Source organism: Salmo salar, chromosome ssa07 (genome assembly GCF_905237065.1).
Source record: "Salmo salar chromosome ssa07, Ssal_v3.1, whole genome shotgun sequence".
Taxonomy (NCBI): Eukaryota; Metazoa; Chordata; class Actinopteri; order Salmoniformes; family Salmonidae; genus Salmo; species Salmo salar.
This window is the reverse complement of record NC_059448.1, coordinates 49,882,758-49,954,846: the sequence shown is the minus strand read 5'-3', so window position 1 is coordinate 49,954,846 and position 72,089 is coordinate 49,882,758. Positions and strand designations below refer to the sequence as shown.

Here is a 72,089-nt window from a genome sequence, read left to right as displayed (position 1 = left end):
TCCACAGTAAGTCCCAATATGCTCATGTTGTCTGTGTTGAGGACACCATGACAGAAGCCAACACATTGCCACTGGGCCACCAGACGAGCAGTCCGCACTGTCACCTGGGAACACAAGGGGGCCCCACAGAGCAGGTCTACAAATTCATGTAATTTTGTCACGGTGTGTACTTAAGGTGAAATGTATTCACCTTGTATAGTTTATGTACAGTGCTAGAGAATAATTTTAGAATATTAGCAATGTCCATCTGGTACCGTTGTTCATATTGATAATAAGTAACAATCTCATATTTATCATGAGTAGAAATACAAAAGGGTAGTACAGTTGTCGTATAGTGCTACAGACACCTTACATTGAAACTGAAGTTTCAGTGTAGGCCATACCTCTTTGAAAAATGCTGTGTTCCTCTCTTTGCGGTTGCCGTGGCTTCGTTGGATGTCAGGGTAAAAGGTGTCGATGACGTAGTCCACTAGCTGAGCCCGAATGTCGTGGCGCCCTGGACTGGGACCCTGTCGGCCTGAAAACTCATCCCGAGACCGAAAGATCTCAAAGGACCCGAACCTGCACAAGCAAGTCAGCACCAAAAGCAGAGTTCATGGCTAGTCAGCTAGTCAGGCAGCCAGCTAGTCAGGCAGTCAGTCAGTCAGCCAGCTGGTCACCTACATCCCGATGCTCTTAAATTAATTATTTTCCTTGTTTTCTTTCACCTATGACCCTGGTACTCCACATACAGTAAGAAAGCTATCACAGTAATATAATATGGCCAAATCATCATATTCAATGGATTCCTCTCTCTACCACTGAGAACTTGACAACGTAGAGAAATATTGTATATATCCATCCATTCACCTTCCTACTGTGGTCATCATGAAGGAAAGGAGACAAGGAAAGGAGGCCATTGATACATATATTGTAATTGAGAGGAAGAGGGGAACCACCAATAACCGTTCACCTGATGAAGGAGGGGGCGATGCGCAGGACCACCGAACACCTCTCCGGGCGGCGCCGGCCATTGTTGAGGGGGTCTCTGTTGACATAGAGGTCCGATGTCACCAGAGAGGCGGCACGGGTGGTGGGGATGCCCAGAGCGGCCATGGCCTCGCTGCACAGGAACTCCCGGATGCTGGAACGAAGGACCTTCCGTCCGTCTGACTCTCTGGTGGGACGAGAGAAGAGGAGAGAGGAGGAGACGGGAGCAGTGAGGAGGACAGAGGAGTACAACCATTACATGAATAATAATAATAGGAATAATAATAATAATAATAAGGATAAGATTATAAATGGTCCTCTTGCCAGGTAATAGTACTACCAACTGTACTGACCAACTTCTGTTTGAAATGAGTTATTTTTACACAGTAGTTAGGCCTACATGTAACGATGTAAAGAAACGGTGATTCTACGTGGCTACATGCACATGATAGCTGTGAAACGAAGGTAAAGTGTGACCAAAAGGTGTGTTGGTCCCAGAATCAATTGAGTGATAGCTATCAGAAATTCATAAGAGTTTTATTCTTTGAGCACAAGTCTTGTGTGCATTCAAATTGGTACAAATCAAATAGAAGTAGACCCACTCAAGCAGTAGTACCAATCACTAGGTGGGCCTGACACAATTCAGATGCCTGTGCATTGTTTAGCAACGCGGAAGGTGTTGAAGTGTGCCAAGAAGTTGATCTTTTAAGCAGCTCTGTAGCTGTTGTGCAATTGTATCACGTGGATATAATCTAGACATGGGAGACTTGGCTGGGATGCCAGATCCATTGAGTCAGCAAATACCTATTGTGTGCCTTTGCATAGATTAACATTCTGGAACATACCCCTACATTCCAAAGGGCGTGTTTACAGACTTCCAAAAGTATGTCCTAGTTAGCCTACTGCTAAATAAGAGCATATACATACAGGTCTAGTGAATTACTAACAAAGAGTGCATACAACGAACATTAACCTCCTAAAATTAAGCATAGAGCCTAGGCTGTAAATCATAATACTGTTCAAGTTTGTGAAGTTGCCATTTTAGGCCTATCGTAGGCTAATTGTCGGTTGTGATAGGTTTATACAAAAACCTTCCTTGAAAACCTATTAGGCCTAGGCAGCTAGACTATTCAAAACGTAGGTCAAAAATAAAAGCTGTTACCTGGAGTAAGGTGTGACACCTGCACCCTTCACCTGTATTTCCCATCGCCCACATGGGTTGTCACGCTGCATGGAACCGATTTGGCCCGCAGGTGCTTCCACCTCGCCAAGGTAACACACCGCCCCATCACCCAGCTGTCCAGCAAATAGTCCAAACTGATGACCGCAGTAACAATGCGCAGCCGGCTCCGAGCCCGGTAAAACTTTAGAACCGCTCAAATATTCTGGACCAAGCAAGTCGTGAAATATTTCCTCCTCATCTAGTCCAAGCAGAGCGAGTGCTGGTCCGGATACTGCCACGAAAGTGGGGTTGACAAGAGGTTGTGGCTGGACGCGGGAGAAGCATGCTCCGCTCACCGTTCGTGACCCTGGTTCTTCGGAGGAGTCAAGTGGAAGTTTTTTCAGCGCGACATTGTTGAAAGGTAGGCGCTCGAGAGATGAGGGTGCAGAGCCCTCTGAGTCCATGCCTACAGTGACCACTACAGTGGTCAACAGAGGTCGTGTCGGCACAAAACAAGTGCTCTATAATCCACTCATAGATTTAGCCTATGGCAACACTCACACTGACTGGATCATGGTGCAAAACAGTGAGTGAGTTTATTAGTGCACTATTCAAAACCAGCCTACATAGAATGTCTTTAAAGTCTCAATTTTACTCACTTGAATGTTGTCATTATGGTCATGTGACATCTCTCTAGTCTATTTTGACAAGGTTGAACCAAATTGGTAATGTTAATTGCCCGATGGAGTGGGCTACATTGCTCAAAGAAAGTATTATTCTACAGTGAGCTTTCAAAGTGTGTGTGTAAGTAAGGTATGCCTGGCTATGTGTGTGTGTGTTGCATTGTGTATGTGTGTGTGGTTAATTGCCAATAATATAGACCAGGGAACATTATTGCTTCCTTGTGCAGGAGATCTTATCACCCTTGTCTTGGGTTGAAATGAGATGTCATACAGGTACCCATAATTCAACACTGTGAATGTCTGGCCAGAGAGGCCCAGGCAGAATCGACCATTCCCTAGGCAGAAGATTTAATACTTGGGTTCAGTTCCAGCACTGGTCGTGGTCATAAAATAAACCCAGCTAGCATCCAAGGCTTTTAAAATGCAGATGGAAGCGCTGTGCCTGCCAATCTGTGAAGCTGGTGATACATTTGGCAGTTTATATCTTTAAAGAGGAAGCACTGGGGAAGGACTCCCTGGATTAGTTTTTGGGCAAAATGGTGGGATATGACTATGGAATTTTAATCATAAAGGCTTAGTTGGAAAAATACAGTATAGGCATTTGGCACAACTGGCCACTATCATGCATATTCCCATAGCTGAAATGTATACAACAGCAAGTCATATATACCGTCACAAAATACATAAAGGATATACACTACAGATGGTTTCTAAAGAGTTGCAGAAACATCAACACACACAATCTGTTTTCAAAGATTCACTCAGAAGATAATTTTGTCTTTGGAGTGTAGTTCATTACGGTAAGGAACTCACCCTCGTCCTTTCCTTTGAGTATTTTAGTGAAATGTACTTTCCAGTGAATATATTTTTATATACACGAGTTGTGTTTATCAGATTATGGCCACATCAACATGAGTAGTACAGGGGTGTCATGTGTTTGTGCCTCGCATGTCAAGGACAACCAACAGACTGAAGTACTCTGTCACGAGGTATGACACAAATCTTTTGTTCATCAGTCATGAGGTAATGTCTGTCAGATTCACCGTCACTGATAAGCATTAGAATAGATGTTACACATTATATACTGGGTGGTTTGAGCCTTGAATGCTGATTGGCTGACACTGGTATCATATAACATGTATTCTTACTGCTCTAATTACATTGGTAACCAGTTTATAATAGCAATAAGGCACCTCGGGGTTTGTGGTATATGGCCAATATAACACGGCTAAGGGGCTGTGTCCAGGCACTCCACGTAGCGTTATGCATAAGAACAGCCCTTAGCCGCGGTACATTGGCCATATACCACACCCCCTCGGGCCTTACTGCTTAATTATAATACATGGAACACACACACACACACAACACAATTACAAGAGGAAGAGAACCAAATGCACAGTGAGTATTGGAGGGTAGAGGATAAATGGTGATTGTGAGATCACATTAGCGAATGTATTGATCCATTGGGCTGTGCACAAGACATAAATTAGGAGGCAGGTGTTGCAACAACCTATAATGGGAATAGATGTCTATTAAAAATGATTAGGGGAAACAAGACATTTTGAAGACAGTTCCCCCGCCTACACAATCCCTATTTCATTCCTGGCTATATAGATGGTTACTTTTTGTATGATCAACTTCCATAGGTCTGAGTTACTTGACCATGAAATGATCCTTACGTTGATTTATTTCAATGCCATTGATTATAATTAGCAATCATATTCAATTTAAAATCAAAGTCAATTGCCATTCTTATTGCAGTTTGATGAACAACAATGCACCTTGTGAGGAATTGCGATAGTTGTACAAAAGGAATCACTGAGGAAATGATGGTTTTTCAGGCTGTCCAGTACTGCTTCATGCTTATGTGACAGCCCAACCAATGCACTATATCCGTGTCATGCCAATGCTTTGGGACCACTGCAGAATTGGTGTGTAGTTGAATTTGTGTATGTGCTAAATATAACAAAGTATTATTGTCACAGGAACTTGCAAACCGAGACCAGAAAAGGATGATACATTCCCATCATAATACACCAAATGGAGGTATAGACATGTATCTGGTCTTTTCAAAAGCTTAACTTGGCAATTTATCACAGAATGTTGGGAGTGTATCATCATAGGATGAATATGTATCACAAAATATAACTGCACAAACACTTAAAGTAATACAAATGTATACATGGAACTAGACCTAGGGTGTGTCTGCTGTAGCAATTTGGACTTTAGACGTCTTCCATAATGGTCAACTGACTGTCAAATATTGATATACAAGACAAATATCACAAAACAGAAAATGATATAGTCAGTACATGCTTAGAAAAAAAGGTGCTACCTAAAAGGTTTCTTCGGCTGTCCCATAGGAGAACACTTAGAAGAGCCTGTTTTGGTTCCATGTAGAACCCTAGGGGGTTCTACATTGAACCCAGAAGGTTTCTATCTGGAACCAAAAATGATTTTCCTATGGGGACAGCCGAAGAACCCTTTTGGAACCCTTTTCTAAGAGTGTATGGTTAAGTCTGATCATAACAATCATACTGTTCAAATATAACAGTAAATATTACATTTCCTGTGCCGGATTATTTACAAGAAACAACCAAATTAGTTATTATCACTTGCCAAAATAGCACATAATAAAATAACACTTTTTTTCACTGCACATCTTGTTAAACAGTCGTAATGTATATGTACAGTCTTCACATTTGTTAAAGGGGCATGTTCATGAACAGCAGGCAGTATATTTACAGTCAGTCAATGGTCGGTCTTATACAGTAAATACCTCAGGATTGTTGGTCGGAGAAAGAGGTGGTGAGTGGATATGAAAAGGAGCAGGTCTGTCACAGCTAACCTCGTTCTTGGGTTAAAGTAGAGACAAAGGAGCAGGTATGTCACAGCTAACCTCGTTCTTGGGTTAAAGTAGAGACATAGTAAAAATATAAGTCCTCCATTTTCCTCTTCTACACAAAATTCCAAATGTGAAGTTAGAGGCATTGTACAGTCCAAATGGTATAACTCTGCGATTGGTTGATCCCTAGTCAAGGTCCAGTGTTGCCCACTCTCTTTATTAGTGTGCGACTGGTAGGTGTGGTATTGGTTGCAGGCGGTTAGCTAGTAGACAGGCCAGGGCAATGCCGCCTATCTGGGTGAAGGCTAGCCCTAGCACGGTGGCAGCAATGTGGAAGACGTTGTCATTGACGAAACTGAACACCTTCCGGAAACATCCGTGGGGATGAATCCCAGCAGCCGCCACCCCTTCACTGCCCACTGCTGGCAAGGGTCGGTTCCTGCAACCCTTGCGTCGCATGCAGCAACTATCGGGTAGCGACACAGAGGAGCCGTTACCCATGGGCGAGAGGGCTGCGTCCTGATTGGCCCAGTCGGAGGTCAGCCAATCACGCCAGCCCTCGGCCCCGCAGCACTCTAGTGCCCTCTGCAGGCTATCCAGAGCGTTGGAGCGGCCCTCATCTTCGCCATAGCCCGACACTGCCCGCTGCAGTCCGCTACGGAACCCTCCGGCGATGTCCTCGCGGTAAAACAGGCCCGAGAGGCCGGCGGCTAGCCCTGCCATCAGTGCCGCCAACTGGATGAAGCCGTATGCCCGCAGCACGAAGGGTAGGTTGGCGGCCACTCCCAGACAGCCCAGGAAGCCCCAGGCCGTGACGGTGGCCCCCGTGGCCAGAAGGATGAGCGGGGCGTTGGGGTAGCGGTTGGCCGACAGCAGCATGTAGTCGGCCAGCGATACCTGGGCCCACACGCCCAGGGTGAAGATGGCCAGACCGGCCGCCCAAAAGAGGCAGCTGAAGGCCAGCAGGGCCAGGCGCAGCAGGGGCATGACGCCCACTGGCCGGCAGCAGGGCAGGGGTCCACCCACGTGGGGAGCTGGGGGCGCCATGGAAGCCTCGGAGCACAGGGACAATGAGAGGCTCTGTTGCTGCAGCTGTTCCTGGTGCTCCTGGTGTTGCTGCTCCTGGAAGGGCGACAGCATGTACCCGGGGAGTGCAGAGTGCCGCCGAAGCCCAGTAGAAGGGTTGAGGAGGCTCAGCCCTCTGGGAGACGAGAGCCTCCGCGCCGCTAGCTGCTCACGTTCCCAGTCCACCACTCGCCTGGGGCTCAGCCGAGCGGGCAAAGAGTCGTAGGGCAGTGCACAGCTCATGATGCCGGTTCAGGCTTTATCTACATCCCTTTCTTGCTCACTCTCTCTCTCTCTTTCTCTCTCTCTCTTTCTTTTTCTTTCTCTCCTCCCGTTCTCCCTTGTTTCTCCCTATGAGGCAACCCCTCCCCGGTTCTTTACGACTGGCTGTTAAGCCACCTTCCCCACACACCCTCCTCCGTAGCCCCACTTCACAGTAAATCTGGTTGACGGAGGCGTCGCGTCGTGGTGTTATCTGCATCCACAGCCCGCCTCTTCTGTCTCATTTATCTGTTTATTTCGGGCATTGCTTCCACCTGCGTGGTCACCAGAGTTCCATGTCACTATGGTGAGTGCCGCATCCTCTCGCTCTATGGTCAGGGGCAGAGGTGTTTATGATGGCTAGGACTCAGAAACCACCCAGGCACCCCCTCTCTCGGTGTGGAGGAATCACTTGTCAGGATTTTAGTACCCACTCTGGTCGATTTGTAGCATCAACAAGCCTGCAAGATAGTCCCCTATTCTGGTATGTCCTGTATTTTGTGAATATCATCCCAATAAGGACACATGCACTCACATGTATGATATTCTGATGAGATAAGGCAAGTGGTCGACAAGCATTTTATGAACCAATATCAGTCCAGCACCTGTATGTATGGACTTTATGGCACTTGGAATGGGATTGGATGGCAATAGAAACTAACGCAACTGGAAATGTACTAGATGTGTGCTCTGAATCTGAAACTGTATTAGATAACGAAACACAACTGCTTACACGTCCTTACATAGGCTATATAATTGTTTTGTTGACTATCAATACCATAATATCCTGCAAAATCCATGCAAATTAGAGGTCCCGTGTGGCTCAGTTGGTAGAGAATGGTGCTGTGTTGGTTGTGTGTTTGATTCCAGTATAACAATAAAACAAGCTGAAGATATATGCTCTGGATAAGAGTGTCTGTTAAATGACTCAAATTTTAAAATGTTCCAGCAGAAATTCTGTAATGAATGATATGGCGTCGAAAGAGAGGCATGTCCCCTAGCCATCCCGTAGACGTTAGTGATCATTACCAAAGTTAGCTTTTGAATATAAATTGAGTCGATTGCTGTAATTCTTCCAAAGAAATGTACAAAGTGAGAAACTGTCGTCATGCAGTGGAGGCTGCTTAAGGGAGGACGGCTCATAATAATGGCTGGAATGGTATCATGTTTTTTATACCATTCCATTAACTCCATTTCAGCCATCATTATGAGCCGTTCTCCCCTCAGCAGCCTCCGCTGTCATCATGAGACCAAAATGAACTTGACAACGTATTTGGTTAGCTAGCATGCTATAGCTTCACTTAGTTTGTCATGCTAGCTTCCATTTTTGGTAACATCTGAGTAATTTACAAAGAGATTACAACAACAGTCCCTTTTGGATCCCCTCTACCCTTGCGATACTCTTCAGCCATTTTGTGAACAATGTTTTAATTGGAATTAGACCAGAGTTGATTTTGATAGTCAATGGGAAACCAAATACAGCTAAAGAGTTTGTTGGGGGTAAAGGGCTTAATGGCCTGACCGCCATTAACAACATGGAACCATTAGCCAAGGTGAAGGTCTCAGTTTGATGTCATAGCCCCACCACTATATCATGGTATATCCTCCATCTTGGGCTTCCTGGACACATTCATATACTTTCCCCTCTGATAGTTTGCTGCAAATGGCACTGACCCCAAAGTTTTATACATATTTTCCAGAAATAGCATTGATTTACTGTGTTTGGTCGTGGAAGAGATGAAACAGGCTACGGTATCTGCACCAAATAGATTCTGAATGCTAAATATAGTCTCCCAATTCATGGACCGACGATATCTCCTTCTCTCAGGTGCTGTTAAATGGTAACCCGTTGTCCCAGGCTGGAATGAGAGCATCCCTCTCAAACATTGGTCATCCCCATCCTCCATCTGCGACACACACACATACACCAATCAAGGTTCATTAAAGCCCCTTCCGCTAATTAAACACATTTGCGCAATGAAGGCGTCGTTTGAAAAGGACAACCATCCATCAGGGGAGAGGGGCATACCTTGGAGGGCCATTTAACTAGTGTGTTCCACCAGTGAGATGGGGGCGAGGAAGGCTCTGTGCAAACCAAGCCTGGAATATTATCCATATGTATGGTAACGTCGATGCCATGAGATTCCTCCTATTCCATCGTCTTGACACCTCACACCCATGTGCCAGTTAGTGTTTGTCACGTTTAACTTGTGTCTGAAGAGACAGCCCGGGCTTATGATAAATATGGTTGAAAAAAGGGACAAAAAAATAGGACAAAGGCCACAGAAAACCACAGTAGAGGGCAGCATTTGCAAAGGAATCAAAATTCCAGCAGAAGTATTCACCTCTTGTTAACCTATGGAAAAGAGTTTAGATTGATAAACTTTGATTCATGGCTATTTTTAGCAGTGCTGAGTATCATTTCTATAATAGTCACCACAATGTGACTGAAATTGGTTGACGGTTTAATCATCCATTCATTTCATTGAGTCACTTCCACCCCTTCTCTCCACATCTGGCCCAGTCCAGGGTATTTCAGGCAGTGAAACTGTTCAACTGGTAGACTGGTAGCTGTGGGAGTAAAACTGAGATTTACATAGACAGGACTGTGTGGTTCTGCTTGTCCCAGAATAGAGCAGCACTGTCACCAGATGTTCACTCTGTCCCCAGGGGTTTGCTAAATACAGGTGTGATCACATTGGTGAGTGTCCAAGATATTGATGAAATGTTCAATAGCATTCTTAATTTGAGCCAATTTGCTACAGCAGGAAAATAATCCAACAGTAACAGTAATCCAACAGTAACCTACATTTATGTAGGTAGTGATGCGTTTTTCATCAGGGGAAAATCAAGTGAAATTTGAAGGTGGAAATTACAAACTTCAGAAGCCATTTTAAACCTCAAATACACTAAATGTTTTACATTTCCTGCACTACAGGACAGTTCTCCTGCAATAGAGTGATCAAATTAAGGTCCCACATCTGTAGATTACAGCCTTTAGAAATCAAGCAGGTAAAAAACTTTTCCAAGAAAGATGAATAAGGAGTACCATCTACTACATGTGACTAGACCTCTCCTGTTAATCTGTTAACATTGTAGTATCTAGACCTCTCCTGTTAATCTGTTACCATTGTAGTATCTAGACCTCTGCTGTTAATCTGTTAACATTGTAGTATCTAGACTTCTCCTGTTAATCTGTTAACATTGTAGTATCTAGATCTCTGCTGTTAATCTGTTAACATTGTAGTATCTAGACCTCTGCTGTTAATCTGTTACCATTGTAGTATCTACACCTCTCCTGTTAATCTGTTAACATTGTAGTATCTAGACCTCTCCTGTTAATCTGTTAACATTGTAGTATCTAGACCTCTGCTGTTAATCTGTTAACATTGTAGTATCTACACCTCTCCTGTTAATCTGTTACCATTGTAGTATCTTGACCTCTCATGTTAATCTGTTAACATTGTAGTATCTAGACCTCTGCTGTTAATCTGTTAACATTGTAGTATCTAGACCTCTCCTGTTAATCTGTTACCATTGTAGTATCTACACCTCTCCTGTTAATCTGTTACCATTGTAGTATCTTGACCTCTCCTGTTAAACTGTTAATATTGTAGTATCTAGACCTCTCCTGTTAATCTGTTAACATTGTAGTATCTAGACCTCTCCTGTTAATCTGTTAACATTGTAGTATCTAGACCTCTCCTGTTAATCTGTTAACATTGTAGTATCTAGACCTCTCCTGTTAATCTGTTAACATTGTAGTATCTTGTGTTAGTATGAACTAGAGGTTGATGACGATGTGGTTTCAAGTGAGAACATGAATAACTAAGCAATGACATTTAGGTCTGAAAGTTTTCAAACTGTCAACAAGGCTTTATGAATATATTTCTATATCATTCAACAACATTTAAGATTAAAGTCTGCTTTGGTTTATTGAAAGAGACAACAAAAATATTTGTTCTTAAGGTAAATCTGTATTTTAACTTATTCATCAAAGCATTAAAGCAAACATTCGTACAGTATCTAATAGTAATAAAGCAGAACACATCAAATCTAACACTGATACAACCTCAGTCTACAGAGAGGATTGATACATGAACTCAAGCAAAGCCCTCTGTTAGTCTACATGTCAGTGATCAATAAGACAGACAACATCTGATCTCAGAACAGTCAAAGCAGAGGAACCAGCAGCCTCTCTCCACAGGGGTGTGTGACTGAGGGGTCCTACCCAGAACAGTCAGCCCTCCTCAAGGTCTTGGTGACTGGAGTCTGGGATTTATGGGACTGGCCTCCTGCTTCTTGCTGGTTCCGTCCACTTTCCAGCTCATGATCCTGTCTGAGGGGAAGCCCTTGTTGCATTCGGAAAGTATTCAGACCCATTGACAATTTCCACATTTTGTTACATTACAGCCTTATTCTCAAATTGATAAAAAAATCTACACCCAATACCCCATAATGACAAAGCGAAAAGTTTTTTAGAAATGTTGTTATATTTATGCAAAATAAATAAATGAAATACCTTATTTACATAAGTAGTCAGACCCTTTTCTTTGAGACTCGAAATTGAGCTCAGGTGCATTCTGTTTACATTGATCATCCGTGAGATGTTTCTACAACTTGATTGGAGTCCACCTGTCATAAATTCAATTGATTGGACATGATTTGGAAAGGCACATACCTGTCTATATAAGGTCCCACAGTTGACAGTGCATTTCTGAGTAAAAACCAAGACACGAGGTCGAAAAAATTGTCCGTAGAGCTCTGACACAGGATTGTGTCGAGGCACAGATCTGGGGAAGGGTACCAAAACATTTCTGCAGCATTGAAGGTCCCCAAGAACACAGTGGCCTCCATCATTCATAAATAGAAGAAGTTTGGAACCACCAAGACTCTTCCTAGAGCTGGCCACCCGGCCAAACTGAGCATCGGGGGAGAAATACCTTGGTCAGGGAGGTGACCAAGGACCCGATGGTCACTCTGACAGAGCTCCGGAGTTCCTCTGCTGAGATGGGGGAACCTTTCAGAAGGACAACCATCTCTGTAGCACTCCACCAATCAGGCCTTTATGGTAGAGTAGCCAGACGGAAGCCGCTCCTCAGTAAAAGGCACATGACATCCCGCTTGGAGTTTTCCAAAATGCACTTAAAGACTCTCAGACCATGAGAAACAAGGTTCTCTGGTTTGATGAAACCAAGATTGAACTCTTTGGCCTGAATGCCAAACGTCACGTCTGGAGAAAACCTGGCATTTTGGACCAAACCAACATTTGTTATTGAAGTAGCAGTCCTGGGAGTGCATTCTGACGAAGACAACAAAAGGTAATCAAACTTTTGTAATAGTAAATTTGATTTTGGTGAAGGCTAAACTTGCCGGGTGTCTAAATAGCTAGCCCGTGATGGCTGGGCTATGTACTTAGAATATTGCAAAATGTGCTTTCACCAAAAAGCTATTTTAAAATCGGACATATCGAGTGCATAGAGGAGTTCTGTATCTATAATTCTTAAAATAATTGTTGTTCTTTTTGTGAACGTTTATTGTGAGTAATTTAGTAAATTGTTAGTAAATTCCCCAGAAGTTAGTTCTGAACGTCACATGCCAATGTAAAAAGCTGGTTTTTGATATAAATATGAACTTGATTGAACAAAACATGCATGTATTGTATAACATAATGTCCTAGGGTTGTCATCTGATGAAGATCATCAAAGGTTAGTGCTGCATTTAGCTGTGGTTTGGGTTTTTGTGACATTATATGCTAGCTTGAAAAATGGGTGTCTGATTATTTCTGGCTGGGTACTCTGCTGACATAATCTAATGTTTTGCTTTCGTTGTAAAGCCTTTTTGAAATCGGACAGTGTGGTTAGATTAACGAGAGTCTTGTCTTTAAATAGCTGTAAAATAGTCATATGTTTGAGAAATTGAAGTAATAGCATTTCTAAGGTATTTGAAAATCGCGCCACTGGATTAGACTGGCTGTTGCGTAGGTGGGACGAATTCGTCCCGCCTAGCCCAGAGAGGCTAATGGGGAGGTGATTTTATTTGTATTAAAGAGTGGTATATAAGTGTAGGGTTAGTTGGTGTGTAAGTTTATCCTTTTAGGAACAGGAATAATGAAGATAATTTAATGTAGATACTGTAGGCCGTGACTGGCCATACCTTTTAGTACAGTAGGTGGCAGTGTATACACCTTTAAATTGGATGCAATCCGCCAATCCAATCCCAAAGAAGAAGAAGAAGAAGAAGAAGAGATCTTCAACTACAGATTCCCTGGGGATCAATAAAGTCTGTTTGCATAGTGATGTTGCAAGACAGCACATGCTTAGTGATCTGGTAGTGTTTATAGCCCTGTGAGTAATATAGAAAAATAAAGGGCCGTGACTGGCCATACCTTTTAGTACAGTAGGTGGCAGTGTATACACCTTTAAATTGGATGCAATCCGCCAATCCAATCCCAAAGAAGAAGAAGAAGAAGAAGAAGAGATCTTCAACTACAGATTCCCTGGGGATCAATAAAGTCTGTTTGCATAGTGATGATGCTCTGCATAGACAGCACATGCTTCAGTGATCTGGTAGTGTTTATAGCCCTGTGAGTTTAACACTTCATGACTGAGAGCTGTCCTTCATGACAACAGAACCCACAACAACCATGACTTTTATCACCATCTTCATCTGGACACTTGCTTTCTGCTTTCAAGGTTACAGTTTTTGGAATTTGTTGTTGAAAAATAATTACATCTACACAAAGGTATAACATACAGTATATTCATGTTAATATTTCTATTCAGAGCTATTCATTACAACATGTAACATTTATTTAATATAAATGTTTTTATTATATTTTCCAGAATCCAGAGGACAGTACACTGTGACTCAGACTCCTGCAGTGAAAGCTGTTGTCCCAGGAGAGACAGTCTCTCTGAACTGTAAAACCAGCAGTAATGTGTATTCTAATAACTACCTATCCTGGTACCAACAGAAACCTGGAGGAGCTCCTGAACTCCTTATTTACTATGCTACAACACTTCAGTCTGGGACTCCATCTAGATTCAGTGGTAGTGGATCTGGGAGTGACTTCACTCTGACCATCAGTGGAGTCCAGGCTGAAGATGCAGGAGATTACTACTGTCAGAGTTACCATAGCAGTGGTCATGTGTTCACACGGTGATAGAGTCGTACAAAAACTTTGAATATGATTAGAACGCATGATACAAATCACACGTTCTCCAACGTCCTCATTATCGTCCTCATCATCATCATCATCATTTATATCATCATCATGGTTGTAACTGGTTATATTGGTAATGAACTGAAAGTGTGTACAAAAGTTATGAGACGTTTTGAAACACATTACCAGTCCATATGCAGAGTAAGATCTACAGAAGTAAAAGAAAAGTGATGTTAAATCATCATCAGCCCCTCAAACCAAATCCCTACATGCACTTCACAACCAAATATTGATGTGATCATCTAGCATGTATTAACCCTTTTCATGATCTGTGAATGAGACATGATGCTGGGCTCAAACATGAGACACATTTACGTAGAGACATACACTACACACTATCATCGTAAAGTATAATATTTTTTTATCTGTCATCAATTACTTGGTGCATTATCTGTTATGTTGTAACAATGCCTCTCGATGGAGGGGGGTATGTGGAATCAGGAGCAGGAGAGCAGAAGGGTTCCAGGAAAATCAACAGTTTAATTGGGCGCTCCGAAAGCGCAACGACACACACAGGGGAGAAACCTTGACTCCGCTAGCCACAAGCAATATGTCCATGGTAAACACCTTACATGTACCCTACAGCAAATAATCCCGCACAGCCTAACCTGCAGCGGGGAAATATAAACCCACCGAAATCAGAAAAACAAGACACAGGTGTGTAAAACCAGACAGAACTAAATGAAAAGGAAAATGGGATTGGTGGCAGCTAGTAGGCCGGCGACGACGACCGCCGAGCTCCGCCCAAACGGGGAGAGGAGCCACCTTCGGTGGAAGTCGTGACATATATGTCCCTCCCTGAATCCGCCATAGAGGTTAAAATCAGTCACCTCCCTCACATCAGTCCCAGTCCAGGGTGTCAGCGAGTGACACTGGTCAAGTGCTAGACTAGTAGCTGTAGGAGTGAAACTGAGATTTACATAGACAGGGCTGGGTGGTTCTGCTTGTCCCAGAATAGACCAGCACTGTCACCAGATGTTCAGCCAGGGGGAAGAGACAGTGACATGGACCACTGACTGAACTAAACAGTGGCGGTCGGTGCCATTTAAGATGAGGGAGCATGATTATTTTTTTGTATGTGTATTGGCCTTATTTCTATTACAGCATATTGGATGACTGTCATTGATATTCCATTCACCCAGTTTAACATAGATTGGTTTAGGCTACTAAATATTTCTTGCATTTTCCCTATACCCATCATGAGGTTCCTACAACCTAGCCTATGAATTCAACGTAGGTGAACACAGCTCGAGAGAAAGATTTGTGGTGACAGGGACACATGGACAGACAGTGACACATTCAATACTGCCTTGCACACTCTTGCTGACCTAGGGTGTAATCATTAGTCCAACAGTTGCAAACTGTAAGGACTGAAGCCGGACAGGAGAAGCAGGTACGGGGAGTCAGACATTTATTAGGGAACAGACAAGGAAGCAAGACAGGAACAGTGTCGGAACACGGACATGAGACAATAAATCCCGAAGCAGGGAACAGAGCTTGGGAACAGACAGATATAGGGAAGGCAATGACACAAGTAACTGAGTACACGTGAGTCAAATGATCGCTGATGCGTGTGACAGGGGGGAAGGCAGGTGTGCGTACTGATGGTGGCTTGAGTGTGTAATGCTGGAGATCCTGGCGCCCTCGAGCGCCAGGGGGAGGAAGAGCGGGAGCAGGCGTGACAGAAAACAATAGTTTCTAATGGACAAATTCATGTATGTTTACTCCTGTTTCGCTCCGTTTCCTTCCATTTAAGAAATTTTTTCAACAGAATCGGCGGAATGAATACACCCCTGATCACATGCAAACAGTTCACTTTCGTAGCCACATACAAACAGGTCGTTGTATTCATTCTCGCATAGTGGACTTCAATGTTCAACATATCAGCTGTCTGTGACCAGGTGAAAAAACCTTTCCTAGCCAAACCTTCATATCATAACCGCAGCTAGCTCACCATATTAGCTAAAGTAACGTCATAGTCAACATAGCTAATATAACTAACGCGTTAGTAAACCCGCTACAATCATGCAGTACAGTGTACAGTCAGAAAGCAGTTTAGCAGTTACACCAGCAGGCCCCAGTGGCAATACATTAGTCAAACTAAAAGCTTACAATGCATTCGGAAAGTATTCAAACCCCTTGACTTCTTCCACATTTTGTTATGTTACAGCCTTGTTCTAAAATGGTTTAAATAAAACCATTTCTTCAGCAATCTACACACAATACCCCATTATAACGAAGTGGAAACAGTTTTTAGAAATGTTTGCTAATTTATTCAAAACTAAAAACAAAAATACCATATTTACATAAGTATTCAGACCCTTTGCTATGAGACTCAAAATTGAGCTCAGATGAATCCTGTTTCCATTGGTCATCCTTGAGATGTTTCTAAAACTTGATTAGAGTCAAACTGTGGTAAATTCAATTGATTGGGCATGATTTGGAAAGGCACACACCTGTCTATATAAGGTCCCACAATTGACAGTGCATGTCAGAGCAAAACCAAGCCATGAGGTCGATGTAAGTGTCCGTAGAACTCAGAGACAGGATTGTGTCTAGGCACAGAACTGGGGAGGGGTACCAAAACATGTCTGCAGCGTTGAAGGTCCGCAAGAACACAGGGACCTCCATCATTCTTATATGGAAAAGTTTGGAACCACCAAGACTCTTCCTAGAGCTGGCTGCCCGGCCAAACTGAACCCGATGGTCACCCTGACAGAGCTCCAGACTTCCTCTGTGGAGATGGGATAACCTTCCAGAAGGACAACCATTTCTGTAGAACCCCCCCAATTAGGCCTTTATGGTAGAGTGGCCAGACGGAAGCCACTCCTCGGTAAAAGGCACATGACATCCCGCTTGGAGTTTGCCAAAAGGCTCCTAAAGACTCTCAGACCACGAGAAACAAGATTCTCTAGTCTGATGAAACCAAGATTGAACTCTGGCCTGAATGCCAAGCGTCACATCTGGAGGAAACCTGGCACCATCCTACGGTGAAGCATGTTGGTGGCAGCATCATGCTGTGGGGATGTTTTTTAGCGGCAGGGATTGGGAGACTAATCTGGATCGAGGCAAATATGAATGGAGCAAAGTACAGAGAGATCCTTGATGACAACCTGCTCCAGAGTGCTCAGGACCTCAGACTGGGGCGAAGGTTCACTTTCCAACAGGACAACAACCCTAAGTACACAACCAAGACAACGTAGGAGTGGCTTCAGGACAAGTCTCTTAATGTCCTTGAGTGGCCCATCCAGAGCCTGGACTTGAACCCAATCAAACATCTCTGGAGAGACCTGAAAATAGCTTTGCAGCAACACTCCCCATCCAACCTGACAGAGCTTGAGAGGATCTGCTGAGAAGAATGGAAGAAACTCCCAAATACAGGTGTGCCAAGCTTGTAGAGTCATACTGTTACGATAATTAAGTTATCAATGTTCTTAAACCGAACTTCAATGAAACTACTCAGTCTGCCCCCCCAGACTGTGTAAGATTCTGGTTGAATGAAGCAGATGGATACCCAGCCTACAAGGGTCAAAACCATGATTTATGAGAGCTCTGAAATTCATACAATGCACACAGCCTTTTATATTACCACAAAACACACACACACACACACACACACACACACACACACACACACACACACACACACACACACACACACACACACACACACACACACACACACAAATAAACTTACATCAGTAGAGAACTCCACCCCGCTTTGGGCGGTTGTATTTTTCCACAGTACCCAGACCACCTGTCTCCTTATCTTTTGCCAGCCTAGCCGTTTTCAGGCAGTTGTTCCCCTCCATAACTTAGGGAGGCCCTGTTCCTGTTCCTCTCACAGGGTCGTCTTATCAACTATGCCCTGTTCATTTTGAAATAGTAACAGTGTCTTACTCACACACAGAATTGGAATATAGTTTTTAACCCATTATTATAGCCTTATAATTTCGAATACATTTCAACAGGTTATATGGTTTCTGAGTGAAATCATTTAGTCAAACCTTTAATCATATAATTTCCATTACACATACCCAAGAAGACTTGAGGCTGTAACCGCCGCCAAAGGTGCAACAAATTCTAAAAAACAGTTTTTGCTTTGTCATTACAGGGTATTGTGTGTAGATTGATGAAGAAGAAAAACGATTTAATCCATTTTAGAATAAGGCTGTAACGTAACAAAACGTGAACGAAAAAGTCATTGGCTCTAAATACTTTCCTGAAGGCACTGTACCTTGACTTGGAAGAGTTCCAGTGTTGGTTTGCCATGGTTACTGTTGGCAGCTAGAGAAGTTGCCCAGGAGAGTAAAGGATTTAGTCTAAATGATCTGTTTTTTGGACATGCAGCGCGTGGCTCTCTGGCTGTGTTGCAGGACAGCTGGGGAACAGTAGAGCCACCACTAAATTTACTTGATTATGTCAATGGTGTTCGTAATAGACTGTGCTCTGCTGCTGAAATGGCAAAAGAGAAACTGGAAAGGGCACAAGTAAAGATTAAGCATATTTATGACTGTCGGTCTGAGCGTAGACAATTTAGCTCTGGTGACCAAGTTTTAGCTCTTTTACCTATTTGTAGGTTCTTCTTTGCAGGTTAAGTTCACTGGTCCTTTCACGGAGGTGCGCAAAGTGTCTGAACAGAACTGTCTGATTGCAATTCCTAAGCGCAGGAAGGCCACCCAACTTTTTCATGTGAATTTGTTGAAAACGTACTACTCTCGTTCATCGGCATCAACTCCTGTTAAGTTAGGTGATAGTTCACTTAGAGTTGGTTCTGTCCTTTCTGCATTCTCAGTTGCCCTAGAGTCCGTTTCACCTCATATGTTGTATGAGGAGGAGAGTTCAGCTCCTGATGATGGTGTTTTTCAAGGCCATTTAAAATTTCAGAACTTTGGGGAATTTACAGTGGTGTAAAAATACTTTAAAGTACTACTTAAGTAGTTTTTGGGGGATATCTGTACTTTACGTTACTATTTATATTTTTGCTTCACTAAATTCCTAAAGAAAATAATGTACTTTTTACTCCATACATTTTCCCTGCCACCCAAAGTACTCGTTACATTTTGACAGGAAAAATGGTCCAATTCACACACGTATCAAGAGAACATCCCTGGTCATCCCTACTGCCTCTGATATGGCAGACTCATTAAACACAACTGCTTCGTTTGTAAATTATGTCTGAGTGTTGGAGTTTACCCCTTGCTATCCGTCAATAAAAAGAAAATATATATATAGTTCTGTCTGGTTTGCCTAATATAAGGAATGTGAAATTATTTATACTTTTGCTTCTGATATTTATGTACATTTTAGCAATTCCATTTACCTTTGATACTTAAGTATATTTTAAACAAAATACTTTTAGACTTTTACTCAAGTAGTATTTTACTGGTTGACTTTCACTTTTACTTGAGTCATTTTCTATTGATGTATCTTTACTTTAACTCAAGTATGACAACTGAGTACTTTTTCCACCACTGGGAATTTGCATGCTCTATTGAGGTAAACGTATTGACAGTAATCCTGCTCTGTTTTCTGATACGCTCTCTCGTACTCATCTCATTGAGCATGATGTTGATGTTGGAGCTGCTCAGCCAATAAGACAGTGCTTCCATCGTGTTCAACTGACAAGTGCAGGCACTTAGATGCAGAAGTCAAGTACATGTTGGATAACGATATTGCTGAACATTCTTGTTCCAGTTGGGCTTCACCTTATCTGTTAGTCAAGAAGCCTGATGCATCTTTTAGGCCATGCACAGACTATCGTAAAGTTAACAACATTACGTAGCCTGGTTTCTTTCCTCTTCCTTGTTTGGAGGATTGTGTTGATCAAGTGGGTTCTGCAAAATTTGTGAGCAAGTTCGATCTTCTAAAAGTGAACTGCCACATCCCATTGTCTCCTAGAGCAAGGGAGATTTGAGGTGGGATCTGTTTTTGCAGCTGTACAATTTGGACATTCGTCTTATTAAGGGCAAAGAAAATGTCCTTGCCGATGCCTTGTCCCGTGCCTCAATGCCGTAGTTTTTGTCATTGTTTTGGATAACTTGCCTGTGCTCTTCTGTCTCCCTCTTGCTTCCCCGGTTCTGTCTCTCTTTCTCTCACTCTTAAAGTGCTCCTTAGGGTCCAAGGTTGCTGAGGTGAGAGAGGGAGGGGCAGCCTTAAGGGCAGAGGTGTGTCTGGGGGTTTAGCTGGGTGTTTTTATAAATAAGGAGGCCAGTAGGCAGAGCTTATTTGGCGCACCTGGGCCTGCAGGCTATAAAGGGTAGCCACATTAGCCAAAACTCTCACTCTTCCCTGACTGGCAGTCATAGCCAGCTAGCTAACATAGCATCCCTCTGTTTGAGCCGGGTGTTTGAGTAGGCAAAACTAGCTTGCTGCATTTGCTAGATAGCCAAGTAAGTGAAAGTGAAAGTGAAAAAAATTATGAAATATAGCTATCTCTCTCTCTCTCTCTCTCTCTCTCGCTCATCCTTCATTTTTTATAAATTAATTTGTTCAAAACTGTTTAACCTGATATGGATAGGGGCAGTATTTTCACGGCCGGATGAAAAAACGTACCCGATTTAAACTGGTTACTACTCTGGCCCAGAAACGAGAATATGCATATTATTAGTAGATTTGGATAGAAAACACTCTGACGTTTCGAAAACTGTTTGAATGGTGTCTGTGAGTATAACAGAACTCACATGGCAGGCAAAAACCTGAGAAAAAGACAACCAGGAAGTGTAGGATCTGAGAAATGTAGTTCTTCTTTCTAGTCCCATTCGAAACTACAATATCTGTGCTGTTACGTTGCACTTTCTAAGGCTTCCATTGGCTGTCTAAAGCCTTCAGAAAGTGTTTTGAGCATTCCCCTGTCACTGGGCAGAGTATAGTAGCTCAGTTTCTGAGTGGACTGCCTGGGGACAAAGAGATTGGATATGTGCGTTCCTGCGAGCACGCTGTTTTTTCTTTTCCTCCTTGAATGAATACACTATTGTCCGGTTGGAATGTTATCGCAATTTTACGTTCAAAATACCATATAAATTTATTTTAAACAGCGTTTGACATGCTTCTAAGTACGGTAATGGAACATTTTGACTTTTTGTGTCTCGAAATGCACTTGTGCATTACCCTTTGGATAGTGACCTGAACGCACGAACAAAACGGAGGTATTTGGACATAACTATGGATTATTTCGAACAAAAACATTTCTTGTGGAAGTAGCAGTCCTGGGAGTGCATTCTGACAAAGATCAGCAAAGGTAATACAATATTTCTAATACTAATTCTGAGTTTAGGTTGCCCCGAACTTGGCGGGTGTCTGAATAGCTCGCCGTGATGGCGAGCTATGTACTCAGAATATTGAAAAATGTGCTTTCACCAAAAAGCTATTTTAAAATCTGACACAGCGATTGCATAAAGGAGTTCTGTATCCATAATTCTTAAAATAATTGTTATGAATTTGTCAACGTTTATGATGAGTATTTTTGTAAATTCACCGGAAGTTTTTGGTGGGAATACATTTTCTGAACATCACGCGCCAATGTAAAAAGCTGTTTTTGGATATAAATATGAACTTGATTGAACAAAACATACATGTATTGTATAACATAATGTCCTAGGAGTGTCATCTGATGAAGATCATCAAAGGTTAGTGCTTCATTTAGCTGTGTTTTGGGTTTTATTGACATATATGCTTGCTTGGAAAATAGCTGTGTGGTTATTTTGGTCTATGTACTCTCCTAACATAATCTAATGTTTTGCTTTCGCTGTAAAGCCTTTTTGAAATCGGATAACGTGGTTGGATTCAGGAGAGGTTTATCTTTCAAATGGTGTAAAATAGTCGTATGTTTGAAAAATTGAAATTATTGGATTTTTGAGGTTTTGTATTTCGCATTGGCTGTTGGCTAGGGGTTCCGCTGGCGGAACGGGGTTCTGCTAGCGGAACGCCTAGATGTATGAGGTTTAACTTATGTCTTTCTCTCTCTTTGTGTCAAATACTCACCACATGTTATGCACTGCAGTGCTAGCTAGTTGTAGCATATGCTTTCAGTACTAGATTCATTCTCTGATCCTCTGATTGGGTGGACAACATGACAGTTCATGCTGCAAGAGCTCTGATAGGTTGGAGGATGTCCTCCGGAAGTTGTCATAATTACTGTGTAAGTCTATGGAAGGGGGTGAGAACCATGAGCCTCCTAGGTTTTGTACTGAAGTCAATGTACCCAGAGGAGGACGGAAGTTTGCTGTCCTCCGGCTACACCATGGTGCTACCCTACAGAGTGCTGTTGAGGCTACTGTAGACCTTCATTGCAAAACAATGTGTTTTTATAAAATAAAATATGTGACATGTGCATAGATTTTGTATAGTTTTATCTAAAAAGGATAACCTTTAAATGTTTAACTATTTATATTTTTATGAAATTCATTGAGGAGGATGATCCTCCCCTTCCTCCTCTGAGTAGCCTCCAATGGAACTAAAATACACTGAGATAAATATATCAGTGACGATGACTATTATGTCAACTTATCCACCCTCATGTTAAATCATTCCTTAAGTGGTAACAACCGTATGTCCAGATTACATATGTCGTGTTTTTACTATGGATTAAATGATATGACATGCTATTTTATAAAATAATTTCTCACGGAAGAATGTTTATAGAGCTGTTGTCTTCCGAATAAACTCTTAAAGACCTGGTAATCTTTTATATCAATAGCAGTCAATTATTAATCATCACCATATTCAGTCTCATCGGAACCTCGTAAAATTCTTGGTTATCTTCACGAACCCTGGCTAACAAGTTGAATCAGCTATACAAAATGTGGTTTAATTATTTATTTACTAAATACCTAAATTATCACACAGAATTACATATGCACAGGATGGATCATACATTGATTACTAATTATGTCATAAAAGAAAATATCCCTGGGGGGCAAAACCGATATGACGGCTGGTTACACAAAGAAGGGGGGTTGGGTTTGATTGAAAGCACGGGACGACTGAGGAACAAAAGGATTGGGTCTCTATCGGACCTTCTGAAGCTATGCTATCGTAAATACAGAATCTTATGCATTCTAAATATCCGCCCATTCGGAAAAGGAAAATGCAAGAAATATATTTACTCTGAGCTGCGCTTCGATAGATTGGTCAAAGATGGAAGGCTGGGCTGCCCAGCAGAGATCTCCCTTGTCCTTGGTAGAACGGATACGTTCTAGTGCCCTGTCGTCTGGTGATAGAACGTGCACGTTGCCGTACCCTGTTGTCTGGTGGTACGATGGATACGATGTAGCACCCTGTCGTTTCGAAGAGATTCTCCATCCCTTCCCAGGCCACGCACATTCACAGCTGCTGCTGATAACTCGACGTCTAGGATGTATCACTTCTTTAGTGAATAAGAGTTCAAAGTTCATACCAAGTCACCATATTTTAAGCTCATGCTATATTTTGGCTGGTGTAGTCACATTCATTCTTCCAGCGTGGCGATCGTCACTTCCACGTTGAAATTCGCCCTTTTAAACGTATAGACATCAGTACTCACGTCATTGGGAACACAATGTTAATTTAGTTAAGTTGATGTCGTTCAACCATTCGCAACCAGAGCTCACGCTGAGGTTGGCTTAGTTCTGTAGTTGATAATAGCCCTTCTAAACGTATGAACAGCAGTCCTCACGTCATCGGGAACATAAGAGGTTGACTTTCGCCAATGGGCTTTTGTAGTGGGGGAGAGAAGGGTGTGTTTCATAGTTCACAACCAATGCCTGTTCACTTGGGCGGGGCCACTGAGTGATCAATGTTCACTCATGAAAACAATTCTCTCATTTAGAAGCTAAAATTACATTTAATCATTTCACAAATAGTTTCATATTTAAACATTTAAATTGCACAACAATTCCATGTGAATCTGATATCTAGAATGTGTAGACTTCCCAAGACACAGTTTATGTCGTCCTATCATCAGTAATAATGTCTCAGACGACAACTGATCTGACATCACATTCTTTAAGTACCAACGGACACTTTCAACTGGTTGGATTACATAAAGATTGTTATTTTCCCCGAGCTTTTGATGTTACAAATACTCTCTCTATGTTAACAAAAAGGCTTTCCAAGAGTCCATTCTGTAGAGTGGAGAGAAAAAGGGGGAAAGGTATTCATGGCGGGGGGGCCATAAACTTCCCGCCAACAGGGCAACGTCATGACACAAAAATATTCCTCCCATTTTGTTATGGTCAACCTGAAAGAGTTAAAATGCAAACATTGCTTCAACATGTCACACAATATGCTGAAAGGAATCTGTATATGTTCAATAGTAATGTCTCACAATATTTCAGAATATAACCTCCAGTCTCTGTAAGATCCCTCTGTCAAAATCTACTATATTTATTGAGATGGTATAACATGATTATAACACCTAATCCCTAAAACAGTGTTTCCCAAACCTCTCCTTAAGTACTTGAGGAAGTCCACATTTGATTTTATTCCAGAATTAGTACAGATGATTTATCTAATGAGGGGCTTGCTAAATAGGTGACCATTTGAATAAGCTGTGCTAATTCTGGAACACGTCGAATACTGTAAGTGGACTTTCTGGGGAGACTTGAAGAGAGGTTTGGGAAACACTGTCCTGAAATGACCTGTGGTGCAGTCAACACAAAACGTCTCTCCTGCAACGCCCTGCTCAAACCTTCCAGTGCCTTTCCAGCCTTGAATTGAGCCCAGCTGAGGCTTGTTTACCAAGCAAGACCATGATTGGCTGGGCAATCAGCCCCACCGCTTAAAAATGCTCTTGCTCACACAGATCTCTTCAATTACAATGTCTCTGTGGGACTAAGACAGTCTGGGGTGTATGTATTAGTTGTACACTGTAGCAAAACGTTTTGCATTGTGTAAAGATTTGAAACGAATACGTGAGTTTCTATTGGACAAATTCCGCTAGGTCCCTCCCCGTTTTGTTCCTTTTGCTACTGTTTGCTTCTGTTTGGTTCCGTTGGTTCCGTTAGGTTCTGTTAGGTTCCTAGTGAATACACCTCTGGGGGTGTATTCATTACGGAAACCGTTTACCGTTTAAGAACCAAACGGATACTTTATTGCTCGGCTTAATGAACTTTAGAGGTCATAATGGATGTAACTGAAGTCAATTTCTAATGTGGTGTAACTGGGAATAATATTAAAATGTTTTATTCTACTTTTTCTTTATGTTGTTGTTTTCTCTTACTGATGTTTGGTTTTATGTTGTTTTTTTTAATATTATTAATTATTGTCCATTTAACTATTCTTGATATCCCAATTTGTGCCCTGCTTGGACATTGGTATTGTAGTGGTCACGTCCTGTTTTTTTTGTTAAAAAAAAGAAACAAACAGAAGAAAACGAGAGTTGCAATTGGAAAAATTCAGATAGGTCCAACCCTGTTTCGTTCTGTTCGCTCCCTTTTAAGAAACATTTTGCAACAGAACCGGCAGAAATGAATACACCCCTGTTTGCATAGATTGGACACTTTGCATAGACAAAACATGCTTCAGTGCTCTGGGAGGGTTTATATTCCTGTGAGTTTAACACTTCCTGACTGAAAGCTGTCCTTCATGACAACAGAACCCACAACAACCATGACTTTTATCACCATCTTCATCTGGACTCTTGCTTTATTCATACAAGGTATAAGTATGATGATTATCTAAGTAATGATAATTGAGTAAGTAGTCATGCTTATCTCAGGGTAAATATATTAATTGTTTTGTTTGTTTCTCTCACCACTCAATATTCAGAATCCCGAGGACAGTACACTCTGACTCAGACACCTGCAGTGAAAGCTGTTGGCACTGGAGAGACAGTCAACATTGGCTGTAAACTCAGCAGTAGTATATACAGTAATTACTTAGCCTGGTACCTACAGAGATCTGGAGAAGCTCCTAAACTCCTCATTTATCAGATAAACAACAAGTTCACTGGGACTCCATCTAGATTCAGTGGCAGTGGATCTGGGAGTGACTTCACTCTGACCATCAGTGGAGTCCAGGCTGAAGATGCAGGAGATTACTACTGTCAGAGTTACCACTACATCAACAGTAGTCTGGGTGTTCACACAGTGATACAGAGCCGTACAAAAACCTCCCTCAGTCAGACTGCACAGTGACTGTACTGCTACAGCTGGGACCTACTACAGGTGCTGAGGGGGAAGAGACAGTGACATGGAACACTGATCAGTAGAGGAAACATTGAATAAGGTTAGAAAGCATCATTGATCACATGTTCCACATCATCATTATCATGGTTTTAACTAATTATATTTGTCATGACCTAAAAGTTCACTTAAAAAGTGTGATATTTTGGAACAAAATGTTTGTATTTATTTTACCTTTATTTTCCCAGGTTAGTCTCATTGAGATTAAACATATATTTTACAAGAGAGTCCTGACCAAAATAGTGGCACACAAGGTTTTACACACAATTACAATATGAAATGCAAAGCACTACAGTTCAAAACCATAAATGTACACACTGAGAAGGCAATAATTATTTGGGGAGATGTGGTGCATTTAGGGGTCAAAACATTGACAGCCCCCCACTTCATTGTCCACTATAGTTTTTACCCTAGCTACAGTAGTCAGTCAAAGAGACGAGCTCCTGCAATTTCATGTCCCTTTGAAGCTCCTTCCAAGTGGAAGGGCCAGAGAACTGGAACACTTTTTCCCCCCAGCACTGTACAGGCCTTAGGTACAGTCAACAAGATACAGTCATGTGTAGACGATAGTTGTCATTTGTCTGCTGGACAATGTAGATACACAGGTCAAATGGGAGCTATTACCAGTCATCAGGAGAAGCCAAACAAAAGGTGTTATGACCTCTTCATTACTTCAGACACCAAAACAAGTCCTCATTTGGACCTCAACCAAATGTCTGATTTAAATGGATGTATTTATCTACAGCAAAATATTAACTCTTTGTCCTTAGTAGGTTACTGACTGCTAGACCTGTGAATGAGACCTGATGCTGGACTCAACCATGAGACACATGTATACTATCCAACTACTATATACACATACTACATAAAGTATAATACACCTTTTTTCTGTCATTAATTATATTATGGCATATCTGTTATGTCTCCCTTCCTGCATCCACCATAGAGGTTAAAACCAGTCACTCCCTCACATCTGGCCCAGTCCAGGGTATTTCAGACAGTGAAACTGTTCATCTGCTAGACTGAATGCTGTGGGAGTGAAACTGAGATTTACATAGACAGGACTGTGTGGTTCTGCTTGTCCCAGAGTAGAGCAGTACTGTCACCAGATGTTCACTCTGTCCCCAGGGGGTTAGAGGTAGAGAAGATCTGGGGGAATTTTATGGAGTAGTCTACACTACATATTGTTGAAAACCATTGCTAAAACATGTAATTTAATAAAATCATATTAAGAATTAAGCATTGGAAGCATACATATGTTATGGAAAGTAACTGTTTAGCAGTGTGAGTTCTGAGAATAGATCTTAGAGGTTTATTATCAAATGTCACTCATTATTATCACTGGTATTGATGCTACAGTATAACTGGATCATTCAGTTGTAGAAATGATTAGAGTATTTGTTGGATCAGATGCCCTTTTAACGCTGTTTGAAAACATGAGATTAGCTATATGCTACAATGTTAAATAATGAAAGAAGCTGATTGATATAAATTAGTATGAAATGTGCTGCCTATTCATGAGATAGTGATCACTGGAATCATACTTAAATCAACTCCTGGGGTGATATTTCAATCAAAACAAGCTTTATTTAAACTTAGAGGCAAGAAGACATGTACAACTTAATCTCAAAATAGTTCATTTATCACACAGCACTACTGATATTATTCACTATTATACTGTAACATTCAGCTCTAAAACACTAAAACACAAACACCATGTGGGGACTCTCTAGCCTCCAGCAATGGCTTTTAGACACTACAGTGACTTCTCCGGAAGGCGGCCGAATCACTGGTGTCGTCGTGGGCGACCCTGCAGGTGTACACCTCTCCCTCCTCCCAGCGTGCCTTGCTCAGGGTCAGGGTGCTGCTACGGCGGCCGCCCTTCTCTTCCTCTGTGGTGGTCAGGCTCCCCTCCTTCACCTCCGCCCGTCTACCTCCCAGCTCACCATCGCCCCCTGTGGGGAGTAGCAGCTCAGCAGGCAGGCCAGTGTGGCTGAGCCCCCCGGAGAGATGCTCAGAGGACGGGGGGAGCAAAGACACTGCAGGCCTGACAGAGGGACCAGCTGGAGAAGAGGAGAGGGGAGAGGGTCAGCTACTACTCTATAACATTAGGAGAGGAGTGGAGATAAATGTATGTTACATTCATGCTCTACAGTTTAGCACATCAAGAGCAACAGAACACTGGGAGGAGGTTCCCTGGACACAGATGAAGACTAGTCCAAGACAAAAAAATCACTTCATATAGTCTGGATACAGTATCATTTAATATTCACAATTTTAAATAAGACATGAAATATCCATATAAATGTATGTAAAATCGACTCTGAGATACAAGCCCAAAATGACCTCAAAATATAATTCAGAGCTATAGATGAGGTTCACCTTCAAACCATGTCAGTGTTAACATTTACTATGAATGCAATACAAAGTGTTGCTTATATTATTAACATTTAACATTTAACATTTAAGTAATTTAGCAGACGCTCTTATCCAGAGCATCTTACAAATTGGTGCATTCACCTTATGATATCCAGTGGAACAACCACTTTACAATAGTGCATCTAAATATTTTAGGGGAGGGGGGGGTTAAAGGATTACTTTATCCTATCACAGGTATCCCAGGTATATAAATAGTCATTGCTAAATTTCAACAGAAAAATGAGGTGATATTCATTACAGTATATCAAAATGTGCTCTTTTTAATCACATGTTAGAATGCTTATGGTTTTATTGCCAAATAAACATGGTGGTATGTGAACAATTCTCTCACTTCGGTGACTCTGCCCTCTACCAATCCACCGATCTGTCCACAAAAATCTCTAAAAAGAAATAGCCTAAAAATATGATTTTTTTCTGGAGAAGATGATAACATCTCATAACATTGTTCTGGTGAAGTCTCCGTACAAAAACCTCCTTCACACAATATTGAGAACCTTCATAGGCAGAGCACTCTCAATACCACCCTAATAGTACTGAGGTACTAGTATAATACAATAGGGACTGATAGTACTGAGGTCCTAGTATAATACAATAGGGACTGAGGGTACTGAGGTACTAGTATATTACAATAGGGACTAATTGTAACGGCTGTCGTCGGAATGAGACCAAAGCGCAGCGTGGAAAGTGTTCATGATGTTTTATTTTCACAACAAAAAAAACTCAAACAAAAATACCAAAAAATGAAATGAAAGTGCACAGTTCTGTCAGGTACAGATACGAAACAGAAAACTACCCACAAAACACAGGTGGGAAAAGGCTACCTAAGTATGATTCCCAATCAGAGTCAACGATAGACAGCTGCCTCTGATTGGGAACCCTACTCAGCCAAAACAAAGAAATATACAACAGAATGCCCAACCCACATCACACCCTGACCTAACCAAATAACCATAAAATGGCTCTAAGGTCAGGGCGTGACACTAATTGTAACGGCTGTCGTAGAGAGGGGACCAAAGCGCAGCGTGTCGATTGCTCATGATGAATATTTATTAACTCAAAACACTAAAGGAAAAATAACAAAGAGAAAAATGAAAGCACACAGTTCTGTCAGGTACATAAACTAAACAGAAGACAACTACCCACAAACACAGGTGGAAAAAAAACCCTAATTAAGTATGATCTCCAATTAAAGACAACGAGTACCAGCTGCCTCTAATTGGAGATCATCCCCCCAAAAAACATAGAAAAAGAAAAACTAGAACTTAAAACCTCTTACATCTAGACGTTCCGCTAGCGGAACACCTGCTCCAATATCCAATGATAGGCGTGGCGCGAATTACAAATTCCTCAAAAATACAAAAACTTCAATTTTTCAAACATATGACTATTTCACAGCATTTTAAAGACAAGACTCTCCTTTATCTAACCACACTGTCCGATTTCAAAAAGGCTTTACAGCGAAAGCAAAACATTAGATTATGTCAGCAGAGTACCAAGCCAGAAATAATCAGACACCCATTTTTCAAGCTAGCATATAATGTCACAAAAACCCAGAAGACAGCGAAATGCAGCACTAACCTTTGATGATCTTCATCAGATGACAACCCTAGGACATTATGTTATACAATACATGCATGTTTTGTTCAATCAAGTTCATATTTATATCAAAAAACAGCTTTTTACATTAGCATGTGACGTTCAGAACTAGCATACCCCCCGCAAACTTCCGGGGAATTTGCTAACAATTTACTAAATTACTCACATAAACGTTCACAAAAAGCATAACAATTATTTAAAGAATTATAGATACAGAACTCCTCTCTGCACTCGATATGTCCGATTTTAAAATAGCTTTTTGGTGAAAGCACATTTTGCAATATTCTAAGTACATAGCCCAGACATCACGGGCTAGCTATTTAGACACCCGGCAAGTTTAGCACTCACCAATATCAGATTTACTATTATAAAAGTTTGATTACCTTTTGTTGTCTTCGTCAGAATGCACTCCCAGGACTGCTACTTCAATAACAAATGTTGGTTTGGTCCAAAATAATCCATCGTTATATCCGAATAGCGGCGTTTTGTTCGTGCGTCCCAGACACTATCCGAATGGTAAAGAAGGGTCGTGCGCATGGCGCAATTCGTGACAAAAAAAATCTAAATATTCCATTACCGTACTTCGAAGCATGTCAACCGCTGTTTAAAATCCATTTTTATGCCATTTTTCTCGTAAAAAAGCGATAATATTCCGACCGGGAATGTCCATTTAGCTAAACAGAGGAAAGAAAACAAAGGTTTCGGTCGACGCGGGCACGAGCCTGAGTCTCACAGTACTGTAACCAGCCACTACCCAAACGCGCTACTTTGTTTCAGCCAGAGCCTGCAAAGCCACGATTCAGCGTTTTGCCGCCTTCTGAGAGCCTATGGCAGCCGTAGGAAGTGTCACGGGACAGCTAAGATCCTCACTCTTCAATAAACAGAGACAAGAAGAACGACACCTTGTCAGACAGGCCACTTCCTGAATGAAACCTTCTCAGATTTTGGCCTGCCATATGAGTTCTGTTATACTCACAGACACCATTCAAACAGTTTTAGAAACTTTAGGGTGTTTTCTATCCAAAGCCAATAATTATATGCATATTCTAGTTACTGGGCAGGAGTAGTAACCAGATTAAATCGGGTACGTTTTTTATCCAGCCGTGAAAATACTGCCCCTAGCCATAACAGGTTAAATTTATATTTTTTCAGAATCCAGAGGACAGGTCACTGTGACTCAGACTCCTACAATGAAAACTGTTCTCCCAGAACAGACAATTATTATAAACTGTAAAACCAGTGTGACTGTATCTTTTGGTTGTACTGGGTATTATTACTGTATGGCCTGGTACCAACAGAAACCTGGAGGAGCTCCTAAACTCCTGATGTACTCTTCAAACCGACTTCAGTCTGGGACTCCATCTAGATTCAGTGGCAGTGGATCTGGGAGTAACTTCACTCTGACCATCAGTGGAGACCAGGCTGAAGATGCAGGAGATTACTACTGTCAGAGTGAACACAGTGGTCCAGTGTTCACACAGTGATACAGAGCCGTACAAAAACCTCCCTCAGTCAGACTGCACAGTGACTGTACTGCTACAGCTGGGACCTACTGCAGGTGCTGAGGGGGACGAGACAGTGACATGGAAAAATGGTCACTAGATGAGGTCAACTGTGACATGTGACAGTAATAGAAAGCAATCATTAAGATCACATGACCATCCTCATCATCATCATCATGGTTATGACGTGTACTTTTTGTCATGGCCTTTAAGTATATATACAAGTTATTTGAAGTTTTGAAACACAATTCCTGTCCATATGCAAAGCAAGATCTACAGAAGTAAAACAAAAGGTGTTATGACCTCAACATTACTTCAAAGTTACAATCACTTCAGCACCCCAAAACAAGTCCTCATATGAACCTCAACCAAATGTCTGATTTAAATGGATGTGATCTTCTAACATTTTTTTAAACTATTTTGATGAGCAGGACTGTTAGATCTGTGAATGAGAAATCACGCTGCGCTCAAACATAAGACACATTTACACTACATACAGTATCTAAAAGCAAAAAAAGAAACGTCCTCTCACTGTCAAATGCATTTATTTTCAGCAAACTTAACATGTGTAAATATTTGTATGAACATAACAAGATTCAACAACTGAGACGTAAACTGAACAAGTTCCACAGACATGTGACTAAAAGAAATGGAATAATGATCAAAGGGCGGTTCAAAATCAAAAATAACAGTCAGCATCTGGTGTGGCCACCAGCAGCATTAAGTTCTGCAGTGCATCTCCTCCTCATGGACTGCACCAGATTTGCCAGTTCTTGCTGTGAGATGTTACCCCACTCTTCCACCAAGGCACCTGCAAGTTCCCGGACATTTCTGGGGGGAATGGCCCTAGCCCTCACCCTCCGATCCAACAGGTCCCAGACATGCTTAATGGGATTGAGATCCAGGCTCTTCGCTGGCCGTGGCAGAACACTGACATTCCTGTCTTGCAGGAAATCACGCACAGAACGAGCAGTATGGCTGGTGGCATTGTCATGCTGAAGGATCATGTCAGGATGAGCCTGCAGGAAGGGTACCACATGAGGGAGGAGGATGTCTTCCCTGTAACGCACAGAGTTGAGATTGCCTGCAATGACAACAAGCTCAGTCCGATGATGCTGTGACACACCGCCCCAGACCATGACGGACCCTCCACCTCCAAATCGATCCCGCTCCAGAGTACAAGCCTCGGTGTAACGCTCATTCCTTCGACGATAAACGCGAATCCGACCATCACCCCTGGTGATAGAAAACCGTGACTCATTATTGAAGAACACTTTTTGCCAGTCCTGTCTGGTCCAGCGACGGTGGGTTTGTGCCCATAGGCGACATTGTTGCCGGTGATGTCTGGTGAGGACCTGCCTTACAACAGGCCTATAAGCCCTCAGTCCAGCCTCTCTCAGTCTATTGTGGACAGTCTGAGCACTGATGGAGGGATTTTGCTTTCCTAGTGTAACTCGTGCAGTTGTTGTTGCCCCACAGGTGTGATGTTCGGATGTACCGATCCTGTGCAGGTGTTGTTACATGTGGTCTGCCACTGCGAGGACGATCAGCTGTCCGTCCTGTCTCCCTGTAGCGCTGTCTTAGGCGTCTCACAGTACGGACATCGCAATTTATTGCCCTGGCCACATCCTCATGCCTATTTGCAGCATGCCTAAGACACGTTCACGTAGATGAGCAGGGACCATGGGCATCTTTCTTTTGGTGTTTTTCAGAGTCAGTAGAAAGGCCTCTTTAGTGTCCTAAGTTTTCATAACTGTGACCTTAATTGCATATTGTCTGTAAGCTGTTAGTGTCTTAACGACCATTCCACAGGTGCATGTTCATTAATTGTTTATGGTTCATTGAACAAGCATGGGAAACAGTGTTTAAACCCTTTACAATGAAGATCTGTGAAGTTATTTGCATTTTTACAAATTATCTTTGAAAGTCAGGGTCCTGAAAAAGGGACGTTTCTTTTTTTGCTGAGTTTACATAAACTATAATACCCATTTTATCTGTCATTAATATGGTGGGATATCTGTTATGTCGTCCTCCCTGAATCCACTATAGAGGTTAAAACCAGTCCACTCCCTCACATCTGGCCAGTCCAGGGTATTTCAGGCAGTGAAACTGTTCAACTGGTAGCTGTGGGGAGTAAAACTGAGATTTACATAGACAGGGCTGGGTGGTTCTGCTTGTTCCAGAATAGAGCAGCACTGTCACCAGATGTTCACTCTGTTCCCAGAGGGTTGGAGGTAGAGAAGACTCTATGACTATCGTGAAGATGTGATACTTTTAATGTTATGTGGACAACTTTTCAAACAAATGTAGCTTAATGCAGGTGTGATCATCACATTGGTAAGAGTCCAAGATATAAATCAAATATTCAATAGTATTAGCTGTCTGTAAAAGTCTAGAAGTCAACTGGGTCAAAAACTGAACAAGGACTATGATCTACTACATGTTGCTAGACCTCACCTGTTAATCTGTGAAAATGTTCTTATTATCTTGTGTTAGGGAGGGAAAGTTATGCTTACATGGAGAAAATCGGACGTCTCTTAAACGAAAATGGATGGCCCTCCCTGAACGTTTGAAAATGAAACAAGTGATCCTCCCCTTTACCCAAAAGAATAATTAAAACATAAAGTGGATAGCAGGGAACATGCCTACCGTTTACCCTCATTTCTTGAACAGACCAGAGCTTTAGATGTGCAGTTTTATAAAGTGGTCTTCGCCCTGTAAGCATCAGACCTCCATGGCAATGCAGGAATGTTGATAATGCACAGGGCTGAAGGCCAGAAGGTTGTGGACAAGAGTAGGGGTGGAAAGATCTCCTTTATAATAAAAGCATTGCATGGTATTTGCGGGTCAGAGAAAAAACTGCCTTTTAAAAAACATTCATGCAATTCTACATCATTTTACATATTAGCAGAATGATTTTTTAAAACCATACAAATGACCTAAATTACAGGCTATAAATGGACAGAGAGATATTCTTATGAGTGCATCTTATCATGTTTCTCTATGCCAAATCACATCTTGTTTGCAACAAAACTGTCCCTGTAATGCAAATAATTCAATCTTATATGTAATTAGAAATCTGAGCACGGTACATTCAAAAGTTAGCCTTTCCATCCCAGACTGAGTAGGCCTTCCGACACAGTAAAATGTAAGCTTTAACTGCTGGCTACTATTCTTCCATGGCTTAACTCAATGAAGGAAGGTTACAAGTGTTTCCCTAAAAGCTGTCTGAGTTTAAACATCTTCTAATGTACAGAATGTTAATAGTTTAATCAATTGATAGTGACAGAATTGGATTACTTCCCAAGCAGTCAATTTCTCAGCTTGTTTCTAGCATAAAGCATCGCTGACCAAAGAGCTGTCATAGATCACTTTATAGATGTTTTATTTTCATCAAAACTTAAACTAACAATTGGTAGGCCTGTGCTTTTTGCCATTTACTTTAATAAAAGGTAGGCATATGGAATACCCTCTCATGCCCCCTCAATTCCAGTCTGGGTCTTAACTTAATAGCTCTTCACTGACATGAGGTAGACAACACTCTTAGAAACAATATGCTATCTAGAACCTGTAAAGGGTTCTTCGGCTGTCCCCATAGGATAACCTTTTGAAGAACCCTTTTTGGTTCGAGGTAGAACCCTTTTGTAAACTCATTTCCACAGAAGGTTCTACATGAAACCAAAAAGGGTTATCCTATGGGTACAGCAGAATAACCCTTTTGGGAGAAATAAATTCTAAGATTGTAGGCTATTTTAAAGTGTGCATGGTGGGTTGAGGAATTGACTGACAAATCTATGGATATTGCAGCCTGTAGCCTAATTTCGCTGGTCAAACGGATAGCTCTACCTCTTATTTATTAAATAGGAAGAAATAGGCATCAACACAAAGCCCTCTTGTTGTTAGTGAAGACTTACTAAAATGAAGACATTGAAATGAATTACGCCTACTTGAATTTGCCCTACTTTCAGCACCATGAGCTGTCTGACTAATTGTGCCGCGGCTGCTGCTTCAAGTTTCAGCACAATGTAAATGTCTTGAATGTGGACTATTGTGAGGTCAATAACTCTTATGAATAGCCTACATCATGGGCAAGAAACATGTTTTTGAATAAAATCAAAGTTAACTTCCAGTCCTCCTTCTCATCTTTGCGCTGTCTTTCTCAAACTGAACAGAACATAGGCTATAGGCTAGTCTGCACGCAATATAATATTTTACTGGGTGACTTTCACTTTTACTTATTTCTTTTTTGACCCGCCTGGTCAGAGGCAGTAGGATGACAAGAGATGTTCTTTTGATAAGTGTGTGAATTGGAGTACTTTTTGTGTCAGGGAAAATGACATTATTTTCTTTAGGAATGTAGTGAAGTAAGTTGCCATAAATATAAATAGTAAAGTAAAGTACAGATACCAAAAAAACTGAAGTAGTACTTTAAAGTATTTTTACTTAAGTACTTTATACCACTGACCAGGCTTTCAGAAGAACCCTTTGACTCTCCTCCTGAACTGTAACCATAGGCCTACACAGCACAGCCATTGGTGAGGCAGCACACAGAAACGTTTTTGATCAGCAAGCGTAGAGAAGGCCGGGGCTCAGGTTTGAAATATCCATTGCGATGTGTAGTGCAGCCTAGTTTTATTTACACCATCCTAACAGCTATCATAGAAATATAACTTGCGTGGTGCTTCTCTGAGCATACACTTCGTAGCCTGTAGCCTCTAGGCTAGGGATCATTTGATTGAGACCACACTAAATAGCCTATAGGCGCACTTGATTATGAGGGGTGGCATCGGACACACATCGATATACTGTATAGCATAATAAGCAACTAATTTTAAAACACTGAGAAATACACACATTTCATGAAATGCAAATTACATGACCCTCCCCTGGACTAAATTGAAAAACGAAATACTAAATCATCCCCTTGAGTTAAATTGAAAAAGCATGAACCCATTTTCCACCAGGTACCCATTCGGTACATTTCGATCCATCCCTTACTATGAACTACTGGTTGATCACAACGCAGTTAGAACATAAATAACTACGCAATGACATTTAGGTCTGATAGTTTTAAAATAAACTGTGAATCAGGCTTTATTAATATATGTCTATACCATTCAACATTTACCACTAAAATCTAATTATTCAAAGAGACAACGAAAATATTTGTTCCAAAGGGAAATCTTTATTTTCATCAGTATTTAAAGCATCAAAGCAAACATTCCTACAGTATCTAATAGTAATAAAACAGAACACATCACATCTAACACTGATACAACCTCAGTCTACAGAGAGGATTGATACATGAACTCAAGCAAAGCCCTCTGTTAGTCTACATGTCAGTGATCAATAAGACAGAGAACATCTGATCTCAGAACAGAGTCAAAGCAGAGGAACCAGCAGCCTCTCTCCACAGGGGTGTGTGACTGAGGGGTCCTACCCAGAACAGTCAGCCCTCCTCAAGGTCTTGGTGACTGGAGTCTGGGATTTCTGCTGGGCTTCACAGGTCACCTCTCCTGCCTTGGTCCACTCCTGGGCAGTGAGAGTCAGGGTGCTGCTCCAGCTGTATAGGCCATCCTTCTCCAGAACCCCAGGATTGGCCTCCTGCTTCTGGCTGGTCCCGTCCACTTTCCAGCTCAAGGTCCAGTCTGAGGGGAAGCCCTTGTTGGCCAGACACGTCAGTGTGGCTGTTGTTGTACTGGACAGTTCCTCACTAGAGGGGGGCAGGACGGTGAGGGTGGGGGCACTGTTACCTGGAACAAACAGAACACATCAACTAAGTAACTACATCAAGTACAGCTACAGTAAGAGATTATCTTCAGCAAAGTACACATCAAAATAAAGTGAAGTGGAAATGCCCTCGAAAATTGAATGTAGAAGTTAGATTGTTTAGAAGATGTGGAGAAAACACTAAAGTAATATGATACAGCAGATTTATGAACCAAACAAGTATAAAGTGGTTAAATAACTAGAGTTACTAGTCATATGGTGTCAGTTATACATGTTATACAGATATTGTTTAGGAATGGATCTGATCAGAATAACCTAGTCATATTCATAGTATTTTCATCACATATCAACCATGTTGGATTATGAAGTCAGTTACAACCAAAACTGAGACCCTTTGTCTTCACACTAACAGTGAAGTCTACCATGAATACAATGCAACAATGATGAATACTATATGCAATACTATTAAGTAGTTATTTACCAGAATTAAGTTATGGTCTGCAAGTATACAAATCAGATATACAAATAAACCTACAATTTATCATTTTGATTCAATAAAATGTTGTTTGAAAGAAGGCTCAGTCAAAAGCTAAATTTACCAAAAATATTTGAGATTGAAAGATCTGAAATCTCACGCAAACGGTAATACACAATGCAACAACTATATTCAATATTATTAAATAGTTATCATAACAGAATAATACTCTGCAATCAACCAAGCCAGACATATAAATAAACACCTACATGTTAACATTTTGGTTAAACAAAATGTCATTTGAGAGAAGGCTTCGTCAAAAGTAATAGAAAAAAACGCTATTTTTTAGAAAGTAAAAAATGTAAAATCACAATATTTTCATAGAGACAGAGTTTAAGAAAGTAAAATACCCAAAAATTATCAGAAAGAAATATCAAGAGAGCGTGTTACTTACTTCCAACATCAAGTCTGGTGCCGCTACCAAAAGTGTACCACAGTGATACAATCCATATTACTGCTGGTACAAAAACCTCTCTGTGTTGTGATGCTGCAGCTGTTACAGTGAAGATCACTCATACAGACTCATAATCAACACTAATACACTTTAACATCTTCCAGGTAGAACAAACACTTCATATAAGCTGTTTCTAAATAATACAAATATGAATTGTGTCTTAAATCCAGATATTAGTATTTTTCCTTCTCCTGTGTATCAGGTGTTCTCCTAGTCTGGAGGTACAGTCCAGCATTAGATCAGTGTTGCTAGTATTCCTCCATATTGTCCATATGAAAGACAACAGCAGCAGCAGTAGTGATAGTGATCCATGTTGTATATTCCTTTATTAAACATGTTGATCTCAGATTTAACAGTGGTGGTAAAGTCACAGAGGACAGACAACACTACCAGAGGAATCCTACCAGCTTTAGTTTAGAGAAGTGTTCACTAACTGATTAGAGGAACTTACATGAGAGACCAAGCATGAGTGAACAGACAGTTCATTATATCTGATCATCATCAGAATCAAAATATAATGGTGGTGTGACATAAAAGTTGCCATACATTAGTTATCCAAGTAAACAGTTGCTGTTTGATGTTGTAAAAGGGGCAGTAGGTAGCTAGCGGTTAGAGTGTTGGGCCAGTAACTGAAAGGTCACGATTTTGAATATCCGGGTCGACAAGGTGAAAAATATGTTGATGTACCTTTGAGCAAGGCACTGGCAGACCCTGGTCTCAAACCTACTCTCCAAGGATGACTCAAGGGGAGTTGGAATATGCAAAAAACACATTTCCAATTCACACATGGGCATAAAACACAAATTTATGTGTGAGAAATAGGACAAATTTAAGCACCCACCTAAGTATTATAAAAGAAAGCTCAACCAAGCCAAAATATATTCTGATGGGATACTACTTGGAACCTGAAATAGATTTGAAACATTAATTTGCATGATGCATCTTCCCTGCTGCTCTAAGAGCATTTATATCCCTGTGAGTTTAACACTTCATGACTGAGAGCTGTCCTTCATGACAACAGAACCCACAACAACCATGACTTTATTCACCATATTCATCTGGACACTTGGTATCTGCTTTGAAGGTTACAATTTTCAGAATGTTTTGTTGAAAATGAAATAAATCTACACCGTAGACATGTATATCAATGTTACTATTTCTATTCAGAATGATTCATTACTATATGTAATATTTCATTTATATAAATGTTTTTAATCTCTGTTTCAGAATCCAGAGGACAGTACACTGTGACTCAGATTCCTACAGTGAAAGCTGTTCTCCCAGGACAGACAGTCTCTCTGAACTGTAAAACCAGCAGTAATGTGTATTCTAATAATCTCTTAGCCTGGTACCAGCAGAAACCTGGAGGAGCTCCTAAACTCCTTATTTACCGTGCTACAACACTTCAGTCTGGGACTCCATCTAGATTCAGTGGTAGTGGATCTGGGAGTGACTTCACTCTGACCATCAGTGGAGTCCAGGCTGAAGATGCAGGAGATTACTACTGTCAGAGTGCACACCATGTAAGTGCCTGGGTGTTCACAGAGTGATACAGAGCCGTACAAAAACCTCCCTCAGATTTTACAGTAACTGCACTAGTTGAGTGTGACTGTAGGTGCTGTGGGAGAAGACACAGTGACATGGAACACTGACTGAATTAAAATACACTAAGCTAAATATATAAGTGATGCTGACAATAATGTCAACTCATCCACCCTCATGTTAAATCATTCCTTAAGTGATAACACCCATAGGTCCAGATTGCATTAGTATTCCTCCTATTTTGCTGTAGTTCATATGTAAACATTGCCTTTACATGTCACATAATACGTTGAATGGACTCTGTGCAACAACAGTGTCTCACATCATTTCAGAACAAAAACCCCAGTCTCTGTAAGATCCCTCTGTCAGGTAATGAATTTCAAGCAATTATTCAACCATATTTATTGAGATGGATTAACAAAGTTATAAGCCCCTAAAACAATGTGAGTTTCTGTCAAGAGCAAGACCTCTGTCTTGCTAGAACCTTCCAGCACCTTGCCAGACTCTAATTTAGCCCAGTTAAACCTAGTTTACCAATCAGAGCCATGATTGCCTGGACAATCAGCCCCAACCTTTAAAATGCTGCTGCTCACACAAACCTCTTCAACAGGTCTCCTACACGGAGGCGGTGGAAATAGTTGTAGGAGTTGAGCTGAGGAAGCTATGGCAGTGGATGCCCCAGAGCCTGAGAATGTCATTGAGGGATCCTGATACACTGATCCTGAAGAAGGTGGATTTTGACGCGTTTATTGTGCAGGTGATAAATTGTACTGCCCAAACAAACAAGAAATCCAAGAAACTGGACATAATTGTATCTGCAGCTGAAAGGTTTTTGGGTCTTCAGGAATTAACAGCCGAAGCATTGCAGGGAATACTGTCTGAAGATGTTTCTCCCTGCCTGCCTCCTGAGACTGTGTAGGGAGGGACCTGATTAGACAGGTGACCTTGACCTATGGAGTACATAGATATTTGTTGATTTTATTTTAGGAACATTTTTCACCCCTCTCCCTTTTTTCAACATAAATTAAGTGCAGTAATACACCTTTTTTGTAGTCTGAAATAAAACTAAAATAATAATAAAAATGACTACAGTTTCCTAGTAGGACCAAAAAAAGTATATTTGCATAGAGAGGACACTTTGCATTAGCAGCACATGCTTCAGTGGTCTGGTAGTGTTTATATCCCTGTGAGTTTAACACTTCATGACTGAGAGCTGTCCTTCATGACAACAGAACCCACAACAACCATGACTTTTATCACCATATTCATCTGGACACTTGCTTTCTGCCTCCAAGGATAGAATTTTTTGAATGAATTGAATGTACACTATCAACATGTATATCAATGTTACTATTTCTTTCAAAATGATTGATTACTAAATGTAATACTTCACTCATATAAATGTTTTTATTCTCTGTTTCAGAATCCAGAGGACAGTACACTGTGACTCAAATTCCTACAGTGAAAGCTGTTCTCCCAGGACAGACAGTCTCTCTGAACTGTAAAACCAGCAGTAATGTGTATTCTAATAATCGCCTAGCCTGGTACCAGCAGAAACCTGGAGGAGCTCCTGAACTCCTTATTTACCGTGCTACAACACTTCAGTCTGGGACTCCATCTAGATTCAGTGGCAGTGGATCTGGGAGTGACTTCACTCTGACCATCAGTGGAGTCCAGGCTGAAGATGCAGGAGATTACTACTGTCAGAGTCTCCACAGTGGTCCAGTGTTAACACAGTGATACAGAGCCGTACAAAAACCTCCCTCAGTCAGACTGCACAGTGACTGTACTGCTACAGCTGGGACCTACTGCAGGAAGAGACAGTGACATGGAACACTGATCAGCTCAACTTTGAATATGGTTAGAACGCATGATACAAATCACATGTTCTCCAACGTCCTCATTATCATCCTCATCATCATCATCATCATTAATATCATCATCATGGTTGTATCTTGTTATATTGGTCATGAACTGAACGTTTGTATGAAAGTTATTAGACGTTTTGAAACACTTTACCAGTCCATATGCAGAGTAAGATCTACAGAAGTAAAAGAAAAGTGATGTTAAATCATCATCAGCCCCTCAAACCAAATCCCTACATGCACTTCACAACCAAATATTGATGTGATCATCTAGCATGTATTAACCCTTTTCATGATCTGTGAATGAGACATGATACTGGGCTCAAACATGAGACACATTTACGTAGAGGACATACACTACACACTATCATCGTAAAGTATAATATTTTTTTATCTGTCATCAATTACTTGGTGCCTTATCTGTTATGTGTCCCTCCCTGAATCCACCATAGAGGTTAAAATCAGTCACCTCCCTTACATCAGTCCCAGTCCAGGGTATGTCAGGGAATGAAACTGGTCAACTGCTAGACTGGGAGCTGTAGGAGTGAAACTGAGATTTACATAGACAGGGCTGGGTGGTTCTGCTTGTCCCTGAATAGACCAGCTATCACCAGATGTTCAGCCAGGGGGAAGAGACAGTGACATGGACCACTGACTGAACTAAACAGTGGCAGTCGGTGCCATTTAAGATGAGGGAGGATGATTATTTTTTTGTATGTGTATTGGCCTTATTTCTATTACAGCATATTGGATGACTGTCATTGATATTCCATTCACCCAGTTTAACATAGATTGGTTTAGGCTACTAAATATTACTTGCATTTTCCCTATACCCATCATGAGGTTCCTACAACCTAGCCTATAAATTCAACGTAGGTGAACACAGCTCGAGAGAAAGATTTGAGGTGACAGGGACACATGGACAGACAGAGACACATTCAATACCGCCTTGCACACTCTTGCTGACCTAGGGTGTAATCGTTAGTCCAACAGTTGCAAACTGTAAGGACCAACGCCGGACAGGAGAGGCAGGTACGGGGAGTCAGACATTTATTAGGGAACAGACATGGAAGCAAGACAGGAACATCGTCGGAACACGGACATGAGACAATAAATCCCAAAGCAGGGAACAGAGCTTGGGAACAGACAGATATAGGGAAGGTAATGACACAAGTAATTGAGTCCACGTGAGTCCAATGATCGCGGATGTGCATAATGGAGGGAAGACAGGTGTGCGTACTGAAGGTGGCTTGAGTGTGTAATGCTGGGGATCTTGGCGCCCTCGAGCGCCAGGGGGGGAAGAGCGGGAACCGGCGTGACAGCAAACAATAGTTTCTATCAGACAAATTCATGTATGTTTATTCCCGTTTCGCTCCGTTTGCTTCCGTTTAAGAAGTGTTTTTCAACAGAATCGGAGGAATGAATACACCCCTGATCACATGCAGTTCACTTTCGTAGCCACATACAAACAACTCGTTGTATTCATTCTCGCATCTATGCGCTCTCCTCCTCTCACCTTTTCCCTTCACTTGTGGACTTCAATGTTCAACACATCAGCTGTCTGACCAGGCGAAAAACCTTTCCTAGCCAAACCTTCATATCATAACCGCAACTAGCTCACCATATTAGCTACAGTAACATCATAGTCAACATAGCTAATATAACTAACTCGTTAGTAAACCCGCTACAATCATGCAGTACAGTGTACAGTCAGAAAGCAGTTTAGCAGTTACACCAGCAGGCTCCAGTGCCAATACATTAGTCAAACTAAAAGCTTACAGTGCATTCGGAAAGTATTCAGACCCCTTGACTTTTTCCACATTTTGTTATGTTACAGCCTTGTTCTAAAATGGATTAAATAATCCATTTCCTCAGCAATCTACACACAATACCCCATAATGAAGAAGTGAAAACAGGTTTTTATAAATTGTTTCTAATTTATTCAGAACTAAAAACAGAAATACCTTATTTACATAAGTATTCAGACCCTTTGCTATGAGACTAAAAATTGAGCTCAGGTGCATCCTGTTTCCATTGATCATCCTTGAGATGTTTCTAAAACTTGATTAGAGTCCACTTGTGATAAATTCAATTGATTGGGCATGATTTGGAAAGGCACACACCTGTTCCACAGTTGACTGTGCATGCCAGTGCAAGAACAAAGCCAAGAGATTGATGGAACTGTCCGTAGAACTCAGAGACCGAATTGTGTCGAGGCACAGAACTGGGGAGGGGTACCAAAAAATGCCTGCAGCGTTTGTTGTGGAAAAATATTGACTCAAATACTTCTCAGATACCAGAGCTTGTGAATTCAATTAGAATTTTAATGCAGAGAACAACAAAAGCCGAGCACCTCCATGGAAGACTGCCTTCTCATTCTTAGTGCTTGGCCTTTATACATTTTTACCTTTACATAATGTCATCACCCCATTTGCTTTGTTACATAGTTTCCATTCTCTTATTGGCTCAGATATTGGGGCATAGATTTTATTGGTGGCATGACATGCATACCCCTTAGCTAATGTTCCTGTCCAAAGGTCTTTACAAGTTCAGACCTACGTTATCAATGTATGCTTAACTTGTGTGCATGTCCAGTAGCCTTCACAACATCAGATATGGCCCAGACCATTCATGTCTTGTTAGTTTACCTTGCCTCATCTACACAAATTCTGCTTACATTCTGTTCTTTACTTGTCCAATGGTCAATTTGATGTTGATCTAGCTTGGACACTCTCATAGACTTAGCTTTCATTCTGCTTACTTAAGTCTAATATTTAAGCTTATATTGATTATTCTTTCTACTTCAAAGAGAACAGTATAGGTTACTGAAAACCATCAGATGACTGGAAAATCTCCAACACATTGAAGGACCCCAAGAACACAGTGACCTGGAAAAGTTTGGAACCACCAAGACTCTTCCTAGAGCTGGCTGCCCGGCCAAACTGAACCCGATGGTCACTCTGACAGAGCTCCAGACTTCCTCTGTGGAGATGGGATAACCTTCCAGAAGGACAACCATCTCTGCAGCACTCCACCAAATAGGCCTTTATGGTGGAGCGGCCAGACGGAAGCCACTCCTCAGTAAAAGGCACATGACATCCCGCTTGGAGTTTGCCAAAAGGCTCCCAAAGACTCTGACCATGAGAAACAAGATTCTCTAGTCTGATGAAATCAAGATTGAACCCTTTGGCCTGAATGCCAAGAATCACATCTGGAGGAAACCTGGCACCATCCTACAGGGAAACATGTTGGTAGCAGCATCATGCTGTGGAGATGTTTTTCAGCGGCAGGGACTGGGAGACTAATCAGGATCGAGGCAAATATGAATGGAGCAAAGTACAGAGAGATCCTTGATGAGAACCTGCTCCAGAGTGCTCAGGACCTCAGACTGGGGCGAAGGTTCACCTTCCAACAGGACAACAACCCTAAGTACACAACCAAGATAATGTAGGAGTGGCTTCGGGACAAATCTCTGAATGTCCTTGAGTGGCCCAGCCAGAGCCTGGACTTGAACCCAATCGAACGTCTCTGGAGAGACCTGAAAATAGCTGTGCAGCAACGCTCCCCATCCACCCTGACAGAGCTTGAGAGGATCTGCTGAGAAGAATGGAAGAAACCCCCAAAATACAGGTGTGCCAAGCTTGTAGCGTCGTACCCAAGAAGACTCGAGGCTGTAACCGCCGCCAAAGGTGCAACAAATTCTAAAAAACTGTGTTTGCTTTGTCATTAAAGGGTATTGTGTGTAGATTGATGAAGACGAAAAAACTATTCAATCCATTTTAGAATAAGGCTGTAACGTAACTGAATTGAGCCCAGCTGAGGCTTGTTTACCAATCAAGGCCATGATTGGCTGGGCATTCAGCCCCACTGCTTAAAAATGCTCCTGCTCACACAGATCTCTTCAGTTACACTGTCTCTGTGGGACTAAGAAAGTCTGGGGTGTATGTATTAGTTGTACACTGTAGCAAAATGTTTTGTATTGCATAAAGATTTGAAACGAATACGTGAGTTTCTATTGGACAAAATCCGCGAGGTCCCTTCCCGTTTTGTTCCTTTTGCTACTGTTTGCTTCTGTTTGGTTCCGTTAGGTACCTCTGGGGGTGTATTCATTACGGAAACCGTTTACCGTTTAAGAAACAAACGGATACTTTATTGCACGGCTTAATGAACTTTAGAGGTCATAATGGATGTAACTGAAGTCAATTTCTAATGTGGTGTAACTGTGAATAATATTAAAATGTTTTATTCTACTTTTTCTTTATGTTGTTGTTTTCTGTTACTGTTGTTTGGTTTTATGATATTATTTTTATATTATTTTATTATTGTCCATTTAATTGTTCTTGATATCCCAATTTGTGCCCTGCTTGGACATTGGTACTGTAGTGGTCACGTCCTGTTTTATTGTTATAAAAGAAACAAACAGAAGGAAACAGAGGAAAATGAGTTTCAATTGGAAAAATTCAGATAGGTCCATCCCTGTTTCATTCTGTTTGCTACCGTTTAAGAAACATTTTGCAACAGAACCGGCAGAAATTAATACACCCTTGTTTGCATAGATTGGACACTTTGCATAGACAAAACATGCTCTGGGAGGGTTTATATCCCTGTGAGTTTAACACTTCCTGACTGAGATTTGTCCTTCATGACAACAGAACCCACAACAACCATGACTTTTATCACCATCTTCATCTGGATATTTGCATTCTACATCAAAGGTAAAAAATATATAGGAGTTTTATGTTTGTATACTGAAAAGTAAACAGTTTGAGTGAACTGAAAGATTGTTCAAGTAGTTTTATTAATCCCTGGTGATACATTTATTAGTTTTCTCTCTGTTTCAGAATCCAGTGGACAGATCACTGTGTCTCAGACTCCTACAGTTAAAACTGTTCTCCCAGAACAGACAGTCTCTCTGAACTGTAAAACCAGCAGTAATGTCTATCCTGACTGTGGTAGGTCAGGTAAACCATGTTTAGCCTGGTACCAGCAGAAACCTGGAGGAGCTCCTAAAGTCCTTATTTACCGTGCTACAACACTTCAGTCTGGGACTCCATCTAGATTCAGTGGCAGTGGATCTGGGAGTGACTTCACTCTGACCATCAGTGGAGTCCAGGCTGAAGATGCAGGAGATTACTACTGTCAGAGTCTCCACAGTGGTCCAGTGTTAACACAGTGATACAGAGCCGTACAAAAACCTCCCTCAGTCAGACTGCACAGTGACTGTACTGCTACAGCTGGGACCTACTGCAGGTGCTGAGGGGGAAGAGACAGTAACATGGAACACTGGTCACTAGATGAGGTCAACTGTGACAATATGGTTAGAAAGCAGTCATTCAGATCACATGACCATCATTGTCACAATCATCATGGTTGTGACAATATAATGACATATATACAATGAAGAAAACTATAAAGGCAGCATGTAAAGTGTTAGTCCAATGTTTCATGAGGTGAAATAAATGATCCCAGAAATTTTCCATACGAAGAAAAACCTTATTTCTCTGAAAATGTGTGCACATATTTGCTTACAACCCTGTTAGTGAGCATTTCTCATTAGCCAAGATAATCCATCCAACTGACAGCTGTGGCATATCAGGAAGCTGATTATACAGCACCATCATTACACAGGTGCACCTCATGCTGGGGACAATAGGCCACTCTAAAATGTGCACAATGCCATAGATATCAAGTTTTGAGGGAGCGTGCAATTGGGAAAGGGAAAGTGAAAGAGGAATACCTAGTCAGTCGTACAACTGAATGCCTTCAACTGAAATGTGTCTTCCGCATTTAACCCAACCCCTCTGAATCAGAGTTGCAGGGGGCTGCCATAATCGGCATCGCTGACTGCAGGTATGTCCACCAGAGTTGTTGCCAAATATTTGTATACTAATTTCTCAACCACAAGCCGCCTCCAACGTCCTTTTAGAGAATTTGGCAGTACGTCCAACCGGCCTCACAGGCTAGCCCAGGAACTTTACATCCGGCTTCTTCACCTATGGGATCATCTGAGACCAGCCACCCAGACAGCTGATGAAACTGAGGAGCATTTCTGTCTGTAATAAAAACCCTTTTACAGCGGAAAACTCATTCTGATTGGCTGGGCCTGGCTCCCCAGTGGGTGGTGGGCCTATACCCTACCAAACCCAACCGCCGCTGCACCCCTGCCCAGTCATGTGAAATCCATTGATTAGGGCCTAATGAATGTATTTAAATTGACTGATTTCCTTATATGAACTGTAACTCAGTAAAATCTTTCAAATTGTTGCATTTATATTTTTGTTCAATTTATAATAGGATCTCTGTGGTTGTGACTGGTTACATTTGTCATGACCTGAAAGCATACAATTTATTCGTAGATTTAAAAATACCAGTAGTCCATAAGAAGTACAAAAAGAGTGATATTACATAAACATTTCTTAATTTTAGCCCTGTATAAGAAGTTCCCATATGAACCTCACAACTAAATATGGATATGATCATCTAGCATTATATTAACCATTTTCATGAGTGCATTACTGACTGTTAGATCTGTGAACGAGATATACAGTACATGAGACAGTTCTTTCAATCCCAAAACCACAGACATAGGCAGGAGGCAGACAGTGTTATTGGCTCTTTAATATATTTTCTCAGTATTAAAAAGGGGTTTACAGGATAAAAGCAGCACAGAACAAAACACAAGGACAGGACCGGCCATCACATAGGCCTAAATAGAGTCCATAGTTGTTTGTCATGGAGCGTTGGTAGCTTCTGCGTTGGCATCATGGGATTCCGATGTGGTAGTCATGGCCTCCGCTGTCTTGTCGTAGCAGGCCACGTCTGGAGAGCAGATAAAGCTTAATCAGTTATGTCATCATACTGGAAACCATTGGTACGCACTCACACGTCATTCGGCTCTTCATCCCAACAAGTATGGTCATTCCGTTCTGCTCTTCCTGAGCAGTGACACACTCATCCAGTCTCTTCTCCCCAGACACAGCAGTGGTAGTTGTGTGGCTGAGCACAGCCTGGGGCACCTGTCCTCTCCCGCTGCTGGCTTGAATGTCCTGAACATTGTCTGAGAGCTGCCTTTGTGCAGGGCAGCTCTTTATTAACCCCAATACTCCTCAGGTGTGGGGGCGTGGCTCAGGTCCCTAACTAACACACTCATTCCCTCATTCGCTCAACGAGAAGAGCACTTAAAAGGCGTTAACCAATTCAAAGGAAGTCAATCTTATAAGTAAATAAGAAACAAAGCAAAACACAGCACATGATAGGACTAAATAAATATTAAAGGACTTCTAAATAAATACATTCTAAATAAATACATTTTGTATAAATACATTCTAAATCAATACATTCTAAATATATAGATTCTAAATAAATACACTCTAAATCAATACATTCTAAATCAATACATTCTAAATAAGTACATAATTTGATTGTTTGAGAAGACTTGGTGAAATGAAATGAAGTGTAGACTACACATTGTTGAAAACCATTACTAAAACTCCTAATGTAAGAAAATCATAATCAGATTTAAACATTATAAATATTTATGTAATGGAAAGTAACTGTTTAGCAGTGTGAGTTCTGAGAATAGATCTTAGAGGTTAATTATCAAATATCACAAATTATTATCACTGGTATTGGTGTTACAGTATAACTGGATCATACAGTTGTAGAAATGATTAGAGTATTTGTTTGGTCAGATGCCCTTTTAATTCTGTTTGAAAACATGAGATTAGCTATATGCTACAATGCTAAATAATGAAAGAAGCTGATTGATAGAAATTAGTATGAAATGTGCTGCCTATTCATGAGACAGTGATTACTGGAATCATTATTAAATCAACTCCTGGGGTTATATTTCAATCAAAACAAGCTGTATTTAAACTCAAGAGGCATGAACATATGTACTATTTAATCTCAAAGCTACTTAATTTAGCACACAGCACTACGTATGTTGAATTATTTATTATTGTCACGTTATCCAAGATAGCAGGAAAGGGGTAAGTCAGGCGCAGGAGACTGAGGTCCGTTGAACAAAACGTTTAATACGGTCAAGGGCAAAACACAGCGACAAGGCAGGGTGCACAGAAGAAAAGGGAGGAGGAAAATGCTCCAAACTCCAAAAATAGACGGGGCGCAGCCCGGCAACCCTAATGCCTATACAAATACGTAGTGTAATCTAATAATCATAAATCCTGTTTACTAAAGTAACGTCACACGAAACAATCCCGCACAACTCCCAAACAAAAACAGCTAAACTAAATACCCCCCCACTAATGACAAACAAGGAACAGGTGCAAACTAAAACAGACATAACCGACAGACACTGAAACATGGATCGGTGGCAGCTAGTAGGCCGGCGACGACGACCGCCGAGCGCCGCCCGACCTGGGAGAGGCGCCACCTTCTGTGGACGTTGTGACAATTATACTGTAACATTCAGCTGTAAAACACTAATGTTTCCAGAACTAGCACCATGTGGGGACTCTCTAGACCCCTAAAATGGCTTCTTGACACTACAGTGACTTCTCTGGAAGGCGGCTGAATCACTCGTGTACTCGTGAGCGATCCTGTAGGTGTACCCCTCTCCCTCTTCCCAGCGTGCCTTGCTCAGGGTCAGGGTGCTGCTGCGGCTGTAGCGGTCACTCTTCTCTTCTTCCGTGGTGGTCAGGACCCCCTCCTTCACCTCCACCCCGTCCACCTCCCAGCTCACCATCGCCCCCTGGAGGGAGTAGCAATTCAGCAGGTAGGCCAGTGTAGCAGGAAGGCCCCCAGAGAGCTGCTCAGAGGACGGGGGGAGCAGAGACACTGTGTGCCTGACAGAACAACCAGCAGGAGAAGAGAAGAGAAGAGAAGAGAAGAGAAGAGAAGAGAAGAGAAGAGAAGAGAAGAGAAGAGAAGAGAAGAGAAGAGAAGAGAAGAGAAGAGAAGAGAAGAGAAGAGAAGAGAAGAGAGGGTCAGCAACTACTACTAGTCTATAACATTAGGAGAGGAGAGAGTCAGTTACTACTACTACTCTATAACATTAGGAGAGGAGAGTGTCAGTTACTACTAGTACTCTATAACATTAGGAGAGGAGAGGGTCAGTTACTACTACTACTCTATAACATTAGGAGAGGTGAGAGTCAGTTACTACTACTACTACTCTATAACATTAGGAGAGGAGAGGGTCAGTTACTACTACTACTCTATAACATTTGGAGAGGACAGAGTCAGTTACTACTACTACTACTCTATAACATTAGGAGAGGAGAGAGTCAGTTACTACTACTACTCTATAACATTAGGAGAGGAGAGGGTCAGTTACTACTACTACTCTATAACATTAGGAGAGGAGAGTGTCAGTTACTACTACTACTCTATAACATTAGGAGAGGAGAGAGTCAGTTACTACTACTACTCTATAACATTAGGAGAGGAGAGAGTCAGTTACTACTACTACTCTATAACATTAGGAGAGGAGAGTGTCAGTTACTACTACTACTACTCTATAACATTAGGAGAGGAGAGAGTCAGTTACTACTACTACTCTATAACATTAGGAGAGGAGAGGGTCAGTTACTACTACTACTCTATAACATTAGGAGAGGAGAGAGTCAGTTACTACTACTACTCTACAACATTAGGAGAGGAGAGAGTCAGTTACTACTACTACTCTACAACATTAGGAGAGGAGAGGGTCAGTTACTACTACTACTCTATAACATTAGGAGAGGAGAGGGTCAGTTACTACTACTACTCTATAACATTAGGAGAGGAGAGAGTCAGTTACTACTACTACTCTATAACATTAGGAGAGGAGAGGGTCAGTACTACTACTACTACTCTATAACATTAGGAGAGGAGAGAGTCAGTTACTACTACTACTCTATAACATTAGGAGAGGAGAGGAGAGGGTCAGTTACTACTACTACTCTATAACATTAGGAGAGGAGAGTGTCAGTTACTACTACAACTCTATAACATTAGGAGAGGAGAGTGTCAGCTACAACTACTACTCTATAACATTAGGAGAAGAGAGAGTCAGTACTACTACTACTACTCTATAACATTAGGAGAGGAGAGGGTCAGTTACTACTACTACTCTATAACATTAGGAGAGGAGAGGGTCAGTTACTACTACTACTCTATAACATTAGGAGAGGAGAGGGTCAGTTACTACTACTACTCTATAACATTAGGAGAGGAGAGAGTCAGTTACTACTACTACTCTATAACATTAGGAGAGGAGAGGGTCAGTTACTACTACTACTCTATAACATTAGGAGAGGAGAGGGTCAGTTACTACTACTACTCTATAACATTAGGAGAGGAGAGGGTCAGTTACTACTACTACTCTATAACATTAGGAGAGGAGAGAGTCAGTTACTACTACTACTCTATAACATTAGGAGAGGAGAGAGTCAGTTACTACTACTACTCTATAACATTAGGAGAGGAGAGGGTCAGTTACTACTACTACTCTATAACATTAGGAGAGGAGAGGGTCAGTTACTACTACTACTCTATAACATTAGGAGAGGAGAGAGTCAGTTACTACTACTACTCTATAACATTAGGAGAGGAGAGTGTCAGTTACTACTACTACTCTATAACATTAGGAGAGGAGAGAGTCAGTTACTACTAACTACTCTATAACATTAGGAGAGGAGAGGGTCAGTTACTACTACTACTCTATAACATTAGGAGAGGAGAGGGTCAGTTACTACTACTACTCTATAACATTAGGAGAGGAGAGTGTCAGTTACTACTACTACTCTATAACATTAGGAGAGGAGAGTGTCAGTTACTACTACTACTCTATAACATTAGGAGAGGAGAGGGTCAGTTACTACTACTACTCTATAACATTAGGAGAGGAGAGTGTCAGTTACTACTACTACTCTATAACATTAGGAGAGGAGAGAGTCAGTTACTACTACTACTCTATAACATTAGGAGAGGAGAGAGTCAGTTACTACTACTACTCTATAACATTAGGAGAGGAGAGAGTCAGTTACTACTACTACTCTATAACATTAGGAGAGGAGAGAGTCAGTTACTACTACTACTCTATAACATTAGGAGAGGAGAGGGTCAGTTACTACTACTACTCTATAACATTAGGAGAGGAGAGGGTCAGTTACTACTACTCTATAACATTAGGAGAGGAGAGAGTCAGTTACTACTACTACTCTATAACATTAGGAGAGGAGAGGGTCAGTTACTACTACTACTCTATAACATTAGGAGAGGAGAGAGTCAGTTACTACTACTACTCTATAACATTAGGAGAGGAGAGAGTCAGTTACTACTACTACTCTATAACATTAGGAGAGGAGAGGGTCAGTTACTACTACTACTCTATAACATTAGGAGAGGAGAGAGTCAGTTACTACTACTACTCTATAACATTAGGAGAGGAGAGGGTCAGTTACTACTACTACTCTATAACATTAGGAGAGGAGAGAGTCAGTTACTACTACTACTACTCTATAACATTAGGAGAGGAGAGTGTCAGTTACTACTACTACTACTCTATAACATTAGGAGAGGAGAGAGTCAGTTACTACTACTACTCTATAACATTAGGAGAGGAGAGGGTCAGTTACTACTACTACTCTATAACATTAGGAGAGGAGAGTGTCAGTTACTACTACAACTCTATAACATTAGGAGAGGAGAGTGTCAGCTACAACTACTACTCTATAACATTAGGAGAAGAGAGAGTCAGTTACTACTACTACTCTATAACATTAGGAGAGGAGAGGGTCAGTTACTACTACTACTCTATAACATTAGGAGAGGAGAGTGTCAGTTACTACTACTACTCTATAACATTAGGAGAGGAGAGGGTCAGTTACTACTACTACTCTATAACATTAGGAGAGGAGAGGGTCAGTTACTACTACTACTCTATAACATTAGGAGAGGAGAGAGTCAGTTACTACTACTACTCTATAACATTAGGAGAGGAGAGGGTCAGTTACTACTACTACTCTATAACATTAGGAGAGGAGAGGGTCAGTTACTACTACTACTCTATAACATTAGGAGAGGAGAGGGTCAGTTACTACTACTACTCTATAACATTAGGAGAGGAGAGTGTCAGTTACTACTACTACTCTATAACATTAGGAGAGGAGAGGGTCAGTTACTACTACTACTCTATAACATTAGGAGAGGAGAGGGTCAGTTACTACTACTACTCTATAACATTAGGAGAGGAGAGTGTCAGTTACTACTACTACTCTATAACATTAGGAGAGGAGAGTGTCAGTTACTACTACTACTCTATAACATTAGGAGAGGAGAGGGTCAGTTACTACTACTACTCTATAACATTAGGAGAGGAGAGGGTCAGTTACTACTACTACTCTATAACATTAGGAGAGGAGAGGGTCAGTTACTACTACTACTCTATAACATTAGGAGAGGAGAGAGTCAGTTACTACTACTACTCTATAACATTAGGAGAGGAGAGAGTCAGTTACTACTACTACTCTATAACATTAGGAGAGGAGAGAGTCAGTTACTACTACTACTCTATAACATTAGGAGAGGAGAGGGTCAGTTACTACTACTACTCTATAACATTAGGAGAGGAGAGGGTCAGTTACTACTACTACTCTATAACATTAGGAGAGGAGAGGGTCAGTTAATACTACTACTCTATAACATTAGGAGAGGAGAGGGTCAGTTACTACTACTACTCTATAACATTAGGAGAGGAGAGTGTCAGTTACTACTACTACTCTATAACATTAGGAGAGGAGAGAGTCAGTTACTACTACTACTCTATAACATTAGGAGAGGAGAGAGTCAGTTACTACTACTACTCTATAACATTAGGAGAGGAGAGTGTCAGTTACTACTACTACTCTATAACATTAGGAGAGGAGAGTGTCAGTTACTACTACTACTCTATAACATTAGGAGAGGAGAGGGTCAGTTACTACTACTACTCTATAACATTAGGAGAGGAGAGAGTCAGTTACTACTACTACTCTATAACATTAGGAGAGGAGAGAGTCAGTTACTACTACTACTCTATAACATTAGGAGAGGAGAGGGTCAGTTACTACTACTACTCTATAACATTAGGAGAGGAGAGAGTCAGTTACTACTACTACTCTATAACATTAGGAGAGGAGAGGGTCAGTTACTACTACTACTCTATAACATTAGGAGAGGAGAGGGTCAGTTACTACTACTACTCTATAACATTAGGAGAGGAGAGGGTCAGTTACTACTACTACTCTATAACATTAGGAGAGGAGAGGGTCAGTTACTACTACTACTCTATAACATTAGGAGAGGAGAGGGTCAGTTACTACTACTACTCTATAACATTAGGAGAGGAGAGGGTCAGTTACTACTACTACTCTATAACATTAGGAGAGGAGAGAGTCAGTTACTACTACTACTCTATAACATTAGGAGAGGAGAGGGTCAGTTACTACTACTACTCTATAACATTAGGAGAGGAGAGAGTCAGTTACTACTACTACTCTATAACATTAGGAGAGGAGAGAGTCAGTTACTACTACTACTCTATAACATTAGGAGAGGAGAGAGTCAGTTACTACTACTACTCTATAACATTAGGAGAGGAGAGGGTCAGTTACTACTACTACTCTATAACATTAGGAGAGGAGAGGGTCAGTTACTACTACTACTCTATAACATTAGGAGAGGAGAGGGTCAGTTACTACTACTACTCTATAACATTAGGAGAGGAGAGGGTCAGTTACTACTACTACTCTATAACATTAGGAGAGGAGAGTGTCAGTTACTACTACTACTCTATAACATTAGGAGAGGAGAGGGTCAGTTACTACTACTACTACTCTATAACATTAGGAGAGGAGAGGGTCAGTTACTACTACTACTCTATAACATTAGGAGAGGAGAGGGTCAGTTACTACTACTACTCTATAACATTAGGAGAGGAGAGTGTCAGTTACTACTACTACTCTATAACATTAGGAGAGGAGAGAGTCAGTTACTACTACTACTCTATAACATTAGGAGAGGAGAGGGTCAGTTACTACTACTACTCTATAACATTAGGAGAGGAGAGAGTCAGTTACTACTACTACTCTATAACATTAGGAGAGGAGAGGGTCAGTTACTACTACTACTCTATAACATTAGGAGAGGAGAGGGTCAGTTACTACTACTACTCTATAACATTAGGAGAGGAGAGAGTCAGTTACTACTACTACTCTATAACATTAGGAGAGGAGAGGGTCAGTTACTACTACTACTCTATAACATTAGGAGAGGAGAGGGTCAGTTACTACTACTACTCTATAACATTAGGAGAGGAGAGGGTCAGTTACTACTACTACTCTATAACATTAGGAGAGGAGAGGGTCAGTTACTACTACTACTCTATAACATTAGGAGAGGAGAGGGTCAGTTACTACTACTACTCTATAACATTAGGAGAGGAGAGGGTCAGTTACTACTACTACTCTATAACATTAGGAGAGGAGAGAGTCAGTTACTACTACTACTCTATAACATTAGGAGAGGAGAGAGTCAGTTACTACTACTACTCTATAACATTAGGAGAGGAGAGGGTCAGTTACTACTACTACTCTATAACATTAGGAGAGGAGAGAGTCAGTTACTACTACTACTCTATAACATTAGGAGAGGAGAGGGTCAGTTACTACTACTACTCTATAACATTAGGAGAGGAGAGAGTCAGTTACTACTACTACTCTATAACATTAGGAGAGGAGAGGGTCAGTTACTACTACTACTCTATAACATTAGGAGAGGAGAGAGTCAGTTACTACTACTACTCTATAACATTAGGAGAGGAGAGGGTCAGTTACTACTACTACTCTATAACATTAGGAGAGGAGAGGGTCAGTTACTACTACTACTCTATAACATTAGGAGAGGAGAGGGTCAGTTACTACTACTACTCTATAACATTAGGAGAGGAGAGGGTCAGTTACTACTACTACTCTATAACATTAGGAGAGGAGAGTGTCAGTTACTACTAATACTACTCTATAACATTAGGAGAGGAGAGTGTCAGTTACTACTACTACTCTATAACATTAGGAGAGGAGAGTGTCAGTTACTACTACTACTCTATAACATTAGGAGAGGAGAGGGTCAGTTACTACTACTACTCTATAACATTAGGAGAGGAGAGAGTCAGTTACTACTACTACTCTATAACATTAGGAGAGGAGAGGGTCAGTTACTACTACTACTCTATAACATTAGGAGAGGAGAGAGTCAGTTACTACTACTACTCTATAACATTAGGAGAGGAGAGGGTCAGTTACTACTACTACTCTATAACATTAGGAGAGGAGAGAGTCAGTTACTACTACTACTCTATAACATTAGGAGAGGAGAGAGTCAGTTACTACCACTACAGTATAACATTAGGAGAGGAGAGGGTCAGTTACTACTACTACTCTATAACATTAGGAGAGGAGAGAGTCAGTTACTACTACTCTATAACATTAGGAGAGGAGAGAGTCAGTTACTACTACTACTCTATAACATTAGGAGAGGAGAGGGTCAGTTACTACTACTACTCTATAACATTAGGAGAGGAGAGAGTCAGTTACTACTACTACTCTATAACATTAGGAGAGGAGAGGGTCAGTTACTACTACTACTACTCTATAACATTAGGAGAGGAGAGAGTCAGTTACTACTACTACTCTATAACATTAGGAGAGGAGAGGGTCAGTTACTACTACTACTCTATAACATTAGGAGAGGAGAGAGTCAGTTACTACTACTACTACTCTATAACATTAGGAGAGGAGAGAGTCAGTTACTACTACTACTACTCTATAACATTAGGAGAGGAGAGGGTCAGTTACTACTACTACTCTATAACATTAGGAGAGGAGAGAGTCAGTTACTACTACTACTCTATAACATTAGGAGAGGAGAGTGTCAGTTACTACTACTACTCTATAACATTAGGAGAGGAGAGGGTCAGTTACTACTACTACTCTATAACATTAGGAGAGGAGAGTGTCAGTTACTACTACTACTCTATAACATTAGGAGAGGAGAGAGTCAGTTACTACTACTACTCTATAACATTAGGAGAGGAGAGAGTCAGTTACTACTACTACTCTATAACATTAGGAGAGGAGAGTGTCAGTTACTACTACTACTCTATAACATTAGGAGAGGAGAGGGTCAGTTACTACTACTCTATAACATTAGGAGAGGAGAGAGTCAGTTACTACTACTACTCTATAACATTAGGAGAGGAGAGAGTCAGTTACTACTACTACTCTATAACATTAGGAGAGGAGAGGGTCAGTTACTACTACTACTCTATAACATTAGGAGAGGAGAGAGTCAGTTACTACTACTACTCTATAACATTAGGAGAGGAGAGGGTCAGTTACTACTACTACTCTATAACATTAGGAGAGGAGAGAGTCAGTTACTACTACTACTCTATAACATTAGGAGAGGAGAGAGTCAGTTACTACTACTACTCTATAACATTAGGAGAGGAGAGGGTCAGTTACTACTACTACTCTATAACATTAGGAGAGGAGAGTGTCAGTTACTACTACTACTCTATAACATTAGGAGAGGAGAGAGTCAGTTACTACTACTACTCTATAACATTAGGAGAGGAGAGTGTCAGTACTACTACTACTACTCTATAACATTAGGAGAGGAGAGGGTCAGTTACTACTACTACTCTATAACATTAGGAGAGGAGAGAGTCAGTTACTACTACTACTACTCTATAACATTAGGAGAGGAGAGTGTCAGTTACTAATACTACTCTATAACATTAGGAGAGGAGAGAGTCAGTTACTACTACTACTCTATAACATTAGGAGAGGAGAGAGTCAGTTACTACTACTACTCTATAACATTAGGAGAGGAGAGAGTCAGTTACTACTACTACTCTATAACATTAGGAGAGGAGAGGGTCAGTTACTACTACTACTCTATAACATTAGGAGAGGAGAGGGTCAGTTACTACTACTACTCTATAACATTAGGAGAGGAGAGGGTCAGTTACTACTACTACTCTATAACATTAGGAGAGGAGAGAGTCAGTCACTACTACTACAGTATAACATTAGGAGAGGAGAGAGTCAGTTACTACTACTACTCTATAACATTAGGAGAGGAGATGGTCAGGTACTACTACTACAGTATAACATTAGGAGAGGAGAGGGTCAGTTACTACTACTCTATAACATTAGGAGAGGAGAGAGTCAGTTACTACTACTACTCTATAACATTAGGAGAGGAGAGTGTCAGTTACTACTACTACATCTATAACATTAGGAGAGGAGAGGGTCAGTTACTACTACTACTACTCTATAACATTAGGAGAGGAGAGGGTCAGTTACTACTACTACTACTCTATAACATTAGGAGAGGAGAGTGTCAGTTACTACTACTACTCTATAACATTAGGAGAGGAGAGAGTCAGTTACTACTACTACTCTATAACATTAGGAGAGGAGAGAGTCAGTTACTACTACTACTCTATAACATTAGGAGAGGAGAGGGTCAGTTACTACTACTACTCTATAACATTAGGAGAGGAGAGGGTCAGTTACTACTACTACTCTATAACATTAGGAGAGGAGAGAGTCAGTTACTACTACTACTCTATAACATTAGGAGAGGAGAGGGTCAGTTACTACTACTACTCTATAACATTAGGAGAGGAGAGAGTCAGTTACTACTACTACTCTATAACATTAGGAGAGGAGAGAGTCAGTTACTACTAATACTACTCTATAACATTAGGAGAAGAGAGAGTCAGTTACTACTACTACTCTATAACATTAGGAGAGGAGAGTGTCAGTTACTACTACTACTCTATAACATTAGGAGAGGAGAGAGTCAGTTACTACTACTACTCTATAACATTAGGAGAGGAGAGTGTCAGTTACTACTACTACTCTATAACATTAGGAGAGGAGAGGGTCAGTTACTACTACTACTCTATAACATTAGGAGAGGAGAGAGTCAGTTACTACTACTACTCTATAACATTAGGAGAGGAGAGGGTCAGTTACTACTACTACTCTATAACATTAGGAGAGGAGAGAGTCAGTTACTACTACTACTCTATAACATTAGGAGAGGAGAGTGTCAGTTACTACTACTACTCTATAACATTAGGAGAGGAGAGAGTCAGTTACTACTACTACTCTATAACATTAGGAGAGGAGAGAGTCAGTTACTACTACTACTCTATAACATTAGGAGAGGAGAGTGTCAGTTACTACTACTACTCTATAACATTAGGAGAGGAGAGGGTCAGTTACTACTACTACTCTATAACATTAGGAGAGGAGAGGGTCAGTTACTACTACTACTCTATAACATTAGGAGAGGAGAGAGTCAGTTACTACTACTACTCTATAACATTAGGAGAGGAGAGGGTCAGTTACTACTACTACTCTATAACATTAGGAGAGGAGAGGGTCAGTTACTACTACTACTCTATAACATTAGGAGAGGAGAGGGTCAGTTACTACTACTACTCTATAACATTAGGAGAGGAGAGAGTCAGTTACTACTACTACTCTATAACATTAGGAGAGGAGAGAGTCAGTTACTACTACTACTCTATAACATTAGGAGAGGAGAGGGTCAGTTACTACTACTACTAGTCTATAACATTAGGAGAGGAGAGAGTCAGTTACTACTACTCTATAACATTAGGAGAGGAGAGAGTCAGTTACTACTACTACTCTATAACATTAGGAGAGGAGAGGGTCAGTTACTACTACTACTCTATAACATTAGGAGAGGAGAGTGTCAGTTACTACTACTACTACTCTATAACATTAGGAGAGGAGAGGGTCAGTTACTACACTACTACTCTATAACATTAGGAGAGGAGAGGGTCAGTTACTACTACTACTCTATAACATTAGGAGAGGAGAGTGTCAGTTACTACTACAACTCTATAACATTAGGAGAGGAGAGGGTCAGTTACTACTACTACTCTATAACATTAGGAGAGGAGAGAGTCAGTTACTACTACTACTCTATAACATTAGGAGAGGAGAGGGTCAGTTACTACTACTACTCTATAACATTAGGAGAGGAGAGAGTCAGTTACTACTACTACTCTATAACATTAGGAGAGGAGAGGGTCAGTTACTACTACTACTCTATAACATTAGGAGAGGAGAGAGTCAGTTACTACTACTACTCTATAACATTAGGAGAGGAGAGAGTCAGTTACTACTACTACTCTATAACATTAGGAGAGGAGAGGGTCAGTTACTACTACTACTCTATAACATTAGGAGAGGAGAGGGTCAGTTACTACTACTCTATAACATTAGGAGAGGAGAGAGTCAGTTACTACTACTACTCTATAACATTAGGAGAGGAGAGTGTCAGTTACTACTACTACTCTATAACATTAGGAGAGGAGAGGGTCAGTTACTACTACTACTCTATAACATTAGGAGAGGAGAGAGTCAGTTACTACTACTACTCTATAACATTAGGAGAGGAGAGTGTCAGTTACTACTACTACTCTATAACATTAGGAGAGGAGAGTGTCAGTTACTACTACTACTCTATAACATTAGGAGAGGAGAGTGTCAGTTACTACTACTACTCTATAACATTAGGAGAGGAGAGGGTCAGTTACTACTACTACTCTATAACATTAGGAGAGGAGAGAGTCAGTTACTACTACTACTCTATAACATTAGGAGAGGAGAGGGTCAGTTACTACTACTACTCTATAACATTAGGAGAGGAGAGAGTCAGTTACTACTACTACTCTATAACATTAGGAGAGGAGAGGGTCAGTTACTACTACTACTCTATAACATTAGGAGAGGAGAGAGTCAGTTACTACTACTACTCTATAACATTAGGAGAGGAGAGGGTCAGTTACTACTACTACTCTATAACATTAGGAGAGGAGAGAGTCAGTTACTACTACTACTCTATAACATTAGGAGAGGAGAGGGTCAGTTACTACTACTACTCTATAACATTAGGAGAGGAGAGGGTCAGTTACTACTACTACTCTATAACATTAGGAGAGGAGAGAGTCAGTTACTACTACTCTATAACATTAGGAGAGGAGAGGGTCAGTTACTACTACTACTCTATAACATTAGGAGAGGAGAGGGTCAGTTACTACTACTACTCTATAACATTAGGAGAGGAGAGAGTCAGTTACTACTACTACTCTATAACATTAGGAGAGGAGAGGGTCAGTTACTACTACTACTACTCTATAACATTAGGAGAGGAGAGAGTCAGTTACTACTACTACTCTATAACATTAGGAGAGGAGAGGGTCAGTTACTACTACTACTCTATAACATTAGGAGAGGAGAGAGTCAGTTACTACTACTACTCTATAACATTAGGAGAGGAGAGAGTCAGTTACTACTACTACTACTCTATAACATTAGGAGAGGAGAGAGTCAGTTACTACTACTACTCTATAACATTAGGAGAGGAGAGGGTCAGTTACTACTACTACTCTATAACATTAGGAGAGGAGAGAGTCAGTTACTACTACTACTCTATAACATTAGGAGAGGAGAGGGTCAGTTACTACTACTACTACTCTATAACATTAGGAGAGGAGAGGGTCAGTTACTACTACTACTCTATAACATTAGGAGAGGAGAGGGTCAGTTACTACTACTACTCTATAACATTAGGAGAGGAGAGAGTCAGTTACTACTACAACTCTATAACATTAGGAGAGGAGAGGGTCAGTTACTACTACTACTCTATAACATTAGGAGAGGAGAGAGTCAGTTACTACTACTACTCTATAACATTAGGAGAGGAGAGGGTCAGTTACTACTACTACTCTATAACATTAGGAGAGGAGAGGGTCAGTTACTACTACTACTCTATAACATTAGGAGAGGAGAGGGTCAGTTACTACTACTACTCTATAACATTAGGAGAGGAGAGAGTCAGTCACTACTACTACACTATAACATTAGGAGAGGAGAGAGTCAGTTACTACTACTACTCTATAACATTAGGAGAGGAGATGGTCAGTTACTACTACTACAGTATAACATTAGGAGAGGAGAGGGTCAGTTACTACTACTCTATAACATTAGGAGAGGAGAGAGTCAGTTACTACTACTACTCTATAACATTAGGAGAGGAGAGTGTCAGTTACTACTACTACTCTATAACATTAGGAGAGGAGAGGGTCAGTTACTACTACTACTACTCTATAACATTAGGAGAGGAGAGGGTCAGTTACTACTACTACTACTCTATAACATTAGGAGAGGAGAGGGTCAGTTACTACTACTACTCTATAACATTAGGAGAGGAGAGTGTCAGTTACTACTACTACTCTATAACATTAGGAGAGGAGAGGGTCAGTTACTACTACTACTCTATAACATTAGGAGAGGAGAGAGTCAGTTACTACTACTACTCTATAACATTAGGAGAGGAGAGGGTCAGTTACTACTACTACTCTATAACATTAGGAGAGGAGAGAGTCAGTTACTACTACTACTCTATAACATTAGGAGAGGAGAGGGTCAGTTACTACTACTACTCTATAACATTAGGAGAGGAGAGGGTCAGTTACTACTACTACTCTATAACATTAGGAGAGGAGAGAGTCAGTTACTACTACTACTCTATAACATTAGGAGAGGAGAGGGTCAGGTACTACTACTACAGTATAACATTAGGAGAGGAGAGGGTCAGTTACTACTACTCTATAACATTAGGAGAGGAGAGAGTCAGTTACTACTACTACTCTATAACATTAGGAGAGGAGAGAGTCAGTTACTACTACTACTCTATAACATTAGGAGAGGAGAGGGTCAGTTACTACTACTACTCTATAACATTAGGAGAGGAGAGAGTCAGTTACTACTACTACTACTCTATAACATTAGGAGAGGAGAGAGTCAGTTACTACTACTCTATAACATTAGGAGAGGAGAGGGTCAGTTACTACTACTCTATAACATTAGGAGAGGAGAGAGTCAGTTACTACTACTCTATAACATTAGGAGAGGAGAGGGTCAGTTACTACTACTACTCTATAACATTAGGAGAGGAGAGAGTCAGTTACTACTACTACTCTATAACATTAGGAGAGGAGAGAGTCAGTTACTACTACTACTCTATAACATTAGGAGAGGAGAGGGTCAGTTACTACTACTACTCTATAACATTAGGAGAGGAGAGGGTCAGTTACTACTACTCTATAACATTAGGAGAGGAGAGAGTCAGTTACTACTACTACTCTATAACATTAGGAGAGGAGAGGGTCAGTTACTACTACTACTCTATAACATTAGGAGAGGAGAGGGTCAGTTACTACTACTACTACTACTCTATAACATTAGGAGAGGAGAGGGTCAGTTACTACTACTACTACTCTATAACATTAGGAGAGGAGAGTGTCAGTTACTACTACTACTCTATAACATTAGGAGAGGAGAGTGTCAGTTACTACTACTACTCTATAACATTAGGAGAGGAGAGAGTCAGTTACTACTACTACTCTATAACATTAGGAGAGGAGAGAGTCAGTTACTACTACTACTCTATAACATTAGGAGAGGAGAGGGTCAGTTACTACTACTACTCTATAACATTAGGAGAGGAGAGAGTCAGTTACTACTACTACTCTATAACATTAGGAGAGGAGAGTGTCAGTTACTACTACTACTCTATAACATTAGGAGAGGAGAGAGGTCAGTTACTACTACTACTCTATAACATTAGGAGAGGAGAGAGTCAGTTACTACTACTACTCTATAACATTAGGAGAGGAGAGGGTCAGTTACTACTACTACTCTATAACATTAGGAGAGGAGAGAGTCAGTTACTACTACTACTCTATAACATTAGGAGAGGAGAGAGTCAGTTACTACTACTACTCTATAACATTAGGAGAGGAGAGAGTCAGTTACTACTACTACTCTATAACATTAGGAGAGGAGAGAGTCAGTTACTACTACTACTACTCTATAACATTAGGAGAGGAGAGGGTCAGTTACTACTACTACTCTATAACATTAGGAGAGGAGAGAGTCAGTTACTACTACTACTCTATAACATTAGGAGAGGAGAGGGTCAGTTACTACTACTACTCTATAACATTAGGAGAGGAGAGAGTCAGTTACTACTACTACTCTATAACATTAGGAGAGGAGAGAGTCAGTTACTACTACTACTCTATAACATTAGGAGAGGAGAGAGTCAGTTACTACTACTACTCTATAACATTAGGAGAGGAGAGGGTCAGTTACTACTACTACTCTATAACATTAGGAGAGGAGAGAGTCAGTTACTACTACTACTAATCTATAACATTAGGAGAGGAGAGGGTCAGTTACTACTACTACTACTCTATAACATTAGGAGAGGAGAGGGTCAGTTACTACTACTACTACTCTATAACATTAGGAGAGGAGAGGGTCAGTTACTACTACTACTCTATAACATTAGGAGAGGAGAGTGTCAGTTACTACTACTACTCTATAACATTAGGAGAGGAGAGTGTCAGTTACTACTACTACTCTATAACATTAGGAGAGGAGAGAGTCAGTTACTACTACTACTCTATAACATTAGGAGAGGAGAGGGTCAGTTACTACTACTACTCTATAACATTAGGAGAGGAGAGAGTCAGTTACTACTACTACTCTATAACATTAGGAGAGGAGAGGGTCAGTTACTACTACTACTCTATAACATTAGGAGAGGAGAGAGTCAGTCACTACTACTACACTATAACATTAGGAGAGGAGAGAGTCAGTTACTACTACTACTCTATAACATTAGGAGAGGAGAGGGTCAGTTACTACTACTACTCTATAACATTAGGAGAGGAGAGGGTCAGTTACTACTACTCTATAACATTAGGAGAGGAGAGAGTCAGTTACTACTACTACTCTATAACATTAGGAGAGGAGAGTGTCAGTTACTACTACTACTCTATAACATTAGGAGAGGAGAGGGTCAGTTACTACTACTACTACTCTATAACATTAGGAGAGGAGAGGGTCAGTTACTACTACTACTACTCTATAACATTAGGAGAGGAGAGGGTCAGTTACTACTACTACTCTATAACATTAGGAGAGGAGAGTGTCAGTTACTACTACTACTCTATAACATTAGGAGAGGAGAGGGTCAGTTACTACTACTACTCTATAACATTAGGAGAGGAGAGAGTCAGTTACTACTACTACTCTATAACATTAGGAGAGGAGAGGGTCAGTTACTACTACTACTCTATAACATTAGGAGAGGAGAGGGTCAGTTACTACTACTACTCTATAACATTAGGAGAGGAGAGGGTCAGTTACTACTACTACTCTATAACATTAGGAGAGGAGAGAGTCAGTTACTACTACTACACTATAACATTAGGAGAGGAGAGAGTCAGTTACTACTACTACTCTATAACATTAGGAGAGGAGAGTGTCAGTTACTACTACTACACTATAACATTAGGAGAGGAGAGAGTCAGTTACTACTACTCTATAACATTAGGAGAGGAGAGAGTCAGTTACTACTACTACTCTATAACATTAGGAGAGGAGAGTGTCAGTTACTACTACTACTCTATAACATTAGGAGAGGAGAGGGTCAGTTACTACTACTACTCTATAACATTAGGAGAGGAGAGAGTCAGTTACTACTACTACTACTCTATAACATTAGGAGAGGAGAGTGTCAGTTACTAATACTACTCTATAACATTAGGAGAGGAGAGAGTCAGTTACTACTACTACTCTATAACATTAGGAGAGGAGAGAGTCAGTTACTACTACTACTCTATAACATTAGGAGAGGAGAGGGTCAGTTACTACTACTACTCTATAACATTAGGAGAGGAGAGAGTCAGTTACTACTACTACTCTATAACATTAGGAGAGGAGAGGGTCAGTTACTACTACTACTCTATAACATTAGGAGAGGAGAGAGTCAGTTACTACTACTACTCTATAACATTAGGAGAGGAGAGAGTCAGTTACTACTACTACTCTATAACATTAGGAGAGGAGAGAGTCAGTTACTACTACTACTCTACAACATTAGGAGAGGAGAGAGTCAGTTACTACTACTACTCTATAACATTAGGAGAGGAGAGGGTCAGTTACTACTACTACTCTATAACATTAGGAGAGGAGAGGGTCAGTTACTACTACTACTCTATAACATTAGGAGAGGAGAGAGTCAGTTACTACTACTACTACTCTATAACATTAGGAGAGGAGAGGGTCAGTTACTACTACTACTACTCTATAACATTAGGAGAGGAGAGAGTCAGTTACTACTACTACTCTATAACATTAGGAGAGGAGAGAGTCAGTTACTACTACTACTCTATAACATTAGGAGAGGAGAGGGTCAGTTACTACTACTACTCTATAACATTAGGAGAGGAGAGAGTCAGTTACTACTACTACTACTCTATAACATTAGGAGAGGAGAGGGTCAGTTACTACTACTACTCTATAACATTAGGAGAGGAGAGAGTCAGTTACTACTACTACTCTATAACATTAGGAGAGGAGAGTGTCAGTTACTACTACTACTCTATAACATTAGGAGAGGAGAGAGTCAGTTACTACTACTACTCTATAACATTAGGAGAGGAGAGAGTCAGTTACTACTACTACTCTATAACATTAGGAGAGGAGAGGGTCAGTTACTACTACTACTCTATAACATTAGGAGAGGAGAGAGTCAGTTACTACTACTACTCTATAACATTAGGAGAGGAGAGAGTCAGTTACTACTACTACTCTATAACATTAGGAGAGGAGAGGGTCAGTTACTACTACTACTCTATAACATTAGGAGAGGAGAGGGTCAGTTACTACTACTACTCTATAACATTAGGAGAGGAGAGAGTCAGTTACTACTACTACTCTATAACATTAGGAGAGGAGAGGGTCAGTTACTACTACTACTCTATAACATTAGGAGAGGAGAGAGTCAGTTACTACTACTACTCTATAACATTAGGAGAGGAGAGAGTCAGTTACTACTACTACTCTATAACATTAGGAGAGGAGAGAGTCAGTTACTACCACTACAGTATAACATTAGGAGAGGAGAGAGTCAGTTACTACTACTACTCTATAACATTAGGAGAGGAGAGGGTCAGTTACTACTACTACTAGTCTATAACATTAGGAGAGGAGAGAGTCAGTTACTACTACTCTATAACATTAGGAGAGGAGAGAGTCAGTTACTACTACTACTCTATAACATTAGGAGAGGAGAGAGTCAGTTACTACTACTACTCTATAACATTAGGAGAGGAGAGGGTCAGTTACTACTACTACTCTATAACATTAGGAGAGGAGAGGGTCAGTTACTACTACTACTACTCTATAACATTAGGAGAGGAGAGGGTCAGTTACTACTACTACTCTATAACATTAGGAGAGGAGAGTGTCAGTTACTACTACTACTCTATAACATTAGGAGAGGAGAGGGTCAGTTACTACTACTACTCTATAACATTAGGAGAGGAGAGAGTCAGTTACTACTACTACTCTATAACATTAGGAGAGGAGAGGGTCAGTTACTACTACTACTCTATAACATTAGGAGAGGAGAGAGTCAGTTACTACTACTACTCTATAACATTAGGAGAGGAGAGGGTCAGTTACTACTACTACTCTATAACATTAGGAGAGGAGAGAGTCAGTTACTACTACTACAGTATAACATTAGGAGAGGAGAGAGTCAGTTACTACTACTACTCTATAACATTAGGAGAGGAGATGGTCAGGTACTACTACTACAGTATAACATTAGGAGAGGAGAGGGTCAGTTACTACTACTCTATAACATTAGGAGAGGAGAGAGTCAGTTACTACTACTACTCTATAACATTAGGAGAGGAGAGGGTCAGTTACTACTACTACTCTATAACATTAGGAGAGGAGAGGGTCAGTTACTACTACTACTACTCTATAACATTAGGAGAGGAGAGAGTCAGTTACTACTACTACTACTCTATAACATTAGGAGAGGAGAGGGTCAGTTACTACTACTCTATAACATTAGGAGAGGAGAGTGTCAGTTACTACTACTACTCTATAACATTAGGAGAGGAGAGGGTCAGTTACTACTACTACTCTATAACATTAGGAGAGGAGAGAGTCAGTTACTACTACTACTACTCTATAACATTAGGAGAGGAGAGTGTCAGTTACTACTACTACTCTATAACATTAGGAGAGGAGAGGGTCAGTTACTACTACTACTCTATAACATTAGGAGAGGAGAGAGTCAGTTACTACTACTACTCTATAACATTAGGAGAGGAGAGGGTCAGTTACTACTACTACTCTATAACATTAGGAGAGGAGAGAGTCAGTTACTACTACTACTCTATAACATTAGGAGAGGAGAGAGTCAGTTACTACTACTACTCTATAACATTAGGAGAGGAGAGAGTCAGTTACTACTACTACTCTACAACATTAGGAGAGGAGAGAGTCAGTTACTACTACTACTCTATAACATTAGGAGAGGAGAGGGTCAGTTACTACTACTACTCTATAACATTAGGAGAGGAGAGAGTCAGTTACTACTACTCTATAACATTAGGAGAGGAGAGAGTCAGTTACTACTACTACTCTATAACATTAGGAGAGGAGAGGGTCAGTTACTACTACTACTCTATAACATTAGGAGAGGAGAGAGTCAGTTACTACTACTACTACTCTATAACATTAGGAGAGGAGAGGGTCAGTTACTACTACTACTACTCTATAACATTAGGAGAGGAGAGAGTCAGTTACTACTACTACTCTATAACATTAGGAGAGGAGAGGGTCAGTTACTACTACTACTCTATAACATTAGGAGAGGAGAGTGTCAGTTACTACTACTACTCTATAACATTAGGAGAGGAGAGGGTCAGTTACTACTACTACTACTCTATAACATTAGGAGAGGAGAGAGTCAGTTACTACTACTACTACTCTATAACATTAGGAGAGGAGAGGGTTAGTTACTACTACTACTCTATAACATTAGGAGAGGACAGAGTCAGTTACTACTACTACTACTCTATAACATTAGGAGAGGAGAGGGTCAGTTACTACTACTACTACTCTATAACATTAGGAGAGGAGAGAGTCAGTTACTACTAATACTACTCTATAACATTAGGAGAAGAGAGAGTCAGTTACTACTACTACTCTATAACATTAGGAGAGGAGAGTGTCAGTTACTACTACTACTCTATAACATTAGGAGAGGAGAGTGTCAGTTACTACTACTACTCTATAACATTAGGAGAGGAGAGAGTCAGTTACTACTACTACTCTATAACATTAGGAGAGGAGAGAGTCAGTTACTACTACTACTCTATAACATTAGGAGAGGAGAGAGTCAGTTACTACTACTACTCTATAACATTAGGAGAGGAGAGGGTCAGTTACTACTACTACTCTATAACATTAGGAGAGGAGAGAGTCAGTTACTACTACTACACTATAACATTAGGAGAGGAGAGAGTCAGTTACTACTACTACTCTATAACATTAGGAGAGGAGAGTGTCAGTTACTACTACTACTCTATAACATTAGGAGAGGAGAGGGTCAGTTACTACTACTCTATAACATTAGGAGAGGAGAGAGTCAGTTACTACTACTACTCTATAACATTAGGAGAGGAGAGAGTCAGTTACTACTACTACTCTATAACATTAGGAGAGGAGAGGGTCAGTTACTACTACTACTCTATAACATTAGGAGAGGAGAGGGTCAGTTACTACTACTACTACTCTATAACATTAGGAGAGGAGAGGGTCAGTTACTACTACTACTCTATAACATTAGGAGAGGAGAGTGTCAGTTACTACTACAACTCTATAACATTAGGAGAGGAGAGAGTCAGTTACTACTACTACTCTATAACATTAGGAGAGGAGAGAGTCAGTTACTACTACTACTCTATAACATTAGGAGAGGAGAGGGTCAGTTACTACTACTACTCTATAACATTAGGAGAGGAGAGAGTCAGTTACTACTACTACTCTATAACATTAGGAGAGGAGAGGGTCAGTTACTACTACTACTCTATAACATTAGGAGAGGAGAGAGTCAGTTACTACTACTACACTATAACATTAGGAGAGGAGAGAGTCAGTTACTACTACTACTCTATAACATTAGGAGAGGAGAGGGTCAGTTACTACTACTACTCTATAACATTAGGAGAGGAGAGGGTCAGTTACTACTACTCTATAACATTAGGAGAGGAGAGAGTCAGTTACTACTACTACTCTATAACATTAGGAGAGGAGAGTGTCAGTTACTACTACTACTCTATAACATTAGGAGAGGAGAGAGTCAGTTACTACTACTACTACTCTATAACATTAGGAGAGGAGAGGGTCAGTTACTACTACTACTCTATAACATTAGGAGAGGAGAGGGTCAGTTACTACTACTACTCTATAACATTAGGAGAGGAGAGGGTCAGTTACTACTACTACTCTATAACATTAGGAGAGGAGAGAGTCAGTTACTACTACTACTCTATAACATTAGGAGAGGAGAGAGTCAGTTACTACTACTACTCTATAACATTAGGAGAGGAGAGGGTCAGTTACTACTACTACTCTATAACATTAGGAGAGGAGAGAGTCAGTTACTACTACTACTCTATAACATTAGGAGAGGAGAGGGTCAGTTACTACTACTACTCTATAACATTAGGAGAGGAGAGAGTCAGTTACTACTACTACTCTATAACATTAGGAGAGGAGAGAGTCAGTTACTACTACTACTCTATAACATTAGGAGAGGAGAGAGTCAGTTACTACTACTACTCTATAACATTAGGAGAGGAGAGAGTCAGTTACTACTACTACTCTATAACATTAGGAGAGGAGAGGGTCAGTTACTACTACTACTCTATAACATTAGGAGAGGAGAGAGTCAGTTACTACTACTACTCTATAACATTAGGAGAGGAGAGAGTCAGTACTACTACTACTACTCTATAACATTAGGAGAGGAGAGGGTCAGTTACTACTACTACTACTCTATAACATTAGGAGAGGAGAGA

The 72,089-nt window shown here is 40.9% G+C and overlaps 1 protein-coding gene and 5 gene segments (V, D, J or C); 4 read left to right on the top strand and 2 right to left on the bottom strand.

Moving 5' to 3' along the window:
* Window positions 1–4,019, bottom strand: part of LOC106609549 (protein adenylyltransferase SelO-1, mitochondrial) — an 8,829-nt gene extending 4,810 nt beyond the window's left edge. Inside the window, exons 1-4 of one of the 2 annotated variants that reach the window (XM_014208479.2) lie at window positions 2,132–4,019; window positions 953–1,156; window positions 384–561; window positions 1–104 (exon numbers count right to left, since the gene is read on the bottom strand). The exon at window positions 1–104 is cut by the window's left edge and continues 27 nt beyond it. In XM_014208479.2, coding sequence (XP_014063954.2) covers window positions 1–104; window positions 384–561; window positions 953–1,156; window positions 2,132–2,595 — 950 coding nt within the window. In that variant the 5' untranslated portion in view covers window positions 2,596–4,019. The remainder of the gene's footprint in view (window positions 105–383; window positions 562–952; window positions 1,157–2,131) is intronic. The other variant, XM_014208480.2, reaches the window with a different exon arrangement.
* A 9,511-nt stretch (window positions 4,020–13,530) lies between these two features.
* Window positions 13,531–14,165, top strand: LOC106609542 (Ig kappa chain V region K29-213-like). The segment is given in 2 exon segments: window positions 13,531–13,680; window positions 13,831–14,165. Coding segments are annotated over 2 exon segments (393 nt in total).
* An 11,595-nt stretch (window positions 14,166–25,760) lies between these two features.
* Window positions 25,761–40,195, top strand: LOC123743786 (Ig kappa chain V region K29-213-like). The segment is given in 2 exon segments: window positions 25,761–25,848; window positions 39,858–40,195. Coding segments are annotated over 2 exon segments (396 nt in total).
* On the bottom strand, window positions 37,079–39,112 carry LOC106609541 (Ig kappa-b4 chain C region-like). The segment is given in 2 exon segments: window positions 37,079–37,664; window positions 39,082–39,112. Coding segments are annotated over 2 exon segments (333 nt in total).
* Window positions 40,196–41,213: 1,018 nt separating the features above from the next.
* Window positions 41,214–41,927, top strand: LOC106609548 (Ig kappa chain V region K29-213-like). The segment is given in 2 exon segments: window positions 41,214–41,467; window positions 41,596–41,927. Coding segments are annotated over 2 exon segments (390 nt in total).
* A 4,723-nt stretch (window positions 41,928–46,650) lies between these two features.
* On the top strand, window positions 46,651–47,321 carry LOC106609587 (immunoglobulin kappa variable 4-1-like). The segment is given in 2 exon segments: window positions 46,651–46,752; window positions 46,879–47,321. Coding segments are annotated over 2 exon segments (408 nt in total).
* The last annotated feature ends 24,768 nt before the right edge of the window (window positions 47,322–72,089 follow it).